Source organism: Rhinopithecus roxellana, chromosome 13 (assembly GCF_007565055.1).
Source record: "Rhinopithecus roxellana isolate Shanxi Qingling chromosome 13, ASM756505v1, whole genome shotgun sequence".
Classification (NCBI taxonomy): Eukaryota; Metazoa; Chordata; class Mammalia; order Primates; family Cercopithecidae; genus Rhinopithecus; species Rhinopithecus roxellana.
In genome coordinates, this window is record NC_044561.1 from 35705605 (window position 1) to 35775382 (window position 69778).

The 69778-nt window shown below is 54.3% G+C and overlaps 1 protein-coding gene and 1 long non-coding RNA gene across 6 annotated transcripts; both read left to right on the forward strand.

Moving 5' to 3' along the window:
• Positions 1-9115: 9115 nt before the first annotated feature.
• CYTH4 (cytohesin 4) lies at positions 9116-42292 on the forward strand. Of its 2 annotated transcripts, none has more exons than XM_010389199.2 (13): positions 9116-9272; positions 18955-19037; positions 20945-21009; positions 22263-22329; positions 23851-23969; positions 26126-26206; positions 27819-27931; positions 30186-30334; positions 36147-36258; positions 37971-38047; positions 38439-38510; positions 38993-39147; positions 40388-42292. In XM_010389199.2, the coding sequence occupies exons 1-13, from the start codon at positions 9254-9256 to the stop codon at positions 40458-40460; spliced, it is 1185 nt and encodes a 394-aa protein (XP_010387501.1). In that variant the 5' UTR covers positions 9116-9253; the 3' UTR covers positions 40461-42292. The 2 variants fall into 2 exon arrangements, with proteins under 2 accessions (XP_010387501.1, XP_030770067.1); XM_030914207.1 differs by having other exon boundaries at positions 38439-38489.
• A 567-nt stretch (positions 42293-42859) lies between these two features.
• Positions 42860-48640, forward strand: LOC115892683. Of its 4 annotated transcripts, XR_004052567.1 has the most exons (4): positions 42860-44293; positions 45716-47294; positions 47383-47469; positions 47696-48640. It is a non-coding gene; the product is annotated as an uncharacterized LOC115892683 (long non-coding RNA). The 4 variants fall into 4 exon arrangements; XR_004052566.1 differs by having other exon boundaries at positions 45716-47892; positions 48235-48640; XR_004052565.1 differs by having other exon boundaries at positions 45716-47469.
• Positions 48641-69778: the final 21138 nt, after the last annotated feature.

The following is a 69778-nucleotide window of genomic DNA, read 5'->3' on the forward strand; positions in this document are numbered from 1 at the left end:
CCAGGGAGCCCCAGCGCTGCCCTGGGGTGGGGTTGGTTCTGGAGGGCGTCCAACAAGTAGCCCTGGCCTCCCCCATGCCATGAATGTGGACATAGAAGGCCCACGAATGTGGACATAGAAGCCAAAGAGACAAGAATGCAATGCAGAAACGGGGACAGAGGGACCCGGCAAGCATGCGCAACCGGAGATCATGTGTAAATACATTTGGTTGGAGCTCTACAATTATACTTTTGGGCAAAATAATGAGGCTCCATGGTAGACTGAAGTGGTCATGGGTTTAACCACTGATTTCAATCTTTTAAAGGACTCCCCACAAACACTGAAGGAGTGGGCTCTGAAAGAGCTAGAACTCACATCCCAGAAAGATGAGTCAGTCTGAACCATGACCACCCAGAAGTCACAACCAAACTCTGGGCTGGAGCCCTGGCCTGTCAGCGAGGACTCCCTGAACCTCAGTTTCCTGGTCTGTCAAATGGGGAACAGTCGCCTTCAGGTGACAGGATTGCAGGATTGCAGGTTCCAGCCTTACCCTCCCCGCTGGGAGGGGGGTCCTCCAGACTTTCCTCTCAACCTGCCGTCCCCTCCCCTGCCCTGCTCTCCTCCTCCTCCTCTCTACTCAGAAACGCCTTGGGCTTCTCACAGCTTAACTCTAGTCAAGTTTCTTCCTCCTTGAAAACACCCTCTTCAACCCACCCCCTCAGGCTGCAGCGAATCCCACCTCACAGCCCTCTCCCTGCCCCACCTCACACCTTCCACTTCCTCCCCGACTTTCCTCCCCACTGCTCACCCCCAGCCCCTTGCTGCTGACCCCATGGATATTGGAGACCTCGACCTCTCAGCAGCCAGGGATACAGCCAGTCACTTCCTGGAAGGCCCTCATCTGGGAGCCTCTGGCCACACCTGGGTTCCTTTCCATCCCTCTGCTGCTCCCCCTTATCCCCATGGTGGCCCCTCCAGGATCTCACAGGCTGGTCCCTTCATTCCAGCAGCCCTCTCCTCCCCACCTCCCACCTCGATGCTGCCAATGCCAGGGGCTATATTCCCAGGATCCCTTGCATCCAGATGTGAGCATGGACCCGCCCTGGCCACAGGGGCTGAGCACGGCCAGGGTGAGCAATGGTCAAGTCAGGATGTGAGACTTGAGACGGCAGCAGCCATCTGTGACCTCAGGGAGGAGCGACACAGGGAGAGGCTGCCCCTGGTTTGTTTGGAACCTCCATCCATCCCACCCCATGACACACCTCCTGGGCCCACAGGAGACCTTGGGCTTCCTCCAGGCCCCCACTGCAGTGACTTTGGCACGGGGCAGAAGCCAGGACCCCTCTTCGTACATATGATACGCACGCATGCACTGGACCTGCAAGTGTGTCTTCCTGTCCCTAGCAGAAAAGGGCTCAGTCCCAAAACTACAGCCGCCTGGTTGGAAAGGGGAAGTGGGAGTCAGGGAGCAGCTGAGTTGAGGGTAGAGGTCCAGGGGCATGGGGGAGAGGGAGAGACCCAAAACAGAACTAGACCAGGTTCACGCTATGTGCCTCTCCATTCCCTCTCAAGCCGCCCAGCCCTTGCACTTGGCTGTTCCTACAGCCAGGGACACCCTCTCCTCACCTTCTCCCTCAAAGAGTCCTGTTTGACCTTCGATAGTGTCAAACTACTGATTTCAATCCTCAGACCAAACAGCCAAGACTCCGGAGGGGCATTCATGCTCACTGAATGAGTTAAGAGCCCCTCTGTGCCCTGGGCTTATTGCAGAGCATGGGTGCCAGCTGTTTAACTTTCTGTCCCCAGCACCCAGCTGTCAGCCTGGCTCAGAGTCTGTGCTCAGAACTCGCAGCCATCGACGAGGTATGAGATGGTGGTTCTCACCTAAAATTGTCCCTCCATTTGAAATCCTGGCACTTGAGTCCCACGCCTGGGTTGAAGTGCCCACAGATCCGGGATGCACACCATCTCCAGACGGCAGGACCTGGTGCTCAGACATCCGCGTGTGGGGCACACCTGTTGCGCAAAGCTGGGCTATGTTCTGCCTGGCTTGTTTTTGCAGCCCCTTCGTCTACACAGGAAAGGAGGCATGACTACCTTCCTTTTACAGACAGGGACACAGACGCAGAGGTAAAGTCGCAAATCCCACACCAGTAATGTTGGGGTTTGAACCCAAGTCCAGGGGTTCTCAGGCAAGAGGGAGGTCACCTACATGGGACACCATTACATAGAAACAGAGAAGGCGGCTTTGGCCCCCACCCTGCTCAGCCTCTGCTAAGCATTAAGGCTGGTGCCTGTTAACAGGTGGAGACTGACGTTCTGGGCTCCTGCGAGTACCCTGAATGTGGCCACCACCCTCTCTACCTTCTCTCCCCACGCTCCTCCCAACCCCTTTCCCCATAGCTCCTACCCTCTCTTTTGTTGGTGGTGGTGATGAATAAAACGTCTAAATACCAAGAAGATTCAAATCACCATAAAACCTACAACACAGGGACAGTGACTGTCACCACATTGGTGATCATCCTTGCCAGATAACATCTTTCATCTTCTGCTTACCTGGAAGGCAGTGAGTGGGCGAGCCATGAACCACATCCAGCCCATGGCATTAGCCTCCACCATGTTCTCCAGCTCAGCATCTTGCCACTTTGTCAAACTACTTGATGATTAATCTCACACAAAAGCAGATGAATGCAGCTATCCTTGGAAAACAGAGAAACCAGCCATCCTGTGCTCTTGTCCCATCATGGTGGCAGTCAGCTAGGGCCGGGACCAGCTGCCCACTTCATATGGGACAAGCCACTCCATTTTGCTACAGTCCCCACCATTCCCTGCTGTGTGCCTAAGTGGGCCCACTCCCCTCATTCACTTATTGTCTGACCCTTCAGGGCATTCAAGCTGGCGATCCCTGCTTTAGGCCTCTCCAACCGCTAACATTGATCAAAAACCGACTACACACCAAGCGCCACTCCAACACGCTTGACGTGGCTTGACTTAGTGAACCCGTCACCAATGATGTGAGGCAAGCACCATTATTATGCCTATTTTACAGATGAAGAAACTGAGGCTCAAGGAGGTGAAGTCAATCATCTAAGACCATGGTAAGAAAGAGGCAGGGCTAGGATTTGAGCCTGGGCCATCTGGCTCCTGAGTCTGGGCTCCTGATCCCCACGCTCCACAGAAACACACAAATTCGCAGTTCTATGCTAAAGATAACTTTCCATGTTATCCTCAGGCTGAAGTGGGCTGATTACTTGAGGCCAGGAGTTCGAGACCAGCCCGGCCAACATGGTGAAACCCTGTCTCTACCAAAAAAAAATACAAAAAATTATCCAAGCATGGTGGGGCGTGCCTGTAGTCCCAGCTACTCAGGAGGCTGAGGCATGAGAATCACTTGAGCCTGGGACTCAGTGGTTGCAGTGAGCTGAGATCGCGCCACTGCACTCCAGCCTGGGAGACAGAGAGAGACTCTGTCTCAATAAATAAATACATAGCAAGAATGAATGTCTGTTTTTTGTTTTTTGTTTTTTTTAATCTACCTAGCTTTCCTTTTTTTAGAGAAATGCGCCTTACCTTGTGGCTCTGGTGGGCCTGTCCATCCCCTTTCACCTCCCTTCTGGCTACATGGCTGGGCACATAACCCAGGCCTGACCCACCACGGTGTTTCTTCCAAGCTGTTGCAAAGATTGTTCCGGGGTGGGGCACATGACCCGGGTCTAGCCAATCACAGCCTTTCCCTGGGAAATTTCTTTTTGGTAGGCACTCTGAAAACAAGGATGATTTGATGTGAACCTGGAACTGAGAGACAGAGAGGGAAGGAGAAAACTAACAAGGACACTTAAGAGTCTCTGGTAGGCCAGATGCAGTGGCTCACGCCTGTAATTCCAGCACTTTGGGAGGCCAAGGAGGGCAGATCACGAGGTCAGGAGTTCGAGACCAGCCTGGCCAATCTGGTGAAAGCCCGTCTCTACTAAAACTACAAAAAAAATTATCCAGGCGTGGTTGCAGGCACCTGTAATCCCAGCTACTTGGGAGGCTGAGGCAGGAGAATGGCTTGAACCTGGGAGGCAGAGGTTGCAGTGAGCCAAGACTGCACCACTGCACTCCAGCCTGGGCAACAGAGCAAGACTCCATCAAAAAAAAAAAAAAAAAGTCTCTGGTATCTGTACCCCCAAGGCCAACCCTGTTTCAGACTGTTCAGGGACTGAGCTGCTAAATACCCATTAAGTCGGTCTGAGTTACTGTTACATACAACTGGAAGTAGATGCTTGAATCCTACATCGTCATTCCTCTTTCATGACTCACAGTGACCCATCATCCAGACACAGTACAATTTATTAACCATTCGCTCTCCAGTGGGCATTTGGGCTCTTCCCCAAATTCTCTGGTTATCAGTGGTGCTAGGAGGAGCCTCTGTGTTAGGGGCAAGTCCTAGAACTTGAACATCAGCATGTGCCCCACTGCCCTTGACCCCCATCCCTGCCTATGGCTTACCGGGTCTCAGGCCCTCCCTCCTGGATCCAGCTTCCTTCTCTCCCATTGCCCATGCTCTTGGTCACTGGACGGGAAGTGACAGGTCTGGTGGAAATCAGGCACATCTGATCTGTGTTCTGGAAACCCTACCCACAGCTTGGGCTCACAGGCAGACCTTCAGCAGTCTCAAGATGCTGGGATGCTCCACTCTGCGAGCCTCCAGGATGCTGCCTCCAGTTCTGAGTCCTTAAGAAAAAATCGGAAATCAGAGAAAATGAGGAAGGGGAAAGACCGCAGAGAGGATTCACTCCCCCAACACACACCTGGCCCGCCACCTGCCACCTCTCACCTGGCCTAGTGACTCAACCATGTGCCCCATGAGGGCAGGACGTTTGTCTGTGCCAATGCCAGGAACAGTGCATGGCTCATAGCAGGCTTTCAATAAACATCAAAGGAATAAATAAATGAATGAATGGACGGATGGATGAATGGATGGATGGATGGATGGATGGATGGATGGATGGATGGATGGATGGGCACTCTGACTGTGCAGCCAAAATGGGCTCAAGGGCAGATTCTGCTTCTAACTCACTCAATTAAGTCCCTTCCCTCTCCCAGCCTCAGTTTCCCATCTGTAAGATGAAGCCATGGAATTAGACCTCCTTAAGTTTCTTCCTTCTCTCTCGCCCTTGGGCCATTGGCATCACGTGAGGAATTCTGAGCTTTTGGACAAACAGAAAGTGTTACCCAGAAGGTTTTGCTATGATTTGATTAAGGTGCTAGGCCCTTCCTATCTCTCCCTGGAGGGAAGAGCAGGGAGGGAGGAGGGCAGGCCGGTGAACTTCTGAAATGTTTAAAGTGATGCTTGTACAAGCCGAGTGTGGGGATCTGAAGTCAGACAGTTCAGGGCTTGAATCTGAACTTTGCCTCCTCCTGGCTGTGTGACCTTGGGCAAGTGACTTAACCTCTCTGAACTCAGTTCTCTCATCTATAAAAGAGGGATTGTAATAATGTTATTTGTTGAATGGTGGAAAAGGTTAAATGAGATGACAAGCACTTAGCACAGTGTCTGGCACTCCATAGCAGGCACTCCAGAAACAGCAGTGGTGGTTGTTTAAGGACCTCCCAGATCCCATGTTTGGACACTCTCATTTGTTGTACCAGAACCAACTGCGGACCCCCTGCCTGGTATACAGGTGGGAACCAAAGCCCAATGTACTGCAGAAGGACTGATCTCAGGCCAGAAAGAGTTTTAAGGGGATTCCTTCCCATTTTCATCCTTCCTCCTTACTGGAATGTAGTCATGATAGCTGGAGATCAAGCAGCCACTTTGGACCATGAGGACAGCAGCAGAAAGTTAGAAGGATCCTGGATCCATGCCCAGGCTGCTACCGGGGCAGCCCTGTGTTGTCCACTTCAGGTTTCTTTCTTGTAAGAGATTAATAAACCTCTAGTTTCTTTAAACCATTATTATTATGTGGGTTTTCTGTTTCATGTAGGCAAACCTAACCTGAACTGTCTTCATTTTGTAGATGATTTAAAATGATTAAAAATGAGGCTCAGAGGGGAAGGAAGAAGATCACACAGCTCACAAGAGCTGAGTCAGGATTCGAATCCAGTTCTCTGTGGCTCCCCTGGGTCCAGCTTCCTTCTCTCCCATTGCCTGTGCTATTGGTTCCCAGCTAATCTTGCAGCCAAACCTAGACAGGGAGTGACAGCGAAAATGATGAAGTCAGTTCTGCCAAACTCTTTGCTGCCCACAGTGTAAAAGTCCCTCCCTCCCAGGCTGACTGCATATAAGCTATTAAACACGACCAGGGTTGTGGGAGAGAGGGAGGGGAGGTGTTATCACAACAGGCTTCACAGAGGAGGTCGTATTTGAGGTATGTCTTAGAGAATAAGACGGTAACAATAACTGAACCACACGACCGTGACGATCCATCAGACAAAAGGGAAGTGCCAGATGCCAAACCGTGGCCCTGGGCAAGGCACATTTACTGGGTCAGCCACAAGATGGGTCAGGGTTCCCCAAGGCCATCCCAGGTTCGGTGGTTTACTAGGTGGACCCCCAGGACTCAGCGCATGGTCATACTTAACAGCTATGATCTCTGGCAGTGAAAGGACTCAAAGCAAAATCAGCAAAGGCGCAGTGGCAAAGTCCAGAGGAAACCAAGTGCAGCTTCCAAGAGTCCTCTCCCAATGGAGTCACACGGGACACGCTCAATTGCTCCAGCAACAAGTCGTGAAAGCACCTGTGAGATAGGATGCTACCAGGGATGCTAGGCAAATAGGTTAGGCTCAGTAAGCCACTCTCATCAGTTAGGGTGGTGGGAGCCCTCCCCAGATCCAAGCTCCCAGGTACCAGCCAAGGGTCAACTTTGCAAGCATGACTTTCTAAAGATAGCAGTCTCCAGCCTGCAGTGTGAAGTCTTTCTGCATAGGGAATTACACCTTTCTCCACATTTCTAGGGTTTTTTGTTTGTTTGTTTGTTTGTTTTGTTTGTTTTGTTTTGTTTTTTGAGACAGAGTCTCACTCTGTTGCCAGGCTGGAGTGCGGTGGCGCGATCTCGACTCACTCCAAACTCCGACTCCCTGGTTCAAGCAATTCTCCAGCCTCAGCCTCCTGAATAGCTGGGATTACAGGCACCCACCACCATGCCCAGCTAATTTTTGTATTTTTAGTAGAGACAGGGTTTCATCATGTTGGCCAGGATGGTCTCGATCTCCTGACCTTGTGATCTACCTGCCTCAGCCTCCCAAAGTCCTGGAATTACAGACGTGAGCCACCACGCCCGGCCCAAATTTCTAGTTTTAAAATGGCCAAGGACATGGTTTGTGGTTCCTCAGGCCCAAAGCAGTTGAGAAAAATCTAGTTTACCATGGAAATAACTGTAACAAGTTTTCCAGAAAATAACTATGAGTTATACAAGAACCTGGGGGGCGGGGCAGGGCAGGGGAGAAGCAGCGGGGGTGTGGGGTTCAAAAATCCTGAGCACACTAGACAGGGACTTAGTAGGCCTGGCTTCTGGGCCTGAATTGGCACTCACTCAAGTTCTGACTTGGTCAAGTGTTTCCCAGAAATAAGCCTCAGTTTTCTCTCCAAGGAAATGATAGCATTGGATCTCTTCTGTATCAGCAAGCTTTGACTGCATAACAAAGCTTCCCAAAAGTTGGTGGCTTAAACCACAAAAATGTATTATTTCCCACAGTGCTATGGGTCAGCAGTTTGGGTGGGACTCCACTTAATCGTTCTTCTTCTGGTGTCCCCTGGCCTCACTGATGAGGCAGCTACCAGGGGACAGCCAGGACAGCCCGGCCTATCTCCTTGTGGTCTTCCAACATGCTAGCCCAGGCTTGTTCTCATGGCAGCCGGGCAGAGGGCTGAGAGCAAGAGCAGGAGCTGCAAGGCCTTTCAAAGGTCAGCCTTGAACATCACTGAACATCATTTCTGCCACGTGCTTTTGGTCAAAGACATGGCCAAGGCCAGCTCAGCTTCCAAGGAAGGAGAAATAGACTTCGTCCCTTGACGGCAGGAGTGGCAGCATAGTGAAAGAGGTGAACTTGTAGCTGGCTTTCACATTCATTGTGATCTTCACCATGTTCCATTCATTCATTCATTCATTTATTCATTCATTCCACGCTTGCATACCCTCTATGTCCCCAGCATTTTACCACACACCAGAGCACAAAAGGTAACCTTGCCCTCATGGGACCTGGAGAGTAATGGGGAAGCAGATGAATAAATCTGCATGTGTCCTGAAGTTATAGGAAATTTGCATTTAATTTATACCTGTTTCTTTACAGCACAGCCTTTTCCAGAAAGGAGTTGAACCAACCTGCCAGAAAAGACACAAGCAATAACATGATACATTTTCACCAAAGAAGAAAATTAAAATCAAAGGAGAAAGTGTTTATTGAGCACCTAGTATGTCCCAAGCATCTCTGACACATCCTCTCACTCCATCATTTCCATATCCCCGAGTTAGTGTTATTCCCCTTTCACAGATAAGCAAAGCGAGGCTGACTAGCCCTAGCTGAGAGTCAAACAGCTGAGTCAGTCCCCAAAGTTCACACGACATCACAGAATAGCCGTCGATGAGCTTTGGATTTGACGATGAGTTTCCCAGCAGCCTGGGGAAGAAGGAAAATGGAACATATTACCCGATTGTTCACTAGACAAGAAAAAGCCAGATATTTCTTTGAGGGGAAGGAAAGCCCTTCCTAGCACTGAATTCATTTGTCTTTTCTTAAGTGGGAGTTGGAAGAGAGCTTGTGGGGTGGAACAGAGGGGTCCCTGCTAGGACTGTCCAAGTTGGGTGCTCCTATGGCATTCATGTGAGGAGGTTGCCGGGTAAACGCCCATGATTCCCTGGAAAATGTTCATCCTCAGTGAACATCACCCCCAGTGTCTGTGCGTGTGTGCGTGTGTGCGTGTGTGCGTGTGTGTGTACATATGCGTCCGTGTGTTTCTTTCTGTCTCACTGTCTTTCTCTTTTTTATCTGGCCCTCCCCTCACTTCATCTGTTTGTTTGTTTGTTTGTTTGTTTCCACCTCTGTCCCTCCCTGGCAAAGGTCCCGGCTGCTCGAAACTCTGCCAGTTTTTAGGAAGTGCTGTTGTGTCAAAAGCCTGCACACGAGACCCCAGTGGGCCAGGACTGACTTCCTCCCCACACAGGGCTGGGCGGGGCAAGCAGGAAGGGGCCTGTTACAGTCAAGGTGACGCATCCTTGCTTGGTCAGCCCGAGCAGCAGCTGGGTTGACAAGCAACAGGAACACGGGTCATCTTTTCCCCAGGGGCGTCGGAATGGACCTGTGCCACCCAGGTAAGCAACTGCAGTCAACCTCTCTGGGCCTCAGGGTGCTCTCTTTTAGAATGGGACAGCAGCCCCTGCCTCACAGGGTCCTAGTAAAGGAATACAGCACAGGCGGAAAATGCAGCTGCGCAAAGCAAACATTTGTGGGCTCAATCTAGGCGTCCAGTTGTGTTCTAGGGGCTAGGCACACAGCAGTAAGCAAAGCAGACGCTGTTCCCCCCTTCATGGGCTTGTCCTCTAGAGGGAGAAACAGGCAGTGACTCTAATGTGATGCTGTACGTCAGTTGGTGGCAGGTAGGATGAAGAACAGTAAAGCAGGATAAGGAAGAGGGGAGTGCCTGGTGGAAAAGGCCCCAAGATGCTGTCTAATGAGGGACCTGAGGAAGGTATCAGCTAAGGGGCCTTCTAAGGAACAAACATTTCAGCCAGAAGGAACAGCCAGTCCAAAGGCTCAGAGGTGAACTGAGAAAAGTGACTTGTGATTAAGATGATGATGTGATGTTGGTGACGGCGATGCTTGTCTGGGTGATACAAGGGACTTGAGGTCCCTTTCTGGCCAGGGGTTGGGGTGGTCTTTGGGGAGGCTGAGGACGCAGCCTAGAGCCAGGGGAGGGCCAGGAGTGAGCAACAGAGGCTCTGATTGAAACCCTCCCCAGCTACTAGGACAATGTGTCTGGGGAGAAAGAGGAGAAAAGAGGCTGCAAAGATGGTAAGGAAAAGAACATCAGGATTGTGTTTGGGGAGGTAAATCGAAGGCCCAGAAGAGGGGCCAAGTTTCTGTACCCTGGACGTCAGCGTTCTCCAGAGCTGCAACAGTTCTGGTGAACACGGCTGTTGGAATTCCAGAACCTAAAGGATGGTGGGAGCTGTCTGCTCCCCAGGTCCAGATGACCTCAGCCTTGTCCAGGAGCACCCTGGCTTCAAATGCACCTAACATGGAGCAGCCTGGCCCCGCCCACTGGGCATCCCCCTTCCCCCCTCCCCACGCCCAGATGGAAGCCTCAGGCCCCAGGGAACACAGTTAGAGAACCGCCGATCCATTTCAACAGCCCCCCCAGTGGCAGAAGGGAGAAAAGAGGCCAAGGGAGGAAAACAGCCTCTCTGAGGCAGGGGCAGGACCAAACCCTGTGCCCTGACTCCCTGTCCAGGGCTCACTCTCTGACCCCTGCCTCTCCTGTGGGCTTTGGAGGTTCCCAAAATCACAGCTCAGTGAGCACAGCTGGGGGACACCTGGTCGGCACAGGTAGACCCAGCGAGGGGCAGCACCTGGCTCAGGCCTCTCAGCAGACAGGAGGGTGGGGATGAGGTGGGGAGGGCACCCACTGAGACGCAAGACCCCCGCCTGTGTGTCCAGCAGGGCACTTTGTCCTTTGGGGTCCTAACATACTAAGGTTACAGGGATGGCTGTCCCCATATTGCAGATAAGGAAACTGAGGGTCCCAGAGGTGAACTAGAGGCGAGGACTGACTTGCTTGAGATCACACGGCCAGTCAGCAGCAGAGCAGGGATGAGAACCTAAGGGAGAAAGCCCCAGGTTGGCCGGGGCTGTGGGTAGGGCACGGGAGCGGAGAATCTGCTTTACTTCAGCTGGTACTAGGGAGGAAATGAATTAAATGGGGTCAATGCAGCAATGGATTAATGGGGTCAATTGGTTCTCCATTGTGTAGTTGGTCTTTTCATTCATTCACTCTACAACCTTCCAGTGTGCTAAGGAGTGCTGGGGATGGCAGTGACCCAGCCATGGGCCTAACCTTGGGGGATGGGTGTTGGTCTGGAATGTTGGGGGCGGGGTGGAGAGGCAGGAGTCAGACCCTGCAGGACCCTGACCCAGCCGTGCAAATGGACACAGGCTTAGAGATGGGAGGAAGCAGCTTTTCCCACTGGGGCAGAGGAGATCTGGGAAGACCTCCTGCAGGAGGAGGCCAGGGGGAGGGAGGAAAGGTCATTTCCCTGTTGCCCAGACTGGGTCTTAATTCGGGCTTCTCCGTGGCCCAGTGACTTCCCCTCTCTGCGTTCCGATTTGTCATCTCTACGTGGGTGCCATCATCCTGGCTTGGCCTGGGGAAGCGCGGATTGGGAGTTAGCCAGACCTCGCTCAGGTTCCAGCTCTGCACCACCCTGCCAGTGGTCATGGTCTCTTCCTTCTGTGGGCCTCAGTTTTCCTACCTTTATTATGGATAGGCTGGTGACTCAGGGTTCCCCAGGGCTGCCTCCCCTCCTCTCCTGAGGTGGGCCTGTGTCCGGAAGCAAGTAAGGCACCCTCCCCCAAGGCCTGCCGGGAAGATGAGAGCACCAGACAGCAAAGCCCCAGTGTGGCCAAAGACGAGCACTGCGCTGGTGCAGATAAGACAGGCAGGTGCAATTAAAAATAGAGCCAGCTCAGCTTGGGGAGAGGAAGCCACACTCTGCAGAGCCTGTGGGGCTTGTGGGGCTTGTGGGGCTGGGGAGGGGAGCAGCTCCGCCCACACCCCCTCTGCCCCAGGGTCCCTCCTACTGAGACTTTGAGGGGCCTCTTTATTTAGGACCCTGAGATGGCGTCCTCCTCCTGCCCTGGAAAGGGGAAGTGAGGCCAGCTGTTCTGGAAGCAGGGCTGCAAGCTCAAAAATTTCTAAAAATACGATGGGAAAGAGGAAGGACAAAGAGGAAGTGGGGAGGGGCCGGGGAGACGGGCACATTCACAGGCCTGGGCACAAGGGCAGCACCAGCCTGTGGGTTTGGGGTGGGGGTTCATGTCACACCTTGTGAGGCTGTGAGAAGCACAGAGATAAGTGAGAAGGAAACGGGGTCTGTGGTGGTGGTGGTAATTTTATTATTTGTGTGCATTATTATTAGTATTAAAAATACATCTCCCGGCCAGGCATGGTGGCTCACACCTATAATCCCAGCACTTTGGGAGGCCAAGGCAGGAGGATCACCAGAGGTCAGGAGTTTGAGATCAACCTGGCCAACATAGTGAAACCCCGTCTCTACTAAAAGTACAAAAAAAATTTAGCTGGCCGTGGTGGCAGGTGCCTGTAATTCCAGCTACTCCTCGGGAGGCTGACGCAGGAGAATCACTTGAACCTGGGAGGCGGAGGTCACAGTGAGCCAAGATCACGCCACTGCAATTCAGCCTGGGTAACAGAGAGAAAGACCATCTCAAAAAAACAAACAAACAGCAACCAAAAAAACATATCCCATGAGCCTACACCAGTGCCTGAAACTCTGAAATGGGGAGGAATCTCCTCTTTTTAACAAACAGAGGAAGGGTCAGTGGGCTCCATGTGCACCATGTAAGATACAGCAAGCCCGGGGCCATCACCATCCTCCTGTGGACTCAGATGCTTTGACCAGTTGCCACCTATTGGGGCAGGACCCCCGTCAGAAGGGGACAGGGGACTGAGGATTCATGAACACACTTGTCAACCACAAGGGAGTATGAAAGGAGCTGTGTGCGGTAAAAATACAAGCAACTTGCTCACTATTCCCATGAAATCCCACTCCCCTGGGAACCGTGCCCCAGTTTCCCCAGCTCTACAGTATTGGCTTTGCAGGGGTTGAGTGGGGGCAACTGCAGGCATCATTCTGCATCTTGCCTTTATTCTCAAACATGTAACCCTGTCAGAAACCCAGATTTAGCGTCCGACAGGTGTTTGATGATTCGTATGAAGAGATCAGGCTTTGGAAGATCAACATCAGGGCTGTAGCCTCCGAGCCCCAGATGGGCCCAGATGTGAATCCCAGCTCTGCCACACTCCAGCTGTGTCACCTTTGGCAGGATACTTCACCTCTCTGAGTCTCGGGACCTCGCCTGTAGGATGAGCTTAGAAATACCTTTCCTTTCGGAGTGGTTGTAGGATTCAATGAGAGAGTGGATGGGAAGAGCCTGGAACACACAGGGCCTGGCACACCATAGGTGCTCAGCCACCATGCCTTCCTTAACCAAGGGCGTGACTTGGTCATTGAGCCATGCAGATCCCAGAAAGGCTGTGGGGAATGGGAAGGGGTGGGGGCAGGGATGGCTCCTCAGTGGAACCTAGGAGGATCCCTGAAAGGGGATCTGGAGTAGGAGATAGGAGGGTCTGCTGGCAGAGAAGAGAAGGAAGGCCATTCTGGGTGCAAGGAATGGCGGCGCAAAGGCTTTCGGAAGGCTAGAGCTCAGGGGAGTGAATGAAGGGCAGCCAGGGAGGCTGAGCACAGAGCTGGGGCAGGAGAGGAGCGCAGTGTGAGAGGAGCGTGGAGGGAACACAGCAGGAGGACTGGTGAGATTTGCAGTCTTTGTCCCCAGGACAATGGGATGCCATGGGAAACTGGACCAGAATGGGTAGAAGAGGCAGGGAGGCATCCGAACGCCCTGAAGTCCCCTCGAGCAAAGTGATAGTTGCCGGGACGACGGTGGGACCGTGGAAGGGGAAAGAATTAGGTAGGACTTGGTGATGGAGGAGACCCAAGGGGTGAAAGCCAGGTGGGTGTCAGGGTGCCTCCTGGGGAAATGTGGACCATTTCCAGGGCTCAGGAATTCAGGAAGAGGATGGGGAGGAAGGAGCATTCTAGAAGTTCAATCTGGGGCACAATGACAGAAGCAGTGGTGACCAATACATATGGCGATGGTCGGATCTGAAGCTCAGAGGAGGGGCTGGAACACAGGATGTGTGAATGATTCCCTGGACCCTGAGGGCAGGTGGGAGCCAGGAGCTGGTGAAACCCCGTAGGGAGCAGGAAGGTCGGCCTTGGAGGAGCTTCAGGAACCCCATCACTCACTTCTGGCCATCCGCACCATGGAGCATCCGTAGGAATGCTGGAGCCCACGCTGGCTTCTCTCAGACAAGCAGCCAGTCTGGAATCCACTCGGCCTCCTCCAGCAGGTGCGCCCCAGGCAGAAACACAACCCCAGGCCAACAGGAAAACTGTATAAAGCCAACAAACAAAACAAAGCACAATCGGATTGTTCACCTCCAAGGCAACTCAAGGTGATTGGTTTTTCTCTGTGGATGAGACCCATGGCCTCCCCGCCAGCTCCTGCCGGAAGAGTTCCGGAGCCAGCTTCCAGCACTGCCTCCCCAGCTGTCCCTGCTCTGCGTCTCCACACAGGTGGCCCCTTACACCTTCCATCCCTGCATGTCCCAAAGAGTTTCAGAATCCATCTCTCCTGGGGCAGAGGCGTGGGGGTCAGCAAAACAGGGTGCGGATTCCAGCACTGCCACTTCCCATGCCTCACCTTCCTAAGCTTCAGTGTCTCAAACTGGAAAATACCTACTTCAAGATTAAATAAATGACAGCACTTATACAGAGACTGGCATGGAGTAGGTGTTTGTGAGCTTGAAGTGTCACAAGACTCTTGCTTTGTCCCCTGGTATAAAGTGTCCTCCCCCCTCCAACTCCCTCCTGGAAACAGGACCTCTAGACCTGCAGAGGAAAGAAACTCCAGAGTGGGCCAGGCATGGTGGCTCACACCTGTAATCCCAGCACTTTGGGAGGCCGAGGTCAGGAGTTCGAGACCAGCCTGGCCAACATAGTGAAACCCCCGTCTCTGTTAAAAATACAAAAATTGGCCGGGCGCGGTGACTCTCGCCTGTAATCTCAGCACTTTGGGAGGCTGAGGTGGGCAGATTGTGAGATCAAGAGATCGAGACTATCCTGGCCAACATGGTGAAACCCCAACTCTACTAAAAATACAGAGATTGGCTGGATGTGGTGGCTTGTGTCTGTGGTCCCAGCTGCTTGGGAGGCTGAGACAGGAGAGTCCCTTGAGCCCAGGAGGCGGAGGTTGCAGTGAGCCAAAGTCGTGCCACTACACTCCAGCCTGGTGACAGAGCAAGTCTCCATCTAAAAAAAAAAAAAAAGAAATTCGCTGGGTGTGGTGGTATATGCCTGTAATCCCAGCTACTGGGGAGGCTGAGGCAGGAAAGTCCCTTGAGCCCGGGAAGCAGAGGTTGCAGTGAGCCAAGGTCATGTCACTGCACTCCAGCCTGGGTGACAGGGCAAGACTCTCTCAAAAAAATAAATAAATAAATAAAATAAAGGAAACTCCAGAGTGGGTCACTAGGAGAATGGCAGGTGGGGCCACTCCCACTCCCACCCCTCGGTTCCTGGACCCTTGTGGACCGCCTGCTGGAGACAGAGCACCACACAGTGGTGGTAGATTTAGGGCGTATGGTGCCCCATCCAAGCAGGATATCACCTCCAGGCTGACACCTCTGCTGCACCTTCTCAAGGCTGCCCCATCCCTCCACTCCATCAGGCCAGCACCTTCCAGTGAAATGCTAGAGAAGACTGGTGGATCTCATGGCCACGTGCTCACTTCAGACCACCTTTGCTGTAGAGAGCGTCCCTTGGTCTTCTGTGATGTTACGCGGTGTGCTGTGTTGGCGGGTCAAACACCCTAAGCCTCTGGATAGTGGTGCTGGCTGAGGCCCTGTGGGCAGGAAAGGCAAACACATTTCCAACACGTGTTGACTCCAGGCAAGATGGATGATTCACTTTTGCAGAATAGAAGGGGTTTCATGGAATCAGTTTGCTCCCTGGTCTTCTGGAGAAACAATGGGCTCAGCATGCGTCCCTGTTGCTGGCAGAGTGGACATTCCGCTCCCATGGGGTCATCCACCTGCCTCTTCTCCTGACTTCTGTGTTTCTGATCTTCCCATCTTCCTTCTTTCTGGCCTCTGACAAAGAAGTCAAGCCATTCACCACTGCCCATGATGCATGGGTATTCTGGCTTCAGGAAGCCACTTCTCTTTTCACAGGAAGTGGATGGCCAGGTGCCCTGCCTGAAGCCCTGCCCCCGGGGAGGACTTGCCCTCACCACTGTCTTTCCAGCACACCTTTGAGCAGGGCTGTACTTCAGTAGCTACCCAGTTTTCACTTGTGCCCAAACTCTGAGCCAACTCATTCTGCAACCAACCTTGGCATTTTCCTCCATTGTCAGAAAGTCACAAGGGACCCACCCATGTGGGTCATGGTGTAAGCAGAGGGATAGACCCTGGTGCACCAGCAGCAGGTGTCATGAGGGTCTGGGCCACCTATCCCTGGAGCCTACTGGAGCCCTCTGTCTCTGCTCACACCTGCTCCTGGATATACCACTCACAAAGGGTTACTATTGGGCTCGCTTGACCTTCTGACTTAGTGGGTCAGATGAAGTCATCTGGGCTACTTAGTTACATGATGTTCTGCGGGCTGGCACTCTATCTCTACCAGGACCCGGTGCCATTCCAGGAACTGTTTTCTGCATAGTATATAATTCTCTGCCAAAAGGAAGCAGCTGGAAGAAGCAGGCCATCCTCCCACCTGGGGAAGTGCTTGGGAATGTGACGAGGGCCATTGCTCCTGCATCCATTAGGTCTCAAGAGTGGCACCCAAACCTGCCATTCTCCTCAGGATATCGTTTTTTATTTCCTCTCTTTGCTCTGGGGACAATGGGTCAGCTTCATGAATTTCCCAATAGCTATTCCCACTACAATGATTCTGACCCTGTGGGCCAAGGTACCAATATGGGGTCAAGAACCAAGGATGTTCATTCCAATTCTACATCTGTAGACCAGGAAAGCGGCCATGAATCAAGCAGACCCCTAGCGAGCTGGACCTGGCCAAGACTTCATTTATCACCTGGTCTCTATGCACCCCCACTCAAACGTGGCCTTGAAGACACTTCAGTCTTGAGCGCTGATGTCAACTTGGACCCTGTGTCCAACAATCCTCAGAATGTTTGGATATTCCCCTTGCCCCCACGTACAGTTACTGGAGTTAATGGCCACAGGTGTTTTTAGGGAAGAACCAGGGAGTCATTGCCATATATACTTGCCACAGTGTTGCAGGACTCTTCCTTTGGGACCCAGCCTCTCCTTCAGTCCCAAGGTTCTGGATCTGAAAACTGGGGCAGGTCCTGAAACCAGGCAAGGGGTCTTGGCTTTTTATTGCAGGGCCTGCCCTTGGTCAGGGGGACTCCTGGGTGAGGCACCTCCCTTTGGCTGAGGCTAGTGTCTGGGGAGGGAGTCAGCTGGGAGCCATCAGCAGGCTTTCCTCCCAGCAGCTGAGGGTATGGCGCCTTGGTCCTGAAGAGGAGGGTGGATGCAGACAGCACCCATTGTACGCATGTTGGACTCAGCATATGTTGGATTCTTGCTGGGTGTTTGACAAAGTTTAGCTCTTTCCTTCCTGACAGCTGCCCTCTGAGGCAAGGGTTATGGTTCATATTCCACAGATGAAGATGCTGTATTAGGTATATCTCAGGTTTAGCTGCTTAAAGAGACTCAGAATAACAGTGACCGAAACGTTCTCAAGACTGATTTCTCTCTCATTGAAAAGTCCAGATGGATAGGTGGTCCAGATGAATATGATGAGTCTTCTCCACATCACTGCCTGGGGACCTGGGCTCCATCTAGCCTGGTGTCCTGCCATCTCCACATGGGGCTTTAATCTCAACATCCACGATGCCTGCTTAGTCATGAGAGGGAGAAGTAGGGAAAGGGAGCATTCAACATTCCCTCTGCATTCTTTTGGGGGAAATGATGTCTATCCTCGTAAAACCTTTAAGAAATGCAGCCAGGCACTTCCTGACTCTGGAACTTGAAGGTCAGCGAGGATTTGGGCAGGCAGACAGGAGAAGGCATCCCAGAGTACAGGAGCTGCCTGGGCAAACACAGGGAAGTGGGACCGAGTCCTGGATGGCTCTGGGACAGGGAGGAGCTGGCAGGCTCGACTGGCAGGCTCTTGTTGGGAATGGCAGGGAATAAGTCTCGCTGCCAAGGCTGGAGAGGTTGTGGAGGCTCCAGGCCCAGGATGAGGACTCTCTCTCTGAGTAATAGGGAGGCCATTTACTCAGAGAAGGAGAGTGTTGTGGATGAAACTGAAGCCACCATGAAGCATGAAGCTAGGACAGCTGACCTAGTTGTGGGCATCATCATAGCACCTTGCATAAAATGCCAGCACATACAAATCTTATTTAATTTATTCATTTCCAAGTGGAGATGAAAGAGCACAGGCTTTGGCATCAGCCCAATTCAAGGTCCCATTCTGGCTCAGTGACCACTTCCCTGTGGGACCTTGGTTGAGTTACCTCACCTCTCTGAGCCTCAGTATCTGGGGGCAGGGACTACAAAATATCCCCCAAATCCAGCCTCCCCATTTTACATAGTAAGGACATCAGGACCACCCTGATACAGGCTCATTTCCCAGCCTCCCTTGCAGCTAGGTGTGGCCACATGACTACATTCTGGCCAATGGGATGTGAGGAAAATGGTATGCCACTTCCTGGTTGTTCAAATAAATAAGTGAATAAATAATGAGCCCGTGAGTCAGTGGAGGAGGGGATTCAAGTTCGGGGAAGGTGTGCATGCCTTCAGCAAGTGTTTAACTGAGTGCTTACAACGGGTCAGACTCTTTCTGGGTGCTGGGGACACAGCAGTGAGCAAAAGAATAGAACAGCTGAACTCTCATGGAGCCAAGAGTCTAACAGGAGGGACAGAAAAGATAAAAGGAAACAAGATCCTTTTGGGGGGTGTCTATCCAGGGGGTGGGAGAAACAGGAAGCAGGGCAGGAAGGGAGGGAGCAGGGGCTGCTTTAGATAGGGCAGTCAGGGGAGGCCTCCTGGAGGAGGTGGGCCTCTGTGAAGAGGGCAAATCCTGGGTTTCTGGAGGGAAGGAGGCCCTGCAGAAGTGAGGGCAAGTGGGTGTGGCTAGAGCCGAGTGACGGGGAAGGCTGGTTATCTCTCTGTAGAGCCCACGGAGCTGAGCAGCGGGGAGACAGAAGAGTTGCAGAGAATCAAGTGGCACCGGAAGCAGCTCCTGGAGGACATCCAGGTAAGCGCACACCCGTGTCCACACACGTTCGCACACGTGTCCATGCCCACACACACCACGCCACATGTGCCCGTAAGCAGACACTCCTGCACACTTGCACACGCCCTACCAGCTCCTGCTGGTCAGACAGTGTGGCCAATTCTGGCCCATATCAGCCTTGCTCCCAGCGCCAGGAGCAGGGATAACAGCAAGACTGCAGACAGACACCCTGAGACCCAGGGAGGACCGGGAGAGCCGGGGAGGGAGGCAGCGATCCAATTAGGCACCCACTGTGTGCCCAGCCCCATCCCGGCCTTTACTCGCTTCATCACAGGACAGGCTCTGACCCCAGTGGTGAAGCTTCAACCAGGTCTCACCCCTGCAGAGTGTAGACCACCTGGTCATGATAACTCCCAGTATGTGCCCAGCACTTACCACTTCACCAATCAGACTCAGATGTCAGCTCATCTGGGTCGGCAGATTCCAAGACAGGCTGGGTTCTGTTCCTGGAACATGCCTTGCTCAGCCCTGCCCCTGGGCCTTTGCACTCACAGTCTCATCTGCCTGGGCTGCGGTGGCTGTACCCACCCCCACTCCCATGCACGTGAACTTAGGATTTCAGTGAGGAATGAAGGCACAAAATTATTCACTCAGCTGGTGTTTTATTGAGCACCTACTATGTGCCAGGCTTTCTCTACCTTGCTCTGATGGTGCTCTGCATGGTCATTGCCCTATGACCACCCATGATCCCAACCCCACCAGACTATGCCCTCCATGAACATAGAGCCGAGGTCTGTCTTGCCCACCACTGCATCCCCCACCTGCAGGGCGCAGCATTAATAGGTGCTCAGTTAATACTTGCAAATAAATCCCCACTGTATTTGTGGGCAACCACTCAGTGGCTCTGCCAAGATGGCATGAACAGGAGCTGACAGGGCTCAGACACAGGCTCCCAAGTCCCATGCTGGCCTTGAGTCTCAGGACAAGCCCCTGGAACCAGCCCCTCACCAGCACCCCACAGATCCTGGGGAGAAAGGGGCTGGGTGCCTCTTGGGAGTGCCTGCCAGGGGCTCATGCTGCTCTCCTGCAGGGGGTGCTGGTGGTTGACAGGGGGAGGTGTTAGGGGGTCCCCTCTGCCACTGGGTGCCTCCTGCAGGGTCAAGATGAAATGGGCTTGGGGTCGAGCTGGGGAAAGCACAGGTTTGGAGTCAGACGGTGGGAATGTCGTGTCATCTCTCTACGCCTCAGTGTCCTCTTCTGTAAAGTCCAGGGGAATTGCAAAGTCCCTGGAAAAGGGGCCTATGCTGCCTGTGCGTGGTGTCCCCGTAGTACCTGGCAGGCACATAGCGGGCACTTAGTCAAGGGTGAGCTTGACAGAGTAAATGGAGGAAAGCCAGAGAGAAGCTGGGGCAGAAGCTAAGGAAGCAGTAGGGAGCCATGGGAGGGATTTGAGCAGGGGAAGGGCAGGCTCCATGCAGTGCTCCAGAAAGACACCAGCCGGGGGAGGCGGGCAGGGTGGAGGCGGGCAGGGTGGAGGTGGGCAGGGGGGAGGCAGGCAGCGGGGAGGCCGGCTTGTCGGGTAGGCTCAGCTAGAGAGCAGACTTCATGGCTGCAGAGGAGAGAGATGGGAAGGTTGGAAATAGGATGGGCAAGGGGTGGGGGCTTGGGGGTTCCCCCTCCCCAAGGCAAGTGGAGGCATGGGTGCAGACAGAGGTGATAGTTTAGCATGGGACTTTGAAATTATGAGACATCGAGGGAGGGCACCTGTGTGGAGGGCCCTTCAGAGTGGGGACTCAGGACAGAGGTCAGGGAGAGGGGCCAGGTTTGAGAGTCACACCCAGGGGCAGGAGTGGTCACTGGGGTCTTAACCCCCCGGGATTCTGGCCTACACCCCTGACTCTCCCTGTCCTGCCCCTGCCACCCCACAGAAGCTGAAGGATGAGATCGCAGATGTGTTTGCCCAAATCGACTGCTTCGAGAGTGCGGAGGAGAGGTGAGGGGCCTGGGTGGGGACCCCCAGAAGCTGCTATGATTGCTTCCCAAGGATGTCATACACCTTGAATGAGCAGGGGCCACCCCCGACCCCTGGGCCTGGTGAAATCAGGGATTGGCCAGGGAGAAGGAGGCAGTAATGAGACCGGAACAGGGTGACCCAGGCCCCATCCCAGGCCTGGTCCCTGCTTCCAGGCTGACCCTCTCTTGAGAAACACTGTGTCCTCCCCTCCCCCAACCCAAAGTCTCTCCTGACCCACTGTGGTCCAGCCCTGGCCGATCACTGACCACATCCATCCTGGGATGGGCGAGGAGAAGGGAAGCTCAGCCCCAAGGGCAAGGACAAGGAAGCCCAGGGCCCCACGAGGACAGGAGCCTGGCCCTACCCCGCCCCACTCACCACTAACCCGATGCCGGCCACTCCCACCGCCTCTATGGAAAATTCTCACTGTTTTGTGACCTGGGACAGATCCTGTCCCTCTCTGGGTCTCAGTTTCCCCATTTGTGCAACAAGAAGGTTGGTTGCTACACTGTCTCCTAGGGTCCCAGGGCACTGACTCTGACATGCGATGTCCTGGGAATTTCCCCTCCTGCGCCTGCCACCCCTTAGGTCTCCACCTGTCCAGCCTCCTCCCCCCCACCACCAACACATGCACACAGACACACACACACGCATGCACACACACACACAAGTGGCCGTTTCTCCAGCTCCCCTGTTCCAGCCACAACAATAACAAATAACACACCTACACCTCACTGTTTTAGGTGCTTTAACCTCTCAACAACGCTGGGAGGCAGGTGGTGTCACCTCCATTTTATAGATGAGGAAACTGAGGCCCAGAGAGAGGAAGTGACTTGCCCAAAGCAGCCCATCTCAGATTCGCATCCAGGAGCCTGGCTCTAGCGCCTGCATGCTCAGCCCTTGCCTCCTCCCCTCCACCCCCACCCCCCACCCCCCCATCTCCCCTCCCCCAAGGTTTCTTGCATAGGGCCCCTCCTCCGCGGCAGCTCCGGGGTCCTGAGAGCTGCTAAATGCCCGTGCTGGGCCCATCAGAGGAGTCAGCTGCAGAGTTCTGGGAGGAGCCAGGCCTTGCACTTCTCTCTCCCCTCTAGATGGTTCCCAGGCAGGACCTGGGGGCCCCACTTGGAGGTCCCTAGAGGGTATGGGCTCCTGCTGAGGCAAGGGTCCTTGGGGAGTGGAGAGGGTAATTCAGGGTCCTGGTGCAGCCTAAGCTGACGTCCTCATGTCCACAGCCGGATGGCCCAGAAGGAGAAGGAGCTGTGCACTGGACGCAAGAAGTTCAACATGGACCCTGCAAAGGTAGGTGGCTGTGGAGGGCCCGGGCCACAGGATATGGGGACTGCATGGGAGCACCTGGCTGGTGTCCTCTCACTCCCCTCGGCTGACAAGACCCCTTTCCAGAGCAGGAAGCTGGGCCCAGCAGAGCTGAGCATCTTGTCCAGTGCCCCATGGCCAGCTGTGGCTGGGGGCCCCGTCTACTCTGAGGCATAAGCGCCCCGGGGCAGGAGGAGCCAGGAGCATGGAGGAGGCCTTGCACTTGGCCTAGTACCTTCCTCACTCCGGGCCTCCATTTCCTTCTCCATGAATGTGGTTTGGGACAGTGGAGCCCTTGGATCTGGGGCTCAGGCTCCAGAAGCAACTTCCAGCCCTGGGCTCAGGGAAGGCCAGTCCTGCGGTCCCACCACCCACCCCTCTGCTAGCAGGAGCAGCAGCTCAGGGCTGGGTTACCTCACTCCCCCACACCATTCCCAAGCCCCCTGGCCTCAGAGCAACCCCAGCCCCACCCCTCACCCCGCCAGGTGGCAGCTGGGCTTCCTTTTCTGAAGGGACCGAGACAGAAGGAAACTGTAGGCAGATACACTGAGGTGGGGTCAGGGCAGCCAGCAGAGAGCGCCAAGCTGGGGTCCCTGGAAATTTCTCGCTCTGGCTTAGAAGGCTCCCTGTCCGCATCGCAGGCCCAAAGTGTTACAACCATTCACCTCTCATGGCCACAGACCTCTGGACTCCTTCCTGCTCCCATCCACAGAGACCCCCACAGGCTCACACTCTCACCCCACCCAGCACCCGGGGTGTCCTCTGCATCCTCTGCCTGTCACTCGGCCCTCGTGGCCTGTGCCCACCTTCCAGCAGTGGAACACAGGGGAATCTTCACGGAGAGCCAGAGACCCTAACCTCCAACTCCTAAAACTAGGATGACAAACTCTGAGTGCCTCGGTGGTGAGGAGAGATGTTTGTGATATTGTCAAATCCGAAAAGCAGATTTAAATGCAACAGGCATGGTCTGAGCCCATTTTCATACAGAAAGGGAAGGAAGGTCACCACAATGGAAGCTGTCTGCCTCCAAGCGGTAAGGCCCGGACAATTTCCTCCCCTTTGGATTGAGCTGGTTTTTTCTAACTTTTATACAATAGACATAGATTACTTGTGTGAAAGAATGAAATGCTATTTTTAAATAATATGAGTTTCAGGGGAACAAAAGAAATGGCTGAATCATTGAATCTCAGAATTACAAATTCCTAGAATCACTGAAACATATAATCAAAGAATGTCAGACGGAAGGGGACCCTGGGGAGTACCCGGCATGAACCCGGTTCATGGCAGGAAGGCTGACTTTCTTTGCACGCCTCCAGTGATGGGGGACTCACCACCTCACAAAGGCAGCTCCTGTGAAGGAGGAGATCACAATTTCCCAGAACAGACTGTGTCAACACCAGAGTGCCAGGCTCTAAGGCTCTGGCCACGGGAGCTCCTTCCTCCCTTCCCCCTCCCAGGCCTGCTTCCATGCAGGAGCTGCTCACAGCTTCTCTGTACTCCCTCCAGGGTATCCAGTATTTCATTGAGCACAAGCTGCTGACCCCCGACATCCAGGACATCGCACGGTTCCTGTATAAAGGCGAGGGCCTCAACAAGACAGCCATTGGTACCTACTTGGGGGAGAGGTAAGAAGGAGTGGAGCCTTAGGGAGGCAGGAAATGAAGGTGTGCAGGTGTGTACAGGTGTGTGAATGTGCAGGTGAGAGGATGAATTATGTCAGGAAAGTCATTACTCCTAGGGCTTGAGGGACTCAGGGATCATCCCCTCCAGATTCTGAGTCAAAGCCTGACTGCCTTCATTCATTTAGTAATTTATTCAACAAATACATGTTGCTTAGGGTCTACTGTGTTCCAGGCACCATCCTAAGCCCTGGGTGTACACCAGTGAATAAGACAGACAAAACTCTCATCCTCAGATGTCCACACTAATGGGAGAGACCAGTCTCAATAGATGCAAAATATGTTGGAGAATGATAAGCTCTGTGGAATACAAATCAAGCAGGGAAAGGAAGTCAGAAATGCCGGGGACTGGCCAGGCATGGTGGCTGACACCTGTAATCCCAGCACTTTGGGAGGCTGAGGCGGGTGGATCACCAGGTCAGGAGTTCGAGACCAGCCTGGCCAACATGGTGAAACCCTGTCTCTACTAAGAATACAAAAATTAGCCAGATGTGGTGGTGGGTGCCTGTAATCCCAGTTACTCGGGAGCTGAAGTAGGGGAATCGCTTGAACCCGGGAGTCAGAGGTTGCAGTGAACTAAGATCAAGCCATTGCACTCCAGCCTGGGCAACAAATGGAGACCGAGACTCCATCTCAAAAAAGAAAGCAAAAGAAAGAAAGAGAGAGAGAGAGAGAGAGAAGAAGGAAGGAAGGAAGGAAGGAAGGAAGGAAGGAAGGAAGGAAGGAAGGAAGGAAAGAAGGAAGGAAGGGGGAGGAAGGGAGGGAGGGAAGGAAGGAAGGAGGGAGGGAGGGAGGGAGGAAGGAAGGAAGGAAGGAGGGAGGGAGGGAGGGAGGGAAGGAGGAGGAGGGAGGGAGGGAAGGAAGGAAGGAAGGAAGGAAGGAAGGAAGGAAGGAAGGAAGGAAGGAAAGAAGGAAGGAAGGGGGAGGAAAGGAGGGAGGGAAGGAAGGAAGGAGGGAGGGAGGGAGGGAGGGAGGGAGGGAGGAAGGAAGGAAGGAGGGAGGGAGGAGGGAGGGAGGGAAGGAAGGAAGGAAGGAAGGAAAGAAGGAAGGAAGGGGGAGGAAGGGAGGGAGGGAAGGAAGGAAGGAGGGAGGGAGGGAGGGAGGGAGGGAAGGAAGGAAGGAAGGAAGGAAGGAAGGAAGGAAGGAAGGAAGGAAGGAAGGAAGGAAGGGGGAGGAAGGGAGGGAGGGAAGGAAGGAAGGAAGGAGGGAGGGAGGGAGGAAGGAAGGAAGGAAGGAAGGAAGGAAGGAAGGAGGAGGAGGAGGAGGGAGGGAGGGAGGGAGGGAGGGAGGGAGGAAGGAAGGAAGGAAGGAAGACACTCTGGGCACCATAGGTTGGGGGCTGTGATTTAGAATAGTGTGGGCAAGAAGCGTCTCATGGAGAAGGTGACATTTGACCAAATCAGTACAGACATCTGGGGGAGGAGCAGTCCAGGAGCAGCAAGTGCAAAGGCCCTGGGGTCAGAAACAGGCTCAAGAATCTAGACTAGATGGGAGGAGAGAGGGAGGATATAGTGGATGAGGAGGTGAGGATCTGTGAGAGGGCTCTGGGCAAAGGACTGGTCTGAGGGGCGGGCAAGGGGATAGGAGTGAAGCTGGACCAGGGAGTCAACAGCCCTCTCCCCAGCTCCCAAGGACACCCCTCCCTCCTGGGGTGAGCAGGGCATGCAGATGGTGAGAAGGGCAACTTCCTGCTTCAGGAGCTGGGGAGAGGGAGGAGATGGGGGAGGTCAGCTTCTCTCCCTTGTACAGATGAGGAAGCTGGGACTGGGAAGGTCAAGTGGCTTCCGGGAGGTCGCCAGGTGGGAAGTTATAGGAAATGAGGAAGGCCTGGACTGAGGGCAGGCCGCTCCAAAGCCAGGGCTCCCCTACCGGGCCAGAGCAGCGCTGGTGAACAGTGAAGGTGTGTGTTTCTGCATGGGAGGACAAGGGTGTGCCCTCGGAGTGTGATATGGGTGGGACAGATGAGAACACACCAGATGGCAGCTGGACCCCATAAGGACAGATGTCTCTGTCCTCTCCCTCCCCCACTTCAACCCCCTCCAGGAGGTGGGGGCCAGCCAGTATCCAAGTGTGTCTCACCCTCCCTTCCGCCCCCTCCCCAGGGACCCCGTCAACCTGCAGGTCCTCCAGGCCTTCGTGGACTGCCATGAGTTCGCCAACCTCAACCTCGTCCAGGCCCTCAGGTGAGTAGTCCTGGATCAGGGTCCCAGCCCCAGTGGCTGGGGATGTCACGATCCACACAGCTAACAGCGCAAAGGGTTGGGAGCAAAGAAGAGGAGGCGAGGAAGAAGAATGACTTCATGATAGTACTGCCTCACAGAGCTGGGGTGGACCGCCTGGGAAAGGGCCTAGTTCCTTGCAAATACTGCCTTCTTGCTACGTTAGAATTCTATCACGCCCGTATTTAATCATTCTCATCATTATTGCTTTATTACGGTCATTCTCCTACTTTTTGGATTAGTGCATGTTTTATTTATTTTATAAGACTGCTTGGTAGGTATTCCATTTATTATCACTTATTAGCTTCTAATTAGGGTACCGTTGTTGGTACTCATTTTTACAGCTACAGAGGCAGTACAGTTATCAGTTTGAAGCACAAACTCTTGAGCCAGACTATACAGTTCAAATCCCAGCTCTGCTGCTCACCCCCATGTGACGTTGAGCAAAAGCCATATACACGCACAAAATACAAAAATTAGCCAGGCATGGTGGCAGGCACCTGTCATCCCAGCTGCTCGGGAGGCTGAGGTGCCTGTAATCCCAACTACTCGGGAGGCTGAGGCAGGAGAATCGCCTGAACCCGGGAGGTGGAGGTTGCAGTGAGCCGAGATCACGCCACTGCACTCCAGCCTGGGCAACAGAGTGAGGCTCTGTCTCACAAAAAATAAAAAGTAAACCTCCCTGTGCCTCAGTTTCCTCATCCGTAGAATGGGGATAATAATAGTACCAAGTTCATAGGGTTGTGAAGGCTAAATGAGCAAGGGTTTAGAATTGGTCCGCAGTAAGTGCTTAGTAAGTCTTGATGCTGCTCGAAAACTCAGATTCCAAGAAGGGGCATCTGATCTGGGCTTTGGAGGGTGAGTAGGAGTTTACAATACAGAGAAGGAAGAAGCCACCACCATCCAGTGTTCTCTAACTCCCAGCTCTTTAAGGGAGAGGGGTGGGTGACTTGGGAGTCTCCCATATTCATTCTTTCATTCATTCATTCACATATTCATTCATTCATTCATTCACTTATTTACTGAGCCATTGCTAGGGGCCCAGGACTATGTGAAGCCCACCAGGAAAGCGAGAGATACAGGCCCAGTTCTCACCCTCAGAGAACTTAGCTTGAAGCTGTGGAAACCATAAACTTCCAGAGCTAGAGGGAAGTCAAAATTCCAAGAAAGGGAGCCCTAGCAAGGGGAAACCCCTGCTTCACCCCTCCTCAACTGTGTCCCACAGCCAGATCTCAGAGCCCAAAGGCCAGGTGTGGGGAACCACAGACCCCGGGCCAGGCAAAAGCCGCCTTTCCAGCTGAGGCAGACTGGGCTGCCATCAGTGCTGGGATTCAGATATGCAGAGCGGGGCTTGTGCTTAGTTCCGTATTCTGCAAGAAAAGGCATTTCTTGGCTACCCCCCGCGTGCTTGGGACTCCATGGTACCAATCCCACTTCCCTGTGAGCCCAGATGACAGTTGCAGATTCCCCCATTTACAGGATACAGAGACTAAACCTGAGAGAGATAGGGCAGCTTGTCTGGGGCCCCTGAGAGCCCCCACCCACTCCACTGCCCGTGGCCCCGTTTCTCCCCCAGGCAGTTCCTGTGGAGCTTCCGGCTGCCGGGCGAGGCCCAGAAGATAGACCGGATGATGGAGGCCTTTGCCACTCGATACTGCCTCTGCAACCCTGGCGTCTTCCAGTCCACAGGTGCCAGGAGGGGAGTGGGACCCAGGGCTCTGGGACCTCTTCATCATTGCCAGGCATAGATTTCACAGACCCCCTCAAGCTTCCCCCAAGTACCCAGATCCTGGCAGCCCAGACCCCTTCATGATCCCTCGCTGAGCACCAACTTCAGTGCTGCTGGGTGCTTGTCTGACAGAGCTGCCTTGAGACACAGTTCTTAGGAGAGGAGGCAGGAGATGATAGCACAGGATGCTAAAGCTAAGGCAGCAGCACCCCTGTCTGAGGGCAGGAGTAGGGGAATCAGCATGTCCAAGATGGCTTCTCAGAGACAGTGAGGCCTGAATGGGGTTTTGAAGGATGAATAGGAGTTTTCCAGGAGGTTAAGGGGAGAAAGGGCCTTTTTGGCAGGAGTTTCAGTAGGAACAAAGGCCCAGAAGCATGAAACGGCCTGGGCAGGGTGTAGGGGCAAAAAGGGGCATAGAAGGAGATCCACAAAGGTCAGTCCTCCATAGCCCTCTCTCCCAGGGCTAACCCAATGCCCATGTGAAGACATCCAGAGGACAGAGTGGGCGAGGGACCATCAAGGCCAACTTGTCCTGGCCTCTTCTCTGGATCTAGTTATCATAACAACAATAACCAACCCTGTGTATTGAGTAATCCCTATGCACTGAGTGCTTTACACAGGCAAAATCACTCAATCATTTTTTTATTTTTTTATTTTTATTTTATTTTATTTTATTTTATTTTGAGAGACAGAGTCTCTCTCTTTTACCCAGGCTGGAGTGCAATGGCATGATCTCAGCTCACTGCAACCTGCACCTCCCAGGTTCATGCAATTCTCCTGCCTCAGCCTCCCAAGTAGCTGGGATTACAGGTGCCCACCACCATGCCTGGCTAATTTTTTGTATTTTTAGTAGAGACGGGGTTTCACCATGTTGGACAGGCTGGTCTCGAACTCCTGACCTCAGGTGATCCGCCCACCCCGGCCTCCCAAAGTGTTGGGATTACAGGCATGAGCCACCACCGCCGGCCAAAGTCACTCAATCCATACATCAACCGTTTGAGGTCAGTAGTCTTCTCATCCCTCCCTGACATATGGAATATAGCTTCAGAGAGATGAAATGACTTGTCTGCGAGCACGCCGCCTCCTGGCTCTGTCCATGGACAAACCTTCCAGCATATTTGCTCTACTTTGTAGTTAGATCTTAATTTAGTGTTTGCTTGTTTATTATCTGTCACAAGTCTAAAACAGCCTGCAAGGGCAGGGACCCTATCAGACTCATCATCAACGACTCCCAGGCCCACAGCACAGAGTATGTACTCAATAAATAGTTGTAGGTAGGAAAGAAGGCATCTTAAAGCACCAGATTTGAATCACGGTCCAATTACTTCTTAATTTTGTTGGGCATATAGCTTAACCTCCTGTACCTCGGTTTCCTCATCTGTAGAGTGGAAGTGACAACAGGACTTGCCTCATAGGTTAGGCATGGGGATGTGAGAGCTTAGCACAGGGCAAGCACCAACAATGCTCGGTGCCACTGCCATCAGAGATAGAATCATTGATGTTCCAGAACAGGCAGTTACTTCAAAGATTAGCCTCTGAATGTCAAGGATGGGGAAGCTGAAGGTCAGGGAGGTCACGTACTTCCCAAGGTCAACCAGAGAGTTGGAGACGCAGCTGAACTTCCCTGGCTCTGGATCCAGGGCCCAAATACTCGACAAAAGACCCTGCCAGAGTAGCAATCACCTCCCTCCCCAGCCATCAGCCCAGCCCTCCCTCCTGAGCACTTGAAAGTCTGAATAATGGGAGAGGCGCTGGGACTCAGGAGGAACGCCAGCAAGATTACAGAGCAGCAGTGGCTCAGCCCTGAACAGCGCTGCTAACAATGAGTGTTCTCTGGGTTCCGAGAGGCAGAGAATAGAGTGGGAAGGGGGCTGGAAGGGCTCTGCGGGGAGGAAGCCCCGGGCTGAACGAGAAGGAGGATTGAAGTGGAGAGGAGGGAAGGGAGGGCAGGCCTGGCAGGGGGTCCAGCAGGAACCAAAGCGTGGAGGTGGGAAGGGACTCAGAAAGACAGGCTGAGGATAGTTTAAGAGGGGGTGGGGACCAGCAAGAGTGGGAAGGGAGGGGAGGCTGGGCCTCAAAGCCCAAGTCAGGGGGACAGGGTGGACCTTCGGGGGCCTTGCCATGGCAGATTCTGGGCCCTAGAAGGGGCTGGGGCTGGGGCAGAGGCAGGGAGAGTGGCCAGGGCCAGAACTGTGACCGCTGTCCCCTCCGCAGACACCTGCTACGTGCTGTCCTTCTCCATCATCATGCTCAATACCAGCCTCCACAACCCCAACGTCCGGGACAGGCCGCCTTTTGAGCGCTTTGTGTCCATGAACCGTGGCATCAACAATGGTAGTGACCTGCCCGAGGACCAGCTGCGGGTGAGAGAGGCGCAGCCCACCCAGCCCGGCCCGGGGAATCCAGGAGGGACCTGTCTTTAGTGGACGGCCCGGGAGGGGCTCCTCTGAGATAGACAGCCTCCAGTGGGGACTCTGCTGATGTGGCCCACCCAGGCTGTCACTGTCTTGAGAGGCACCGTCACAAAGCACATTGGTGCTGAAACCCACCTGCCCAAGAGAGGCCCCCGTTTTGAGAAGGATGTCTGAGATAGACTACCCAGGAGGTCCACCCAGATTTAAGCCTTTGGGGGACTCTGGGCAGCCATCGTTCACATCTTCCCAAAAGGGTACCTCACACAGCCCAGGTCTACTTATTAGAAGAGAGATTTTTAGACGCTCAGCGTGTCAGGCCTGAAAACCCTCAGTCTCTGCTCTAGGCCCCCTGTCCCGTAGAGAGGAGGAAACTGAGGTCTCCCACAAGGCCCTACTTAAGCTGGGGAGCCAAGCAGGCGCCAAACCTCCAGTTGCTTCCTCAAATAGCCTGTACCCCTGCCACACCATGCCAGGCTCCGCGCCCAGCATGGGGGCCACAGGGATGAATCAACCACATACGCTGCTCTGACCAAGTTCAGGGTCTGGTGGGAGGACCGTACACATGTGAATTACAAGGCTGCATGATTCATGCCATGCTGGCTGTGGGGATGGAGCTCTGGAGACGCAGATCTGCTGTCACTGCGGCTGTCATTGCTCTGGGGGCAGGGAAGGGTGCCATCCTGGAAGTCTCCACAGAGGAGGTGACTTCTGAACTGGGCCTTGAAGGTTACATGGGAGTGTTCCCAAAGGAGAAGCTGGGAAATGAGATTTCATAAAGAAGAAGTGGCCAGAACGGAGCCGTGTCCTGGTTGGGGAAGGAGAGGTGTCCAGTGTGGCCAAGGTGTGGTATATATGCACAGTAGTGGGTGGGGCCAGAGTGTCCAGGGCTTCCAATGACAGCCTCAGGAGTTTGCCTGTTTCCTCCGGGCCACAGGGAGCCAGGGGGAATTTGTAAGAACAGGAAGGAGAGATTCAGAGCCTGGCTTAGGAAACATGAATGAACAAGTTCACTTCAAAGACTGGAGATGCTCCAGAGCCTCATGAGCTTCAATCTCCTCCATGGTCAGAGCCCAGCAGGGGAGGGGCGGAGGGGGCGCGAACACCACGTCCCAGCTCGGCACCGAGTATACCTATACCTCCTGCCTCCAAGGCTGGGGTGGATCCTGGATCTGGAATGATTCTGGTGCCCCCTCAGTGTTTGAGAACTGCCTCACCCTTAACCCACCTCTTGCCTGGTCCCAAGAGGAGAAAGGGCATCAGAGAGGAGCCACTCCATAGCATGAGAGCGTGAAAGCTGGTTGGAGCTCAGGTCTATTCCCATCTTCCCCATTTGCCTGCTAGGTGACCTTGGGCAATGACTCACCGGAGTCGAAGCCACTATCCCCTCTGCCGGGAGAGTGGGGATAATAATACCTGCTACGGGGAGTAACTGTTTTAAATGTTACGGGCAGAGACTGTGCCAGGTATATAATACCTGCCCCCTGCATGGCTCCCCAGCTAAAGTAGGGCCTGTGGCTTATGTCACTATTAAAAATAATTAATAATGAAAAAAGTCCCAGCACTTAGTAAAATGCCTGAAACATTTTAAAAGGCGTTTGAGCATTGGTGACTCATTTCATTTGGGGTCCTCATGGGGCTATGCGGGCACACCTTGTCTGGCAGGGAATGAGTTAATTACCTCCCAGCACTGGTCCTGCCGCTCTCCCAGGTGCCACATTATTGCCTCCAGCTCCCAGTGAGCCCTTTTCAGTATCTCCCTCCTTAGCTGTTTTTCCCAGTTCGAGCCTTTTGTTGATAATAATGCACCACATTTGTATGGAACTTGTAAGTTTCTTCTCACCAGGCTTTGGGGTCTATTATCTCAATTTAGCTACAAAATCTGCCCGGGAGGCCTAGGAAGCCCTTATTATCCTCTTTGGCAGCCCAGAGAGGCAGACACAGACTAGGGGAAAGAACGGAGCACCAGAGTCAGAACCACCTCCAGCCCCAGCTACCCCACTTTCTGGTTGTGTGACCTTGGGAAAGTGGCTTGACCTCTGTGAGCCCCCGTTCACAGGATTCGTGCAGAAGTGTAAGGTATTCAGCTAAGTGCCTGGTATAGTCGGAGTGGCTAATGAATCCTGAAGCTTCCCACACAGGCAGCTGCATGGATTTGGGGATCCTCTTGCCTTCTGTCTGGACCTTATTTTCCCCATATGTGAAGCAAGGATTCAGCTTTAAGCACCTTCAGACAGTCCAAGGTCACCACTTGGCAGAAGGATTCTCCAATTTGGGCCCGTTAAGTGAGGAGGACACATAATGCTTTTAAGTGACCCAATTTGCAAAATTAAGTCTACATAGATATGACCCAAAGAGAGGTCATCCCAAGGGTACACAGACCACAAGGATGCACAGCTGGGAAAGGCTGTGGAGAGGTGCACAGTGGTAGTCGGGGGACAGGAGGGTTGAACCAACCTTGCTCTGGCCATCCAGATGGGGCAGGGGGCAGAGTTCCCAAGAAGCTCAAGGCGAAGGCACAGTGTTCAGACTCACAGGGATGGGAGGTCAAATCCCAGCTCTGCCCTTATGTCTAGGTGACCTTGGACATGAGCCTCAGTTTCCTCATCTGTAAAGTGGGCTGATGATGCTGGCTTCATATCGTTTTCTGAGAAGCTGTCAGGCACCTGGCACTTGGCAGGCCTGGAGAAAAGCTAGGAGAGGAACTACCCATCCTGAGGGCTGTGGGAGGGGGAGCTAGGATGGAGGAGGCACAGGGGATGAGGCTATAAAGAACTCCACTCTCCGATGTCAAAGTTGGAGAAACTGAGGCCCAGGCAGGGTAACCGTCTCCCAGTTTCGTGCATCTTCTGCCATAGGCAGCCCTGCACCTCCTGGGTCCTTGCCCAGGCCCCTCAGTCAGAATGGACTGTGGACTGGGCACAGTGCTAAGTACTTTATGTTCGTATTAAGTCATCCCATCCCCAGTTTACAGCAGAGGACACTGAGCTCTATGAGAGGTAGCTGGCCAGAGGTCTCATAGTTGGAGTCCTGATTGGAACCCATGACTGACTTCAGAGCCTATCCCTCTGCAGAGGCCATAAGGCAAGACTTGGGGATGGAGGACTTGGCTGTGCTTTCCAGCTACCAGTTACTTCCTAGCTAAGGGAATCTCAATTCATGTCACTGAAAAGATCAGAGATCGATCTGCCTTCAGAAATGTTGGCTTCAGGCTCAGCTAGATCCAGGTGCCCAGTGACATCAGGGCCTGATCCAGTTGCCCCATCTCTCAACAACCCCCTCCTCTGTGTTAATTTCTCTCTTAAACCAGCTCTGCCCAGGAGTGGCAGAGATGGCCCGGCCTTCCTATGCCCTCACAGTCCTCCTCCTCAGTGGTTTCAGCTAAAGTCCTAAGATTAATGCTTATTGGCTGGCTTGAGCCTGAACTGAACTCCCTGAACTACAGCTAGCAGAATGAAATGCTCTAATCAGCCAGATGTGAGTCATTCACCCCCTCCTGGAACCTGGGGCTGAGGACCTGTGGGTGTCAACACTGCTGAGTGACCTGAACAGAACACAGAGGAGCAGAGACACCCCAGAGGGAAACTGGGGAGGTGGGGGTGGAGGGACCCAGAGTCAGCGGGGCCACTGGAAGGAGGAGGCCCTTGCATTTCTGCACATCCACCCAGCCGGGAGAAGACAGCTGGGCCCAGGGGTTTGGCGGCAGTGCGTGCAGGGCGTTTTCTTGCAGGAGAGGTTGGTGTTTACAGGGGACAGGAAATGTGGGTGAACTCAGCCGTTTTCTTTGCGGGGGCAGAACACACAGGCTGATACAGTGACCGCAGAAGCTGCTGGGTCCCCCTGTGGGTTTTGTGGCAGTCAAGACCCCCTGCGTGCCCCCCTGCCTAGCTCCTTGGGCTTGCAAATATCTGTCTGTGCTGCCAGCTTTGTTGATGGGGCCTTCCTGTTTCAGGCCCTTGTTCAACCAGCCAGTGCCACCTGGGAATTCCCAGGGATGCATGTAGGGACTTCCCAGAGAGAAACTGGTGCCCGCTCTTCCCCACCCCCATAGCCCCACAGCCAGACAGCCCAGGGAAGCCACTCCCAGCCCAGCCCTGACTCTGGACCCCTGAGCTCTGAGGTCAGAAAAGACCTTAAAGAACCAGCAAGCCCCATTTCTAAAACTTTGAGAGAATCAGGCAATATTTGGGAGAATTTTCATTTAAAATCTCAAAGAAGGCATCTGAATAGAAACATCTGAGCAGCAGCACACACAAACACAGCGAAAGGAAATGATTTCATCCTCTGAGACAATACTGCGCTTGCTTTTAATAAGCAGAAATGGACAGTTTAGACTGGTTCTCCAAACACTTGGAAATCTAGGCAGGTTGCTCATAGAACACAATATCTCATGGCAGGAGATTCAAAGCACACGGGGTGATCTGGCGCCAGCAGCCACACCTTGCCCACAGGGAACTTGCAGACCTGGCTTACTTACTTCCAGTGACATGCTTACTTCCAGTGACAAAGAGCTCATTACTCTACAAGGCTGCTCTCACACATGTCACCAGCTCTTACTGCCTGAAAGGCTTCCATGGAGAACTGCAGTCTGCTTTCTGGGAGCTCCCCAGACCCTACCCTGGCCCATCCAGAATAGGTCTGCTTAGGAGAGGGGTTTTTGAGAGTCACAGCCAGCATCCCACCCTGGGCTCTCCCTCAGCTGGGCCTCTCAACATGAAGTGGCCTATATCCTCCTCCCTGCTGGCTCCTCAGTGGCCCCTCAACTCAGGGACGTCCCTGCTGCTACACCTAAGCAAGAGAGGACCCTCCTCCCATGGCTTTTGCCAAAGTTGCTGTGCCCCAGAGACAGAGAGATAGAGAGAGAATACGTGTGTTTGTGTGTGTCTGTGTCTGTGTGTGTAAGCATGCATATATGTGTGTGAGCATGCATGTATATATGTGTGCATGTATATTGTGAGTGTGCATGCATGTATGTGTAAGAGTGCATGTATGTGTGTGCAAGCATGCATGTGTGTGAGCGTGCATGTATATAAGTGTGCATGTATGTAAGTGTGCATGTGTGTACATATATGTGTGAGTGTGTATGTATGTGTGTGCATGTGTGTGTGCATAACCATGCATGTATATGTGTGAGCATGCATGTATATGTGTGCATATATGTGTGAGAGCATGCATGCACGTGTAAGTATGCATGTATATGTGTGAGCATGCATGTGTGTGCACTTGTGTGTGAGTATGCATGCATATGTGTGTGAGTGTGCACTTGTGTGTGAGTGTGCATGCATGTGTGTGCATGTGTGTGCATGCATACAAGTGTGCATGTGTGTGAACGTGAATGTGTGTGCATGTGTGTGAGTGTGTATGTATGTGTGAGCATGCATTTTATATAAGTGTGCATGCATGTGTGTGAACGTGCCCGCATGTGCATGTGCGTGTGAGTGTGCACGTGTGTGTAAGCATGCATGTTTGTATATGTGTGTGTTTGAGGGGCTGAGCCCTGCTCACCTGCCCTACAGTAGCACAGAGGGAAGCATGACGGGGGTGACGGGGGTGGCGGGGAGGCAAGGCCAGGCCCAGGCTGAATGAAGGGAACCAGAGAGGGGCTCACCAAGAAAAACCCAGGGGCCACGATAAACTAACAGGTGAAGAAAGAGGATGCCTGCAGGTGAGTGACCTGCTCAAGGCCACACAGGCCAGGCCAGGCCTAGGCCTTGGACTCGGGCGGACTCACAGCCAGGTCTTTCTCTCCGTTCTCTTGGGGCAGAACCTCTTCGACAGCATCAAGAGTGAGCCCTTCTCCATCCCTGAGGACGACGGCAATGACCTCACTCACACCTTCTTCAACCCAGACCGGGAGGGCTGGCTACTCAAGCTGGGTGAGAGGCCAACAGACACACGTCGTCGCACGCACATTCACGCACGCGCGGGCACACATTGTCACACACACACTCATGCACGCGCGGGCACACATCGTCACACACACACTGATACATGCGCAGGCACACGTCATTGCATGCACACTTATGCACGTACAGACACACGACTGACACGAGGCTCACATGCATCCTGGGGGATGGAGTTGGACAGCCTCCAGGTCTCCCGGCCCCCAGTGCAGCCGTCTGCCTGCCCCATCCATCCGTCTGTCCTGAGAATGAAGGGAGCCAGTGGAGGGGGCTGAGCTGTAAGCCGGGCAAGAGGCAGACAGACCCACTGACAAACGTTTCAGCTGCAGTTCTGTTTCTCTGTCCCCAAAGGAACGGGGAGAGAAGTCATAGCAAGAAGTACCATTTGTTCAGAACCTACTGAGCTCAGGCAAGGTGCTGGACCCCCCTACAGCCGAACAGTAAAGCCAGGGATCTGCCTGAGGCCACACAGCCAGCCAGGGGCAGATTTGAGGGGGCAGAGGGTTAGGTGTCCCTAAGGAGGGGAGGAAGGATGACAGGATGTGGCTTAGAGGGAGGCTCCCTTCAAGCTGACTGGGGGCAGGGAGGACCTGCACCCTGCAGAGAGCAGCTGGGGTGGGTGCTGCAGTAACAGTGGCTGCACAGTCCAGCAGGGGAACCCCAGTGCCCGGCCATCTGCCCCTGCCTCCCACACACACTTCCTGAAGCTTCTCCAGCAGGGACAGCCCAGCCGGGGACAGCACCTTCAGGGCAGGTGAGGACAGATGCCTCACATTGAAGCAGAGGTCTTAACCTGGCTCACCTCCAGCAACGTTGAGCCTCCAGAACCTCCTCTCTACCAAGCCCTGTGCCAGTCCTGCCCAGTGCCCCCAGGAGCCCCCGAGTCCTCTGACTCTCCACACCACACCCCAGTCCATCCTCCTCCAGAGCACTTGGCCTCCTGTCCTGCCCCAGCCACGTGCTGTCTGCCCCTGAGAAGCTCTATGTCATAAATCCCAACTCACATGGGAGAGGGGGTCTCAGAGTCACACAGCCCTGGGCCCAAATCCCAGCTCCTCCACCCAAGTGCTGATGGTCAGGTTCTTCAGCCTCAGTTTCTGTAGCTGTAAGATGGGAAGAATGATCTCTGGGAGGGTTAAATGTGCAGCAAAATGGCCAAGAGTTGGGCTCTGGTACTAGGACATTGGGGTTCGAATCCCAGCTCTGCTGCTGAACCATGGGCAGGCAATTTTACCTCTCCATGACTGTTTCCTTGTCTGTAAAATGGAGTTAACAATGGTCCTCTCTTCATACATGGTTATGAGGATTAATAAGTAATATTTTTTAAAACCTCTAGAGCAGTGCCTAGCAAATGAAGGATGAAATGCATAGCACAGTGCCAGGCAGGGATCAAGCTAAGGAATGAAGCAATGGAACATGGTAGCCAGGAAGACCATTTCTAGGACCTGATCACAGAGACCACCCAAACGCCAGCTCAAGCAGCTCCAGGGAAGCCTGGGGGTGACAGGAGCCACTAAGTTTCTTGTCTGAGAAAGGGATGGATGTGGGGGAAGGTGTGGTGGACGAGGGTTAGGGCACTCAGCTGGGGGTCCAGGGGAAAGCATCCGAGGCCCTGCCCTTCCCTGGGGGAGGTGTCAGTGACCCAGGAGGAGGACTGACCAGCTTGCTACATTGGCCTTGCGCAGGGGGCCGCGTGAAGACGTGGAAACGGCGCTGGTTCATCCTGACTGACAACTGCCTCTACTACTTCGAGTTCACCGCTGTGAGCAAGGGTCCCCTGGGCCTTCCCCCGCCCCCGCCTCTCCCCGCACAACTCCCTTCCCAACGCCCACTGAGCAGTCGACTAACACAGCTTTGGATCCTTTGAGATCACTCAGTTCCCCTCCACGCCCATTTTACAGATGGGGAAAACGGGTACACTGAGGAGAGACGGGCCAAGGTCCTAGGCAGAGCCCAGGCTTAAAGCTGGGCCTCCTAACTTCCAGCCAGAGCTCTTCACATGCTGCTTCTAACTTCCATCCCCCCATGACTGGACAGTCTCGGAAGACGAGCACGCTCCTCTTTGAGTTTGGGGAACCCCACACATTCACGCCCTGCCTTGGGCCTCAGGGTTCCACTTCCTGACCCTGACCTTCCTTCCCCTTTCCCTGTAGGACAAGGAGCCACGGGGAATCATACCACTTGAGAACCTCTCCGTGCAGAAGGTGGATGACCCTAAGAAGCCAGTAGGTGTTCAGGCTGGGGGGCTTAGAGGCTGGAGTCACTGGGAAATTTCCTAAACAGAACGTGGCGAGAGGGCCTGAGGCTGGGCTCTCCAGGAAGCTAGGCTGTGTCCCTCACACCTTCCCTATGGCTCAGGGCTGCCTTCTCTCCCTCCTGGGCCCATGGACAGTGGGAAAAGATCAATGTCGGTCCAAGGACGTGGTTGTCCCCTGTTGTCCCACACAGCCCGACTGGCTGGATGGCCCTGCGTAAACACCACTCCATTCAGAACCTCAGTGAGCCCACCTTTCACATAGAGACTTTAGGGAGGATGGTAGATTCAGGAGCCTGGCACAGACAGAGTGCTCAGTGTGGGAGGAGCAGCTCCTGCCCCTTCGCCTGTCATAGGGCTGTCATGCTGATCAGGGACACCAGCATCTGAGCCTCCTGGAGAGCTCACCCAGCCTCCCTCTCTTCCCACCCCTGCCTGGCCACCTCTCCACAGTTCTGCCTGGAGCTCTACAACCCCAGCTGCCGAGGCCAGAAAATCAAGGCCTGCAAGACCGATGGCGACGGCAGGGTGGTGGAGGGCAAGCACGAGTCCTACCGGATCTCAGCCACCAGTGCCGAGGAGCGTGACCAGTGGATCGAGGCCATCCGGTAAGGGGTGCCCAGGTCTGGGGATGGCTTTCCATCACCTTCCAGAAGGCCCTGCTTCTTTTGGGTCTTACTTCCTTTTCTGTAAAGGGGGCTAACTCCAGTCTCTCCCTCCTGTTTCTGGCCAGCAAACCCCTTCCACCCGTATTCCACGGGCACTTTCTGTGTGCCCCAGGACACAGGGAAGGGAGAGACCCACTGCATGGGGTTGGTGGGAGAATAGAGCAAAAAGCTGCATATAAAACTCTTGCCCCGCCCTTGCCTGGCACATGGTGAGTGCTCTTGTTGGCTTCACTATCCAAAGTGGCCTGGGAAGGACCTGGTGGAGGTAGAGGGAAGGGCTTTCCAGATAAACTTCCAGGTAAAAGGACCGGTGTGGGCAATCAGCAGGCAGCCTACCTGCACAGCATCCCGGAGTCCAAATGAGGCTAAGCAATGTGGGAGCTGAAACTGCTGAGCATGGCAAAGCCACAGCCACTGTGGTGAAGAGCTTCGGTTTCTCCTGGGGCACAGGGGAGCCATAGACTGATAAATAGGGAGGGGTGGCTGGGTGAGGAAAGCCAAAGTGTAGGGACTGGTTCTGTGGTGCCACCAACAGGAGAGACACGAGGAAGATGCACCTGGTAAAGGGCAACATGGCAAACCTGCTCAAGGCTTGACTCTGAGCCAGCCCAAGACATTGGTGAGGGTGAGGCCTGGTGGCCAGAGGAAGGCAGAAGTGGTTGCTGGGCAGGGGCCGTGTCCCGGGCACTTGCAGGGTCTTTTCACCTGGGCCTTGCAGTGGAACAGCCTGTGAGGCTGCCAGGCAGACCCATTCTCACCTCCATCTTACAGATGAGGAAACTGAGGCCCAGAGATGGGAGGGACCCGCCCAGGCCACAGAACCAGGGACAGAGCAGGGTCCAACAGGCAGGTCTGCCAGCTCCACCCCAAGCTCTTCCCATTACCTTCCGAAGGTCTACAATGGGAGCCTGGAGAGGGGACCAGAGACATTTGGGGATAGAATTCCCAAGGCTCTCAGCTCTTGATCAGAGGCCTCACCCACTCTGGCCCTGCCCATGGGACACTGAGCTAGGCTAGCAAGGCTGGCACAGCCCTTGTTGAGGCCATCTGGCTTTTTCCCTGCGGCAGAGCAGGCTGACACCTCCCTGGGAGTCTCATGCCCCTGATACAAGCCCTGAGAGACCAGACCCCCTTGACGGCCAGTTCAGCCCTAAAATCTTTCCTCCCACTCTCATTCTAGAGCCAGCATCACTCGTGTCCCCTTCTATGACCTGGTCTCTACTCGGAAGAAGAAGATTGCCAGCAAGCAGTGAGGTTCCTGGAGGTGGCACTGGGGTCTGGTCATCCTGAGAGTCCCATTGCCTGCAGTGCCTGGAGGCCCACCTCCCACCCCAGCACACTCTTTTAGGCCACAGACATCACTGCTCTCCCCCGTTACCTTGAGCTGACTCTAGTGGGGAAGGCAGAGCTCAGGAGGGTGGGTGGGAGCTATAGCGGGCTGAGTCCAGCAATGAGGCCCCCTGGCCTGGGCACCCAGCTGAAAGCCCCTGCCCTATATGCACTACAGGAAGGGGTGATGAGAGCAGCCAGAGGAAAACTAGCCCCAGAATGCTGGATCTTCTCTTCTCTCTGGACCTCCATGTCCTCGGCTCTGAAGGAGCTCTCTGCACTCAGATGCTCTCAGCCCTCAACGTAGAAGGAGCTGTGGGGTCCCTAAGTGCTTCTTCTCCCTGGCAAGGCTCTTCCTTTTCAGAGGTATCTCTGCCAGCCCCTCCCTTGCCCTCAGGTTGGGCTTGACCCTCTGCCTGAGCAGAGCTCAGCACACACACAGCTCAAACCCACGGACAGGACCGCAGGACAGAACTCCGGGAGCACTGCCCTAGGAGCCCGGACCGCACGAGCTCAGTCCCAGCTCCACCTCTGACTCGCTGTGTGCCCTCTGCCAAGTCATGCCCATTCTCTAGTTCTTGCAAAACTGCAGTGTTCGGACTAGAAATCTCTTGGCCCCTGCTAGCCCTGTGCCCCAGCTTTCAGCTGGAGACGGCAGCCCTTGTTTATGGAGCCGGGGCAGACCCTGGGTTCAAGGTTGCTGGGGAGAGAAGAGCACTATAGACTCCACCTTCAAGGATGTTCATTTTGAGGAGAGGAGCAGGTGGGACCCTCGAGAAAATGACGGAAAACATCCCAGACAGATGGGACTCAAGCAGGATGGGTGCTATATCCAAGAAGCCAAGAAGAGAGAGTTTTGTGCCCTGTGGTTACCAGGAGGGCTGCCTGGAGGCAGTGGCTGAGCCAGCAAGTAACACAGAACTCATGCTTGGAGAGGCAGAGTTTTGGCCATGGCTTTCCTTCGAGACCACTGACCAGCAGTTCCATGGTGATAAGGGGCAGACCGGCAGGTCCCAGCATCTCGAGACCCTCTGCAGCAGTATCGTCAGAGTAGAGCTGACTTCCAGTGCCCGAGCAGCCAGCTCTGCCTCCAGGGAGGCCTGCCTGGAGGAGGAGTCCACTAACAGGAAACACTTCTCACCCCCTCACACAGGCCCAGGGGAGCCCCTAGAGGGAAATTCCTTGGCGGGGGAGCAGGAAATGTGGTCGCCTCTGCCCCACTGCCAGCCTGAGTAAGCAAGGAAGCAGGTGGATCCCCCAGAAGGAACCGCAGCTCGCGAGGCGCCTCTCCTCGTCCCCACCCGCCTCCACATGTGCACACCTTCCACAGGGTCAGGATGGAGTAACTGCCTTGCGAGGTGGTGAGACTCCTGTCTCTGGAGAGCTGCAAGCACCCGGTAGTGATATTGCCCCAGACAAGGTCTGGGTTGGGCGTCTGCAGGAGGAGACCTTGTGGGACATTTGAGGACATCCACAGAGTCTTGTCAGCCTGGGAACTAAGCCCTGCCTCTGTCACCTCATTGGTCCATGAAGGAGCAGCCAGGGGTGGTGGAAGGAGCACTGGGCTAGGGGTCAGGGGTCAGAGATTCTGTCCTGCCCCTGGGATACACTGGATACTCCCTTAGTCGACTCCCTTCCCCTCTCTGGTCCTCAGCTTCCTCCATCATGGAGGGGATGGCATCATGGATTTTCTGGGCATAAATGGCTATTCTGAGAGTCACTCCAAAGAGAGAATAAAATTCATGATCCAACTTGTGAGTGGGCTCACAGAGTGAGCTCTCTGTGACTGTGGCTGCCACCTTGACCCCACCTGGGCCCTCCACCTCCGTCCCTGTCCCAGTGGAGGAAAGGAGGACCAGGCAGGGAAGCTGGTCACTCAGAGGGCTCTAGGACGCCATCCCCGGGACATTGGCACAGGAGCCATCACCAGGGGCTGGACAGCCAATGGGGCTTCCACAAAGCAGGGGTAGGCAAGCTGGTTCTGACAAGCCCATGGAAAGGCAAAAGAACTTTCCAGCATGCAATGCTGTCTAAAGAAAGAAAGAGCCACTGCCGGCCAGGCATGGTGGCTCACGCCTGTTATCCCAACACCTCGGGAAGGCCAAGGTGGGAGGATCCCTTGAGATCAGGAGCTCGAGACCGGCCTGGCCAACGTGGTGAAACCCCGTCTCTACTAAAAATACAAAAATTAGCTGGGTATGGTGGTGGGTGCCTGTAATCCCAGCTACTCAGGAGGCTGAGGCAGGAGAATTGCTTGAACCTAGGAGGCGGAGGTGTCATTGAGCCCAGATGGCGCTACTGTATTCCAGCCTGGGTGACAGAGCAAGACTCCATCTCAAAAGAAAAAAAAAAAGAGCCGGGTTTGGTGGCTCACGCATGTAATCCCAGCACTTTAGGAGGCTGAGGCGGGCGGATCACCTGAAGTCAGGAGTTCGAGACCAGGCTAGCCAACCTGGGGAGACCCAGTCTAAAAATACAAAAAATTAGCCAGGTGTGGTGGTGCACGCCTGTAATCCCAGCTACTTAGGAGGCCAAGGCAGGAAAATAGCTTGAACCTGGCAGGCAGAAGTTGCAGTGAGCCGAGATCATGCCACTGCACTCCAGCCTGGGCAACAGAGTGACACTCGAAAGAAAAGAAAAGAAAAGAAGGAGAAAGAAAAAGAAAAAGAGCCTGCTGCCATGGGAGGTGAGTAGTAAGTTCCCCGTTGCTGGAGGAGTACAAGCACTGCTACTCCAAGGATCACTTGGCGGGTAATAGAGGAGCTTGAATTCAATAACCTTCATTTATTTGTACATCCCACAAATGTTTGTGGAGCACCTACTGTGTGCCAGGCACTGTCCCAGACACTGGTATAACAAGGCAGAATCCTTGCCTGCATAGGACTTACATCCCTGCAGTCCTGAGCACATGCTGTTCCAGAGGGGGCAGAGCAGGCAGTGGAGGGCTGGGCTGGGCTGGGCAGAGGGCAATCCAGGGAGGCTTCTCTGAGGACGGTGCTCGAGTGTTGGTAGCCAGGCCGGGAACAGGACACACACCTGATAATGCAGTGAGCTCACTTCATGTCTGCCCCACACAGAACTGCGAGCTCCTTGTGGGCCAGACCGTGCACCTGCTCAGTGCCCAGCACACAATAGATGCATAATAACTGCTAGTTCACCTGAAGTTAACTGATAAAAGGCCCTCTGGGTCTCAGCATCAGCAGGTGCAAATGTCCGGAGGCCTCGAGAGCTATGAGAACATTGGTGCCTCCAGGAGATGCAGGAGTACCTGGAGAGGCCACATCACAAGCCAGGAGCATGGCGAGCTGGGCTCTGACTCACTGGCCCCCTGAGTCTCTCCAGGGCATCTCTGCTCACCTTCCTGCCATTCTGCCGCTCCTTGCTCTGGTCAGCAGGGGGCTCCCACCACACGTGGATAAGAGGTTTCAACACCACAGCCAGACTGGGTCCCAGGACTGACCGGCTGTCCCTTGCAGGGATGGGATCTCTGTCCACAGTAGAGCCCTGGCCTGGACATCCTAAAGGGGGAGGCACCTGATCTACCAGGGCCCAAGGGCTCGAACAGCCCAGTAGACACCCATGGACACAAACAAGCATGGGCCTCCCTGCCACCCGTGCTGGGCACAGTCACCCCGCTGGGGCTGGCATTGGGCCTGGCACTGGGAGACTCTCGTACTCTGGCTTTCTGGCTGTGGGGCCGCGAACGAGTTGCTTACCCTCTCTGGATGGGATTTTCCTCCCTGAGGGGTTGGGCCAGGTGAGTTCCATGATGAAAACTTTGAATGGGGACTTCCACATGCAAAAGGGGCCCTTGAGGGTCTCAGGCCCCAGTGCAACACAGCTCCTGCCCTGGGAGGGATGGCAGGGGAGAAAGATGAGCAGGTACCATGAAAGCCATTACTGTGAGAGGGCACGGGGGTGGGGGTGGCAGCGGCAAGAGCCACCCAGAGGGCCACGGTGAAGGCTCACCTCTCCCCTGTGTCTTAAACAGGTTTCCCAAGCTCTCTGAGCCTCAGGTTTCCCATCTACAAAAGGGAAATAATTAAATATATGTAAAACGCTAAGAACAGCGTTGGGCAGCTCCTGGGATGTTACGTGCTACTATTATTATGATCACAAGGCAGACTGTGGGCATGCATTCATGGAGCTACAAAAACATGGAGTTGGGGCCATTGGAGGGGGCAAGATTCATGTGGGCAGTGGGGCAGTGGGGGAGATCTGGGAAGACTTCTTGGAAGAGGTGTGCTTAGGAAAGATAAGCCAAGTGGAGGCCTCAGCCTTCCAGCCAGTGGGGCCAGTAGGAGACAGGACAAGGATGCAGGTCAAGGCAAGGTATTTCTGGAACTCCGTTGGGCCCCAAACACAAGCCCCAGTGGGTCAAAAGAATGCAAGGTTGAGGGAGGCTGGATGCTGGCTGGGACTGAGCTACGTGCACAGTGCAGGATCCTTACAGCTCTGGGGCCGCAGCTGTGGCTGCATGAAGCTCTGAGTGGGACATCCAGTAATGTGGCTGCTGAACGGAGACATCACAGCCTGAGGGAGGACTAACTTGGCACAGAAGGCTCTGGGTTGGAATAGACCAGGGCAGCGGGGCTTGGAGAAGGCAGAATGGGCCCCTGCCAGGTACCTGGGGAGGAGGAGCCCCTCCATCTTGAGGCCTGGCACACAGAGCTGCCGGGGGACAGGAGATGGGGGCAGGCAGCCCAAGTCTAGTGGCAGGTGTGAAAGACCTGGAGAAATTGATTTATTAGGACATGAAAGGAGCTAAATATGTTTGCTGGCTCAGCAATGACTCAGGCTTTCCCCAGGGGTCTGCAAGGGTGAGCATCAAAGACAGGCCTGCTCCCACCAGGACACTGGCAGGCTCCAGCCCCTCCTTCCCTGCAGTGGGAGGACCACCTCCTACCCCAAGTGTCCTGAGAGCCTGGCCTCTGAGGGGTACCAGAGACCCAGCCACTCACACCTGCATGCCCCCCAACTCTCCAGACTGTACCCAGAATGGCTGAAGAATGAAGCCAGAGAGTGAGACACATCTGGGTCAAAATCCTGACCTTGTCCCAAACTGCCATGTGAAGCTGGCCCAGTGGCAGACCCTCTCTGGACCAGTCCCCACGAGTCAGCTCCACCTCCCTCCCTGTCTGGCAATGTTGACCCATCCATTTCGGCTTCTTCCTGACAGCACAGCCTCCTCTGCCCAAGATCCACCAACCACCCTCCAGGAGAAAAGCCAGACTCCGCAGGGCCTCGCTGGGGAGAGCAAGCTCTTCCCGTGGCAGTTCCAGGCCAGGCGCTGGGCTCTGGAGAAACGTGGGCGAATCTGGTCTGCAGGCAGGGCCAGCGGAGGAGGAAGAAATGACCTTGCGGTGAGGAGTGACAGTAAGGATGAGGGAAGGGGGGCTGTGGGGCCTGGGGAGACCAAAGCACAGAGACCCCACCCAGGAGTCTGGCATATTTGAGAAGCGGTGAATTCTTTGCTGGACCTGGAGGAGGCCTGCCTGGAATAGCGGGACTTGGAATAGAACGGAAGCGGAGCCACACTGGTCAGCCTGCATGGGTGACTTTACCAGGACGATGACGGGGAGCCAGGGAAGGGTTCAAAGCAGGAGAGAGACTCTGCTGGAGGCCATCTGGGGATAGCCCCTCAGATTGACCACTCAAGGGATGGATTAAGGAGGCTAGGTGGGCCACAGGGGGCTGGAGAAGGTGAGGGAGGAACAGAGCGGTTGCTGAACAGGAGGAAAGAGGCTTGAAGGGCCTCCGGGACTAAGACTTGTGGGAGGTGACAGCATTCCCCAAAACAGCCCAGCAAAGGGCAGGTGGGGGGAAGGAGTTGGGAAGAGGGGAGGTGAACAGGTCACACTGTGTCAGAGGGGCAGCAGGGCCTCCCCATGGACACCTTCAGCTGCGAGTTAGACAAGCGCCCTGGGCTCAGCAGACAGCCCTTCCCACCTCCTCTTCCGCCCCCTCTTATCTCCTCCTCCTCTCCCCCCTCCCACCTCTCCCACTTGCCCCTCCCTCCCCTGTCTACCCGATTCCACCCCCTCCCACTTCTTGGCCATTTAGTCTTGGCTCAGTGGTGTGTACTGGCAGGCACCTGGGTCCTGGGGTCCACCTGCAGGCCTGGGTTCCAATCCAAGTGTGTGGGTTCTTAACAGCACGTGACCCTCAAAAGTAACTCACAAAGACCCAGGTTTGCCCTGGACACCCCTGCCCACCCCCACCATGCCCAGCATCAATATGTCATGGCCAAAGCCGCCAACCAGGGAGCACTCACTAAGGCCAGCGCCTCCCGCTACATGCTGTCTTCTAACCTTCCACACTCCCTAAGCAGGCGTGACTATCCTCACTTTACAGAGAAGGGCCGCAGGCTCGATCTGGCCCAGCCGAGAAGGACCTGAGCCGGCATGGAACCAGCACTATCTGATTTGTTCTGATTTGAAACCTGTGTCAGGGCGGCCACAAACTCATCATCCATAATAGGCCCTTCCTATGAGTGCTAGAATCTGGATTTCAGGGGATGCCAGGACAACAGGCACAAACCAGGATTGCTCCAGGCACCCCAAGACATATGTCTGATATGACCCTAGATATCAGACATATGCACAAGGCGCAGCAAGGAACTGGGGTCACTCTGGGTGGTCCTGTGGACTGGAAGAGTTGTGCCCCGTGGCTGCTTTATCCTGGAGAAGGAAAGGACAGCTGTTTCCTCCGGCTCAGCCTCTACCACTACCAATTCACCCAGAGAACTTTTCTCCATGGTGAGTCTCCCCAAGTCCTACCCCAAAGTGGCACTGTGTGGACTGACACTAAATTGGGTAAACCTGGTCTACTGCATGCCCTCAGCAGATATTAGCGGTCACTGTTACGTTCTTGATGGAGTCTCCCTTGAGAGGGCTGAGATCAAGGACTCTGAACAGGACAGAAGCATGAAAGGTAATGGGGGCTGTCTATGCCATCCTGCCAGCTCTCCTCCTGCAGGAAGCCCTCCCTGACCACCCCTGTCCCCAGGGCTCCTTTAAGACTACAGAGCTTTCACAATTTGGCTTTTGGTGGGGTGGCTTCCTCGTCTGAGGTTGCAAGGCTCAAAGTTTTTGTTCGGCTGCCGAACGCCAAGGCCTACAAGCCCTCTCCTTTTCCATCCTTCTCCACTTCTGTACAGGTCCCTCCAGCCCCATCCAGAAATGCCCTGGCCTATAAAAGCATCCTTCCTGTTCTTTCATGAGGAAACCAAAGTTCACAGACATTCAGGGACAAGCCCTAAATCACCCAGCACAGAGGCTCCATGAAGAAGGCCGAGGCAAAAGGTGCTGGCATTTGTAGAACATACTTCATCTCATCCTCCCAGGAGCCCACAAGGTAAACAGGATTATTCCCATTTAACAGACGAGGATGTGGAGGCTCAGGAGAGCTTGTGACTTGCCCAGAGTCACACAGCCAGGAACAGGCATCTGATCCGATTGTTAAGGCCAGGAGGACCCACTGGCCGGAAGGCTCCAGCAGAAGGGGAAGATTAATTCTGTGACCTTTCCAGTCCCTTTGATCCTTTGAAGCTAAAGCTTAATTCTTCTCTTTCTCCTTCCCCCAAGGGATTTTTAGTTCATAAATAAGAGCCCAGAGGGGACCAACCTTTGATCCAAAGAAATGATTTTTTAAGAAAACATCCCCTATTTAAAAATTAATAAAACATGCTCATTGCAGAAAATTGGAAAGCGCAATGAAGAGGAAGAAAAATCTTAGACCAAAAAACGAATGAGATCATGTCCTCTGTTGCAACATGGCTAGAGCTGGAGGCCATTATCCTAAGCAAACAAACATAGACCGGAGCAGAAAACCAAATACCGCATGTTCTCACGTATAAGTGGAATCTAAACAATGACGACACATGAATACCAGGAGAGAGACAACAGACATTGGGGCCTTCTGGAGGGTGGAGAGTGGGAGGAGGGAGAGGATTAGAAAAAAATACCTGGTGGGTACTATGCCTATTACCTGGGTGACAAAATCGTCTGTATACCAAACTCACATGGCAGTTGATCTATATAAGAAACCTGCAGATGTATCCCAAACCTAAAAGTTTAAAAACAAATAAACAAAAGAAAAAACTAGACCAAGAATTCCTCTACCTGATATTTTTGTAAACATTTCTTTTTTTTTTTTTTTTTTTTTTTTTGAGGCGGAGTCTCGCTCTGTCGCCCGGACTGGAGTGCAGTGGCCAGATCTCAGCTCACTGCAAGCTCCGCCTCCCGGGTTTACGCCATTCTCCTGCCTCAGCCTCCCGAGTAGCTGGGACTACAGGCGCCCGCCACCTCGCCCGGCTAGTTTTTTGTATTTTTAGTAGAGACGGGGTTTCACCATGTTAGCCAGGATGGTCTCGATCTCCTGACCTCGTGATCCGCCCGTCTCGGCCTCCCAAAGTGCTGGGATTACAGGCTTGAGCCACCGCGCCCGGCCTGTAAACATTTCAGAATATTTCCAGCACACCTCTACGCTTTATGTGTTATGTCTCTGCTATGATACAGCAAATGCAGTTTTGTAACCTTAACACTTAAGCCTTTTTTTTTTTTTTTGAGACAGAGTCTCGCTCTGTCCCCCAGGCTAGAGTGCAGTGACATGATCTCAGCTCACTGCAACTTCCTCCTCCCAGGTTCAAGCTATTCTCCTGCCTCAGCCTCCCGAGTATCTGGGATTACAGGCATGCGCCACCGCACCCGGCTAATTTTTGTATTTTTACTGGAGGCGGGCAGGGTTCCGCCATGTTGCCCAGGCTGGTCTCAAACTCTTGACCTCAAGTGATCTGGTGATCCGCCCGCCTCAATCTCTCACAGTATTGGGATTACAGGCGTGAGTCACCGTGCCCGGCCTAACACTTAAGCCTTAAGACTATGAAACCCAGATGTCCACGTGTATACCAGCCAGGACAGGTTAGGTTACACCGTGGCAACAAATATCCCCAAATCTCAGTGGCCTTCACACACCACAAGAGGTTATGTCTTGCTCACACCCTATGCACTGGGATTGCAGGGGAGGGGTTGGCATGGAGTCTCTGTTCATAGTCACTCAGGGACTGAGGCTGAGAAGGTGCCATCATGGCATGAATTGCCCGGATCGCTGTCTGGATGTGACACACCACTTCTGCTCACATTGCATTGACCAAAACATGTCACATAGCTACCTCACTGCAAGGGGAGATGAAATACCATCCTACCACCGGCCCTGCAACATGGGAGGACAGTAATACTTGGTGTGCGGCACTAGTGCCGATTATGGCTAGGGTGACCAATTGTCCCCATTTTCTCAGGACCAAGGAGTTTTTCAAAACGCAGGCTTTGCCGGGCACGGTGGCTCAAGCCTGTAATCCCAGCACTTCGGGAGGCCGAGACGGGCGGATCACGAGGTCAGGAGATCAAGACCATCCTGGCTAACATGGTGAAACCCCGTCTCTACTAAAAATACAAAAAACTAGCCGGGCGACCTGGCGGGCGCCTGTAGTCCCAGCTACTCGGAGGCTGAGGCAGGAGAATGGCGTGAACCCGGGAGGCGGAGCTTGCAGTGAGCTGAGATCCGGCCACTGCACTCCAGCCCGGGCGACAGAGCAAGACTCCGTCTCAAAAAAAAAAAAAAAAAAAAAACGCAGGCTTTCTCATGCTAAAACTGGGAAAGTCCTGGGCAACCCAGGAGGACTTGTCTGCTCCTATCATACCACATTGTGTGGTCTTCACACGCTCACTTTTCAAAACTGCACAGCAGCCATCTCGTAGATGAACCAAGGTTTCTGTCCCCAGGTCCCCTATTGCTGGAGACTCAGAGAGTTTCCAGTATTCCATGTTTATAAATACATTGTCTTAAATACCTCCATGGATAAACCCATGTCTACGTGACTTCTCAGAGGTGCCATTGGTGGCCGTTTACAGGCTCACAATACCTGTTGTCCATATGTAATTCAAAACGGTTGGACAGATACAACTTGCCTTCTGCAGCAGAAGCATGTGCCTGCTTTCCTTACCTTCTCCTGGAGCCCAGAGCAGTCACTCTCTAATTGTGGCCTCCAACTCACCTGGAGAGCTCTTAAAACAGATTGCTGGGCCCCAGCCCTAGAGTTTCTGATCCACTAGGGGTGGGGTGAAGCCTAACCTTTGCGGTTTTTGTTTGTTTGTTTGTTTGTTTTTTGAGACGGAGTCTCGCCGTTGCCCAGGCTGGAGTGCAGTGGCGTAATCTCGGCTCACTGCAAGCTCCGCCTCCCGGGTTCACGTCATTCTCCTGTCTCAGCCTCCCGAGTAGCTGGGACTACAGGAGCCCGCCACCACGCCCAGCTAGTTTTTTGTATTTTTAGTAGACACGGGGTTTCACCATGTTAGCCAGGATGGTCTTGATCTCCTGACCTCGTGATCTGCCCCCCTCAGCCTCCCAAAGTGCTGGGATTACAGGCGTGAGCCACTTCGCCCTGGCCAACCTTTGCATTTTGAATGTGTTCCCAGGCAATGCTGATGCGGCTGTTTTCTGAATTCCGAATCACACTTGAGAACTATAGATGCCATGGCTTTTTTTGTTTTGTTTTGTTGTGTTGTGTTGTGTTGTGACGGAGTTTCGCTCTTGTCGCCCAGGCTAGAGTGCAATGGCTCAATCTCGGCTCGCCGCAACCTCCACCTCCTGGGTTCAAGTGATTCTCCTGCCTCGGCCTCCCGAATAGCTGAGATTACAGGCATGCACCACCAAGCCTGGCTAATTTTGTATTTTTAGTAGAGATGGGGTTTCTCCATGTTGATTAGGCTGGTCTCAAACTCCCGAGCTCAGGTGAGCCACCTGCCTCAGCCTCTCAAAGTGCAAGGATTACAGGCATGAGCCACCGCGCCCGGCCAGATGCCGCCGCTTTGTCACAGGACAGGTGACCCTGCTCAGCTACTCACCAGAGGTCTAACCTGGAGCAAATTCTGCAATTAGCCTCTCTTAGCCTAGGTTCCTATCTGTGAATTGGAGCCATTGGGAAGATGGACTGCCAGGGTAACCAAGAGTTCAGTTAAAGCTAGTTACAGTTATTCAGTGGTAGATTAAATAACTTTATGTTTTAAAATATTTGTGAGTTTGAATGGAATTGCATTGATGAATATTTGTATTCCTGTCATATCCGAGTGGGAATGAACATTTTCCCTGTGAGGGTTAAGCATTTGTGTGTCCTTTCTAGTGTGAATCATTGCTCCTGCCCTTTGCCCGTTCATTCACCTGCGGGTTTCTCTGCCTTTCCTCTCTGTCTGCCCGGGCTCATTACAGAGCACAGATAAACCCCCATGGCCGTTCTTGATTGCTAGAGATTTTTCCAAAGCTGTTGCTCACCTGTCTGCTGGGGCCATTTTTCTGGCTTTCAGAGTGGCTGAATCCATCTGACTTTCCCATTTTTATTTTCTCTATCACTTTTAAGCTTAGATTGGAGCCCTTCTCCAGAATGTGACAATATAAAGGAAATGGATTTTGAATGATGAGATTTCCTGCACCTTGAGGGGTGGTGGGGGTGGGGGATCCTGGCTCACCTCAAACACTGTGGTGGTGATAGAAGGCATAGTTGGAAACCAAGGGCCCCTCAGCACAGGACAACCCCTCACCCTCAGCTCTCCCCAGTATTAGCCACGCTGTCTCTCTCCTCATCTGTGGAGTCCCCCCGCAGAGAGGCACAGAGCAGGCCAGAGCTGGATGCGCTGCTGGAAGGTTAAAGGCGTCATCCTCAGGTTGGAGACAGGATGACCGAAGGTGTAAGAACTGACCAGAGGAGTTGGACAACTCCCAGCTCAGGTCTCTCCTCGACTGCTTTGGCCGTGTGAGCTTTGCCTCTCTGAGTCTCTGTTGTCTCATCTGTAAAATGGGCCTGACCATGCCCAAGTCAACGGAAGGATTTAACTAGATCAGCGCCTGGAGTCGGTGCCGGGCGCTGAGTATACGCGCCCAGTACACGGGGCTTGAGCTCATTACACGCCCCAATTCTGTTCCTGGGGTGGTGGCGTGAACCCCACCGCTTTTGCCTTTGATTGCACTGAAAATATCCAGCACCGCTGATATCAAGGGCCCAGGGCCCGGCGGAAATGAACTCCGAGACTTGGGCGCCCAGGTTTCCGTGCGCGACCCCCAGCCCCTCTGGCTGCAGCTCAGCCCCATCGGCCCTGCGCGGGAACAGTGTCACCCGGGCACCCGGGCCAGAACAGGCCACGCGTGTCCCAGGAGCGCGGGAGGCTCCCACGTCCCCTCCCCCTACACCGCTCCTTTGGCTGGCAGACCGGGTCCTGCGCGCGTCTGAGCCGCACCGAGCGCCTCCCGCTCCCGCGCCACCCAGGCGCGCTGTTGGGGCCTGATTTCCATTATAATCAGCCATAGATCTCCCGAAAAGGCTGGGAGCGGCCGCCACCGCCCACCGGGGAAGCTCCCGAGGGTGGGCGCCCCTCTCCCCACCATCCCTGCCGCCGCCCCGGAGGGAGCCTCGTTTTTAAAAGCTTTCGAGAAACCGTCCGTGCGCAGGAGGCAGCTGGGAGACACCCAGGATGTCGTTCTCTGCATTAAAGAGGGGGACGGCCGTGTGGGGAGGTGGGAGAGGCGGTGGCGCAGGAGTAGACCAGGCTCAGAGGCAAGGAGGGGAGGAGGGAAACTGAGGCAGCCGCGGGGTGGGGAGAAGTTTCAAGGTACATTCTCACTGCAGCCTCACAGCGACCCTGCGGGTGAGTTATCTACTATGCCCCACTTTACAGGTGGGAAAACTGAGGCCTGGAGAGGTTTCCAGTCTTCCAAGCTGGCAAGTGGCTGAGCGGGGACCCTTTTCTGAGTTGGGAAATTCAGAGCCCGTGACCTGCCCGGCACACTGCCTCCTGCCCAAAATGGGCAGGGTAGGGGCAGGATGCTCTGTGCATCTCTAGATGGGAGAACAAATCCGAAAGGGAAAGAAGAGGGGACTGAGGTCCAGCACACACTTGGAGCTCATCTGGTCCAGAAACCCGTGGGCCCGCAGAACCTAGTTCGAACCCCAGCTCTGCCACCTCCCAACCATCCCCCAAGGGATGGGCAAACTACAGCCCCTAGGCCAATCCTGTCCATCAACGGTTTGGGTACAACCAGAAACCAAGCATGTTTTTTTTCTTTTCTTTTCTTTCTTTTCTTTCTTTCTTTCTTTCTTTTTTTTTTTTTTTTTTTTTTTGGATGGAGTTTCCACTCTTGTTGCCCAGGCTGGAGTGCAGTAGTATGATCTCGGCTCACTGCAGCCTCTTCCTCCTGGGTTCAAAGAAGTCTCCTGACTCAGCCTTCCAAGTAGGTGGGACTACAGGTGTCTGTCACCACATCCGGCTAAATTTTTTGTATTTTCAGTAGAGATGGGGTTTCACCGGATTGGCCAGGCTGGTCTCAAACTCCTGACCTCAGGTGATCCGCCCTTCTCAGCCTCCCAAAGTGCTGGGATTACAGACATGAGACACTGCGCCCAGCTGGGTTTTTTCTAATTTTGAATATTAAAAATAAATTCCTGACATGTGGAAATTACATGAAATTTGAATTTCCATGTTCATCCACATTTTTAATTAAAATACAGCCACACCCACTTATTTCTGCTACTGTCTATGGCTGCTTTCCCTCTATGGTGGCACCATTGAATAGTTTTGACCAAGAAGCATGGCCCATAAAGTAAAAAATATTTACTACGTAGCCCTTCCCAGAAAAGCTTTGCCCATCCCTGCACTAATGGGGCAATGATGAAGCCTCTACGCCTTGGTTTTCTCACCTGGACAAATGGGAATGCTATTAAGTGAGGATGAAGTGAAGGCTGGGAAAGCCCTGAGCACAGTTGGAAACACCTGTCTTAGAAATGCCTTTGGCCAGGTGTAGTGGCTCACACCTGTAATCCCAGCACTTTGGGAGGCTGAGGCGGATGGATCCCCTGAGGTCAGGAGTTCGAGACCAGCCTGACCAACATGGAGAACTGCCATCTGTACTGAAAATACAAAATTAGCTGGGGGTGGTGGTGCATGCCTGTAATCCCAGCTACTCGGGAGGCTGAGGCAGGAGAATAGCTTGAACCCAGGAGGTGGAAGTTGCAGTGAGCCAAGATTGTGCCACTGCACTCCAGCCTGGGCGACACAGCAAGACTCCATCTCAAAAAAAAGAAAAAAAGAAAAAAAGAAAAAAAGAAAAAAAAGAAAAGAAAAAGAAAAAAAAATGCCTTTGACTTTTGCCAAGCCCCTGCTGCTTGCTGCCTCCCCATCCCGAATCACAGCTACCTGGGTGGATGCACCTTGAACTCAAGATGTTCATCTCCTGCCCCCATTCATCCTGCTTGTCCTCACTCCAAGCTTATCAACCTGGCCTCCAGCCGCCCTCCCCAGTCAGTGACCCAGCCTGACCGGTTCCACCTCCAGAACCCAGCACAATCCCTGCCCTGCACTGGTTCTTAGCAAACATTTTCTTTCTTTTATTTTTTTGAAACAGAGTTTCACTCTTGTTGCCCAGGCTGGGGTGCAATAGCACAATCTCAGTTTACTGCAACCTCTGCCTCCCAGATTCAAGCAATTCTCCTGCCTCAGCCTCCCAAGTAGCTGGGATTACAGGCATGCGCCGCCACCCCCGGCTAATTTTGTATTTTTAGTAGAGACGGGGCTTCACCATGTTGGTCAGGCTGGTCTCGAACTCCTGACCTCAAGTGATCCTCCCACCTTGGCCTCCCAAAGTGCTGGGACTACAGGCGTGAGCCATTGTGCCCGGCCTCAGCAAACATTTTCTAGATGGATGGATGGATGGATGGGTGGATTCTTTGCAGTCTTTCTCCATTCCCTCAACTCTGGCCTCCATCATCTCCTTCCAGGTCTCCTGCTCCCCCTCTTCATTTCATCCCCGACTCTGTAGCCAGGGTCACCTGCCTCCTCCCTGGCTCTCCAGTGCAGCACAGGTGCTGAGCCACCATCCTCCACGAAACACCCAAACTGCTAGCACTTCCTTGAGCCCAGCAAGTTGTATCAAGCTTCCAGGTGTTTGCCCATTCAGTTTCCTCTGCCTGGAACCTTCTTTATTCCCAATCCAATGGGTTTTGCATCCTCTACTTGACCCCCTAAGTCTATAAAGCCTTTCCAGGTCTCTGCCCCTTCTTCCACTGCCCCAGTATACAAAGCTATCTTGGTACCAGGGGGACTTTGGTACCTTTATGAATATGCATGAGTTTCTCCTGGTGAGCCTGTGAGCCTCTTGAGGACCTCTTGAGTGACTAGTATTTCTCTTTTTTTTTTTTTTTTTTTTTTTTTTTTGAGACAGATTCTCACTCTGTTGCCCAGGCTGGAGTGCAATGGCATGATCACGGCTCCCTGCAACCTCCACCTCAAGCGATTCTTCAGCCTCAGCCCCCCAAGTAGCTGGGATTACTTGGGGGGTGCCCGCCACCACACCTGGCCAATTTTTGTATTTTTAGTAGAGATGGGGTTTCACCATATTGACCAGGCTGGTCTTGAATTCCTGACCTCAAGTGATCCACCCATCTCGGCCTCCCAAAGTGCTAGGATTACAGGCATGAGCCACCGTCCCCGGCCTATGACTAGTATTTCTGAATCACCAGTCCCAGCAAAGGCATGGCCCAGAGAAGGCAATACATTTTTAATAAATGAGTCAATGAAGGAAAGAAGGAATTAATACAGCTGGGATCATCTCCCTCCCTGGCTCAACAACTTTCAGAGACTTCCCAGATTCCCTCTGTCAAGGCCCAACCTGGTCTTCAAGTCTTCAAGCCCTGTACGAAGTGGCTCTGGTTCACCTCCCAACCTTGTCTCAAGCTGTATCTCCCACACGGTCTTCCCAAAGCAGTCCTGACCTCCAAGCCTCTGTTCACGCAGTTCCCCCTCCCTGTTTATCCTCCTCAGCCTACCCCGATTTGTGCCTGTGGGGGCCCTGGCCATCCCTGGAGATCTTTCAGGGCTTCAGGGATCCAGGGGCGCCTGCAGTAGAGATGAGTTACCTCCTCATTTCCCAAATCCCACAGCAGAAGGCAGTGAGTACGGGGTTTGACCAGGAGGACCTGGGTCCCAAATGAATCCTGCCAATGTTTACTATGGTGATGTCATTTCGGCTCTTGGAGTAAAGAGGAAGAGTCCACTTTACTTGTCTCCTGGGGCTGCTGTGGGGTTTAAGTCTCTAGCACACAGTAGGTACTCAATAATGGACAGCTAGTTCCAGCCTGTAAACAACCCTTCTGCCCAGAGAGGAGGCTCAGAGAGCCGACCTAGAGCTCCCCGCAACCTGCCCCAACCTTCTCTCTCTCTCTCTCTCTCTCCCTCTCTCTCTCTCTCTCTCTCCCCCCCTCTACCCTCCCCCGTCTCTCTCCACCTCCTTTCCTCTCCCTCTCTCTCTCTCCCCCTCACCTCCCACAGTGCCTGCAGCCAGCGACTGATGCTGGTGTGAACAGAATGACAATGAGGCCAGGACCTAAGTGAGCCCATCCGGGAACCTAAGACTGTGGCAGAGGCTCAGATGAAGCCAGGGCTTGGGAGGGGCTGGACAGGGATGGGGCAGGCAGGGCAGAGCAGGGGTAGGAGCAGAGCAGTGCTTTGCCGCTGACCCTACAGCTGGGTCTCAGCTTTCCCTTCTGCCCAATGGGTGAACCATTCCCTCCTCTCAGGTTTTGTCTTGAGTACCAAGGGCCAAGTGAGAGTCTGGGATGAAAAGGGACAGAGCCAGCCAGGGCAGGAGCCAGGGAGCAGGGCAGGGGCAGGGTGGGACCAGAGGATGGGGTTCACAATGGAGATGGGGCTGGGGCAGGGCCCAGTCAGATTTCTGATTCAGAGCAATTCAGATTGCTTGGGCAATCAATCAGACAAAATCACTCCCGGAGCAGGAAAAGAGGGTAAGAGTATTGGTGGTGGCGGGGGGCGGGGGGGGGGGGGGTGGAGGGGGGGTGAGGCGGGGTGTGCAGGGAAAAAGGAAGAAAGAGAGAAAGAAGAAGGAATCTGAGAAGGGACCATGAAGGGGAGGGGGAGAAGCCATCCCCTGCCAGAGTCCTGGAGGCAGCCCCACTGGTGCCAGCCTTCTCCTTTGGCCGGTGGGACCCCTGTGGCCAGAGGGCCAGGGACTCACCCAGGCCCCAGTGAGGGGGAGGGAGAATGGCCAGAATAGGTGGGAAGGCGGGCATGGGAAAGGGGTAAGATGGGAGGTAGGGTGTGGCTGGCACAGGCCTGTGTAGCTAACAATCAGAGAGACAGCCGCCCCTCCTTTTGAAGTCGACACGACGGGCGGAGAGGCTGACTCTTGCCACACGGCCAGCTCATCCCACCTCCCTGCCTTTGCCCAAGCCAGTGCCCTGCCTAGGGTGCCTTTCTTTCCCTACCCTCACCCCAAACATTTAATCCTCCTCCCTAATTCCTCCAGCCTTCTCTCCAGCCCTAACTTCCCTCAGCAATGACTGTCTCTCCCTCACCCTCAGAGCTTGGTGTGAGCGGGGTTACAGTCTGGTGGCTTGCTGGCATCCCATAAATGTGCTTAGTCCTCACAAGCAGCATGGACGTGCATCACAGCCTGGTGGTTAAGCTCACAGGCTTGGGACTCCACTGGGCCAGGTTCTAGTCCCAGTAGCTTCGTTTTCACATAGTAGTTGCTTCATGAACGCTGGGTCCCCTCCTCCTGTTCCATTGCTAGCTCAGAATGTGCACACAGCAGGTGCCCAATGGTGGCTTCTGGGCTGAGGTGCCCTTCTGTTCCCTAGTGGGCCCCTTGTCCCTGAAAGGACACATAGATGTCACCCCTGCCTTGGCCTCCAGGCCCAAGCCTGAGCAGCGAAGCTTGGAAGAAAGGTCCCATTGCTCATTCCCCTTGAGTCTGCAGCTCGGGCAATCAATCGGTCGCCATGGAAACCAGCCTTCCAATCGGAAGCAGGCATTTCTTGGCTGCGCCAGCACCACCTACCCACCCACTCAGGCCTGGCTGTGCAGTCCCTCACCTAGGACTGCCAGGGGTTGGGGGCAGGGAGGAGAAAAGGGAAGCTCTGGCATAATTGGGGCAAACCTGCTTGTATCCCTAAAGCCCTGAGATTCTCCAAAGAGAGAGCATTTTCTTGGGGTGGGGGTCACTACTCCAGTGACCCCCCTGATTTTTACAGGGTTCATTCCCATAGAGTATGGCCCTTGGTAATCAGAACAAAACCTGAGGGGAGGGAATGATTCACCCATTGGGCAGAAGGGAAAGCTGAGACCCAGCTGTAGAGTCAGTGGCAAAGCTAGGCACATGCCCCCTCCCTGAGCCACCAGCTCCTCCCCGCTTCTCCCTGGCCTGAGGAATGGGGCAGGGAAAGGAGAGGCAGAAGAGTTTCTGGCCTGCTGCAGCCAGCACCTGCCTTCCCACTAAATCTACGCCTGGCACTTCCAGGGCCCATTAGCGCCTGGCCCACCAGGGCCCATTAGCCAGCATCTATGGGCCTGCGTACCCACCTGCCCACCCACGCCCAGCTGCAGCCTCCCGCTCAGGCCCCTCCTTCCCCCACTGTCAGCTGAGATTGGACAGAGCCCAGGCTCTGAGTCACGCAGCCCCACGTTCAACAATTGGCTCCTCGCTACTGAGCCTGAGCAAGCCAGGAAACCTTTCTGAGCCTCAGTTTCTCTGTTTGGAAAATGCAAAGAATTACTGCTGCCTTACAAGGGAGTGAAGAGGAGTAAGAGTGCATAGGAGCTTAACACAGGGCCTGGTAGGTACTCAGTAAAAGGGAGACCACCTTCCCTGTCCCTGTTCCCTCTCAGTACCCAAGACTATCCCTTGGAGCTGAGCTAAGGCATCCACCTGCCAGGAGAAGGCAGAATACAAATGCTGCTATTCTTAATAACCAGCCCAGGAAAGCAAATCACAAATGAGATTTAGAGAAGGGCAGCAACTTGCCCCCCGACCCCGACACTGGGAGGGATGGGTGGGATTTGAACCCAGGTCTGTCTGACTCAGACCTGAGCTGTCTCTGCTGCAGCCCAGCCTCTCCTGACCATGACCCAGCCCTGTTCCAGCCAGACAAAGCCTGTCACCCTGGGCCACTAGTGCCCAGCTCTGCACTGACAGAGTACCTGCTATGGACTTGGCATGCCAGGTGCCCACCACCACATACAGCACCCCCAGCACTCACAGGGCTGCAGAAGGGAAGTTGAAGGGATGTTGAGTCATGCTGGGGGATCTGACCTGGTTGAGGATGCTGGGGAGACTTCTGGAAGGAAGGAAGGAGGAGGCTAGACCAGCTCCTGGCCACCACACAGCTGACGCTGCTGCCTGCTGTTGGGAGCTTTTGCCCTCTGCCTAGAAGTCTTCCATTATGGTGCCGTGTCTGCTGGGACCTACGGGGCGCTCCACAGGGAACCATGTGGTCATGTACCTCAAGCCCAGCCTAGCGGGGGTCAATTGTCTCAGCCCCACCCCTCCCCACCCCCAGTATCCTCTCTCCTTTACAGATCACTCACTAAGTGCCAGACACTGCAGAAGGCACACTGACTAATATTAAATACTAGCCCAGCTACCCTGCTGGGCTGTCCCTCTTAGAAAGGAGGAACTGGAGGGTTAAGTGGATTTCTTAAGGTCGTGCGGCTGGTAAATGGCAGAACCAGGATTTGAACTCAGGTGTGTATGACTTCAAAGGAAGACACCACTGAGGCCTCCTCTACTGGGTCTGCCTCCCCCCACCCCTGGCTCCTCAATGACGACTCCTGTAGGACAGGATGGAGCAACTTGCTTCCAGCTATTATCAGATTTCTGCTTCCCCCTTCTCTCTTCTAGAAAACAAACTGATTCATCAAATTCCACCTTTAATCTGTCCTAGGGAAGGGGAGGAATGGGACTCAGCCTCCCCAGCAGGGAGCAGGATGGGTAATCAGCCTACCCGTCCTCCCCAGCTCAGGCACAGCCACCCATGCTCTATCCTTCTGTGATTAAACACTAATTGCCGCCATGCTCTCAAATTGAGTATTTTAATTTCCAGAAACACAAAGTACATTTCAATCAGTTCCTCTCCCAAACCATTCCTTCTTAGGAGCCAGGACAAGAACATAAGCCCCCCAAGGCCGTAGACAGCTGAGTCCGGCTCCTGCACTCCTGCCATCCCTCTCCCCCGCAACCAACGTTTCTCTCCTTCCCACATACCCCGTGGCGGGGCTGTGGGCACTCGAAGTGTGTGGGAGCATCCAAGAGACCCTACAATTCTCAGTTCAGAAAAGTGAGGCAGCCCCCCTACAACCATGGGGTCAGACAAGGGGACGGGGACTGTCCGCTAGAGGCAGGGTCCAGACTGCCTGCTCCTCACCTGCCCCCGACCCTCTCCCTGCACACGGTCATTAGATTCTCATTCCAGCCTTCGGAGTGGACAGAGGCTGGGCAGGAATCCCAGTGGGAGCAGAGACTGGAGGACGGGACACCTGGCCCTTAGTTCCAACTCTGCTACACATCTCCCCTCTCTGGCTCTTAGGGTCCCCATCTGTCCCAGGAAGGGGCTGGGGAGGGGCTCACAGTCATAGCTGGAAGGTATGTGCTTCCCAGGCACAGGCCCGGGGCCAGGACCCAGCTGGCTGCAGATTCCCCTGGGGGTTTTCAGGAGGGGCCAGAAATTTTTTTTTTTTTTTTTTTTGAGATGGAGTCTTGCTCTGTGGCCCAGGCTGGAGTGCAGTGGCACCACCTTGGCTCACTGTAACTTCCACCTCCCAAGTTAAAGAGATTCTCCTGCCTCAGCTTCCTGAGTAACTGGGATGACAAGCACCTGCCACCATACCCAGCTAATTTTTGTATTTTTAGTAGAGATGGGGTTTCACCATGTTGGCCAGGCTGGTCTTGAACCCCTGACCTCAAGTGATCCACCTTCCCTGGCCTCCCAAAGTGCTGGGATTACGGTCATGAGTCACGCCTAGCCAAACTGGCATTTTTAAAAGGCTCTCCAAGCTGGGCATAGTGGCTCATGCCTGTAATCCCAGCTACTCAGAAGGCTAAGGGGGGATGATCCCTTGTGGCCAGTAGTTGAAGACCAGCCTGAGCAACATAGTGAGATTCTGTCTCTTAAAAAAGTAAAAATAAATAAGTAAATAAAAATTAAAATGATAAAAAGCCTCTCCAAATGATTCCAATATGTAGCTGGGGTTTGGGAACTGCCAGGCTAGTGCAGTCCTCTCTGTTGACAGGCATGAATATGGGCCCAGAGAGGGTGAGCCTCTAGCCCAGAATCACACAGCAAGTGAGAGATGCTAGCCAGAAGATAGCTAACAACCCTTCCAGTTTGGACATTTCAGAACAGCAGGTGAACAAACACACATAGTGAAGGGAAACAGGAGTGTAGCACCCACTGTCACGGAGAGGAAGGGTTGCTGAGAGGTCTAGTCAAGAATTCCTATTTGAGAACCGCATTCCCTCCACAATGTTAGCTGTAGGTCTTGAGCAAGTTACTCCATCCCTAAAAATAAAGATGGGGCTAGGGATTTAACTGAGGTCTCTCCAAGGCTCTGGAACCCTCCTTCCAGGCCAGCTGGAAGCATAATAAATAACAATAGCAGACATTTGTTGAGCATTTACGAAGTCCAGGAACTGAGCTAAGCCTTCCGCGTGGACTGCTTCTTTCTAGCCACTCCACCATCCTAAGAAGGGCTATCTTATTTCCCTCTACCTCTCCTACAGGTGAGCAAAGCGCGGCTCAGGGAGGTAGCTCCCGCTGGAATCGAGCAGAAACGTCTCGGCTGGGAATCGAACCCAGGGTCGGTCAGTAGTGGCCGCGCTTTAGGACCCGGCGGTGCACCGAAGACCCAGCGGAGCGGCGCGCACCCCGGGCCCAGAGCTCGTTAGCCGGGCGCCGCGGGGGCCTTCATTAAAGCTCAGCGACGCGCAGGCTGCCCGCGGCGGTCCCGCCTGGGCGCTCCGGGCTGGCCCCGACCTGCGGCGTCGGCCTGGGAGCATCTGGGAAGGGGACACGGGGCGGGGATGGGTAGGGCCGCTGATGCTCAGGGACTGTCACCCACCCCCTCCCCAAAGCCAGGGAGTAGTGGGGAGGGGGGCGAGTGCACTCGGGTATTGGGGAGAGCATCAAATCGGGTTGGGGGGGCCGGTGTCACCGAGCTGTCCCCAAACCTCGAACGGCCAAGGCCGAGTCACCCCCGCCCCACCCCCACACACTATGCACCCATTTCACAGATGGCAGGTCCTAGCTCAGAGGGTTAGGGCAGGCCCAGAACCGCCTCGCCATCGCCCGTTCCCAGGCCTGATTGAGAGGCTGGAAACGAGGGTGGGAAGGGAGTGAGGACCTGTAGGCTCTGCCAGAGAACTTGGACGGGGGCGGAGCGAGGCATCCAGGAAGAAGCCCCCACCCAGCCTTGGATAGGATAGGGTAGTATAGGATAGGAGGAGTAGAGAAGGGCCATGGGCTCCGGTGGCCGCAGGTCCCACCGGCATCCGCCAGGGTGGAGGCAGCAGGAGCAGGAACCCGCCTGCCTCCGCACCTCATCGACTCCCCTCTCCCGCCCGATTCCAGTCTCTATGCCCGGTTGGCCACCCATCCCCCAAGACCCGCGGGGGGCCTCCATCCTCCTCCCGGCTCCCTGCTCTCTCCTCGCCTCCTCCCGCTTCTCTTGCCGGAAACTGATCCTGTCCCCTCCATCCCACTCCACCGGTTGACTGCGGTCACCGCCCATCTCTCCACCCCCGCTGTGTGACTTTAGAAGACCGTCTTAACCTCTCCTAGCCTTAGTAAGTAGGCAAGTGGAAAAAGAAGTGAGAAGATTCGGGTGATGTAATGCCAGCCTTTAATGGGTTAAAAAGGGGGAAATGTATGTGTATGTATTTGCTTTTCTATGCATATGTTTGCTTGTCTGCGCAGACAGCCTGGAAGAGGAGGGAAGTCGCTGGCGAAGCTGACTGCCTCCAGGGAGGGAGCCTGGTCCCTGGGGAAAGGGTGCGGGGAGACTCGGTATTGCACACACCTCTTAAATATTCAAATGCGTAAATGCATTAGCAATTCCAGCTAATAAACAAAATAAAATACAAACATTTACAAAACTAAAATTTAAGAATAATATTAGTGAAGATGAAGCCAGAGAGTGTGAAGCCAGCAGACACACAGAAGTTTCAGTGAACCGCCCCTGTTTTGATTGTCGCTGCTCACTAGGTTTGCTGTCCGCTGCTCTGGGTCCCCTGTCTCCTTCCCCATCTCCCTCCGTCTTCTGGCCTCACACCCACCTCGCCTCCCCCTCCCTGCAGCCCCTCCCTGCGCTGAAGCCCCTTGCACCCCTCCCCATCTCCTCGGAGGGTGGCTGGACGCAGGACGGAGGAGCAGGGCTGCGGTGGAGCCATGGGGATGATGGAGAGTGGGGGCAACCGAGCAATCTGCAAGTCCCCAGGATCCCGTTTGGGAGGGGATTCCCAGTCCAGCTTCAGATATCTCCCCACCTCACAGACGCAGGGTCCCAGTGTAACCTTTGATGGGTGAAAGGGTTGGGAGTGAGAACTAAGAGCAGGGGGCGTGGCCGGGCGCGGTGACTCCCAAAGGATTACAGGATTACTCCTGTAATCCCAGCACTTTGGAAGGCCGAGGCGGCAGATTGCCTGAGCTCAGGTGCTGGAGACCAGCCTGGGCAACATGGCGAAACCCCATCTCTACTAAAAATCAAAAAATTAGCCAGGCGTGGTGGTGGGCGCCTGTAATCCCAGCTACTCAGGAGGCTGAGGCAAGAGAATTGCTTAAACCTGACAGGCAGAGGTTGCAGTGAGCCGAGATCGCGCCACTGCACTCCAGACTGGGAGACAGAACAAGACTCAGTATCGAAAAAAATATAAATATATAAAATAAAAATTAAAAAGTGGTGGGTGAAGCCCCTACTGGACCACTGGAATCCCTTCTACATGCCCCTCCAAGACAAACGCCCCTAACATACACACACAGCCCAGCACAGCATCAGCCTACACTCCATCCCACATGCACCTGAACAACCTCTGGCCTGCCCATCCCCCTCTTCTCGGCTCCTCCCCTCCCTGCCCCTTTCAGGACACAGTCTTGACAAGAAGGTCCCCGGAGACAGCAACAAGTAACTAGCTATCAGTAGGCCAGGCTGAGGGTGTGGCAGACGTGGCCTCAAGGCAGGGCACGGTGGGGCTGGCCCAGGAACCAGGGACCTTTTCAGAATGGGAATCAAGGACAGGGAGGGGTGTTCTGTGACAGGAAAGAGGGAATCACCCTTGCAGTCCCAGAAAGCCTGTCCAGAAAGACCCCCTCTCTAGTCTTCCTGCCTCCAGCTCGTCCCCTCCAGGCCACCATCCCCGATGCACAGTTCAAGGCGCTTGACACGTGCTGGCTTTTTTTTTTTTTTTTTTTTTTTTTTTTGAGACGGAGTCTCGCTCTGTCGCCCAGGCTGGACTGCAGTGGCCGGATCTCAGCTCACTGCAAGCTCCACCTCCCGGGTTTTTTACACCATTCTCCTGCCTCAGCCTCCCGAGTAGCTGGGACTACAGGCAGCCGCCACCTTGCCCGGCTAGTTTTTTGTATTTTTTAGTAGACACGGGGTTTCATCATGTTAGCCAGGATGGTCTCGATCTCCTGACCTTGTGATCCGCCCGTCTCAGCCTCCCAAAGTGCTGGGATTACAGGCTTGAGCCACCGCGCCTGGCCAATACGTGCTGGCTCTTAACAGGGCTTTCCCAATGCACACCTGCCAGGCCTGTCCCCAACCTCCCCTTGAGGATCAAGTTCATGCAGTACAGGTTGACATTCGGAGCCCTCAGCAGGGCCTCCCTGGCCTTCCAGGTGCAGCCTCCTTTCTGAAGCTCCAGCCTCCACCTCAACCTGTGCTCTCCGCTCCGTTTGGAGTGAAAGGTACCCACCCGCCTGCTTTCTGTGAGAGCACTGCGCAGTCTGCAACCACAGCCTGGCCCCCAAGTGAGTGGAGAACCTAGAGGCCAGGGTCTGACTCATTTCTGAGTCCTCAGGGCCCCTTGGACACAAGGAGCCCAGAAGGGCAGGGGAGTGATGGCAAGTTCTGCAGATCAAGAGGGCTGAGCCGGGGCCCAGTGCCAGGCAGAGAAACATCCCTGCCTTAACCACAGACCTGCAAGGCTGGCCTGATGGCTCCCTTTAACAGGAGAAGAAACTGAGGCCCAAAGCAAGTGTCTTCTCCAAGGCCACACAGGCCTTGTTTTTGTTCCTGAATCAGTTGGCACCCAGCTGGGAAGAGCCTGGAGGGCAGGAGGAAAGGCAACGCCAGGGGATTCTACCCCTCTCTGTCTGCCTTGGGCATGGCTCTGGCCAAATCTACACCCTCCAGAGCTCCAGCTGCTGCCAGAATTGCTCCTCCTGGTGCCATGGTGCTGAAATTCCAGCAGAGCCACCTCCTCCCTCTGTCCCCCTGGCCTCGGGAAGCAGCAACTTCCTGCTTTCCTACAACGCTGTGATCTCATTGTCCCTTTCATTTTTTTGTTTTGTTTTGTTTTTGTTTTGGGACTGAGTCTTGCTCTGTCACCCAGGCTGGAGTGCAGTGGCACAATTTTGGCTCACTGCAACCTCCGCCTCCGGGATTCTAGCGATGCTCCTGCCTCATCCTCATGAGTAGCCAAGATTACAGTTGTGCGCCACCATGCCCGGCTAATTTTTGTATTTTTAGTAGAGATGGGGTTTTACCACCTCTTTGGGATTTCCCAAAGTGCTGATATTTCCCAAAGTGCTGGGATTACAGGCATGAGCCACAGCGCCAGGCCTTCATTGTCCCCTTCTAACGCTTCCAATCCCCTATGGTAAGTCCCCCCCGTTCCACTCTATTTTCATTTGGCCCTGAGTCCTGAGTGAGTGACCCCTGTGCAGTCCCTGGCCCCATTGCCCCAGCTGTTCACTGATGATGGCCGACGCTGCCTGACCTCCAGGTTCCTCAGACTCACTGAGTTCTTTGGCGCCTCCGGGCCATGTTGCATGCTGTTCCCCCTGCCCGGACTGACCTTCCTGAAGCCCTTTGCCTGGCTGGCTCCATCTATCCCTCTGCTCAGCAGCCTCTTAGCGGCGCCCTCCGTGACTCCCAGTCTTCATCCAGCTTGCTTCCTCATCCCTCACAAGGCCCTGGCTCCCCCAAAGCCCTGGGCACTGCCTGTACTTAGGCATCATCTGATAATTTGCTTCATGCTGGGTGTTGCCGTAAGACCCCAGCTCAGGAACTCCAGGAGGGCAGGGCACATCTGTCTTCCTCACAGCTGCAGCCGTGGCTCCAGAGACTGACGCTGTGCCTGGGTGGAGGCGTCTTCAGTCAATACTTACCGAATGCATGACTCCATGGAAGGATCAAGGAGTGGAGGACAAGACTGGCAGATGGACGTGTGGACTGGGCCAGATCACAAAAGGTCTTAAGTATTAGCGTAAGAAGGTGAGTGGGGCCAAGGAAAGATCTTCATTTTCCCTTCCCTTTACCAGATGCTTGATTTTGTTGGGTCCCCAGGCTTACGTTGAAAGCATAATAAATGTGTTTCCCATATCCTAAAATCTTCCCAGCCACCCTGGCCCTCCCCAGTCACACACACAAATTGAGCCTGGGAGGCCCAGCAGGGCATGGGGGTGGAGGCTGTGCCAGGCAGTGTGGGTCACCTGGAGGCCAGAGGCCCTTATCAGGTTCTTCTTTGCCCTGGGCGGCCTCTTGGGCCTTGTTGCTGACTCCACGCCTGTCCCCTCCCTTACCCAGACAATCCAGAGGAGGCATAGCCCAAGGCAACCCTCAGGGCCTAGTTACAGAGTCACCCTCAGAAAAGAGACACTGGGACCCGAAAAGAGGCGTGGCGGTCCCTGGTTGCTCCCCATTAAACCTTGGCCCGGCTCAGGCCCTGGGCTCTCCTGGGCAATGCTGTGTGGCTCCGCTGAATATGTGAGCACCAAACTTGGAGGTCTTAATCCTGGGGGCTCATAGCACCGTGGGGCTGCTGTCTCTCTTCCTCAGTGAAGTGTGGGCATGGCCGGCATACTTCCACCCTCACAGGGACAGGCAGAACAGAGAGGAGGTGCAAAGGCAGTGAGAAGGGGCGCACAGCTGGAGAGAGTCCCGTAGCCTCTCTGTGCCTCAGTTTACCAGTCTGTTAAGAGGGGGTTGTCTCATTATGTTAAGTGAGATAAGCCAGATGCAAAAGAACACATATTTTATGATTTCACTGATGGGAGGTACCTGGAATAGTTTAATTCATAGAGACGAAGACCAGCGGTTACGGGCGGTTGAGGTGGGAGGGGGCGTGGCACAGGGCATGCAAGCTTCTATTCGGGATCATGCAGAAGCCCCGGAAATGAATGATGGTCATGGCCACACGGGATTGTGAATGTACCGAATGCCACAGACCTGTATACTTACAAAGCTAAAATGGTCAATTTCATGTTACGTACATTTTACTGCAATTTAAAACACACACATAAGAGGTGGACCTCCCCTCCTGTGCGGGGCTGGTTGGGGGGGTCACACCAGGGAAGGGCCTGGGGACATGAGCCCGGAGGAGCTGTGCTGAGCCCCCCGAAGTAGTAGTGGAAGGGCTGCAGAGTTTTGACCTCCTTCTCAGTCCTGGGACCATTCCTGAGCTCAGGACAGGGATGAGAGCAGGTGGAGCCCAAGGACCTGGGGTGGAGCCAGAGGGGTCCTGGGCGCTCTGCTGGCCTCCCCCGACACCCAGCCCCTCACATTGTCTGCACCTCCGTCTGCAGCTCAGCGAAACTCTTTCCCTTCCTTTAGAGGCTGGCATAGACCATCAAGCCTACCTTCCAGGAGGGGAGACTGAGGCCCCACCAGGCTCACAGACACCCCCATAGTCAAATGACCTGGTCCATTCCAAGTGGAGCCTGTGACCCCACCCCACCCCTGAGCTTCTCTCACTGCATTTAAGCCCAGCCTAGCCCAGCACTGGGAGCTGTTCTGGAAACAGGGCACTGTCTGCCCCAAGTCCTGCCTGGAACTGGCACCCCACCTACTCCTAAGTGCCCCTCTTAGTTGGCAAATGCCTGGAGAGTCTCCTTCCTTCCCTTCTGTGCCACAGCCATCCTGAGAATATCCTCACAGAGAAGAAAGAGGCAAGGAGATTCCTAAAAAAAAGCCAAATATCCTGGTGAGAAGCTGCTATTAACCTCCTGGGAAGCTCCAGAGAAGAAATAGCAGGGAGTGGGGAGGCTGCCCGACTCCTGGGCAGTGATGGAGAGCCAGGAGGCGGTGTCAGGTGGCGGGTGGGTGGAGAGGCGGCCGTGTCCAATGATTCCCATCACACATTCAGCGTCTGGCAGCTCCCACTGAGTGAGTACCTGCTGAATGCTCAGGGGCCTCTGCAGGCGCGGCAAACCTTGAGGCCAGAGCCAGGGGTGCCAACTCCATGGTACAGATGAGAAAAGTGAGGCCCAGGTGAGGCAACGGGCACGTGGGCGTAGCCAAGATCACACAATTGAGGAAGGCCGGGGCTGCAGCTTTCAAACCACGTCTGTCTGAAGCTGAAGTCTAGGAGAGAACTAGATGGATGGAGGGCAGCAGGGCAGAGATTGGACTGAGAGAGAGAAGGAGAGAGGGAGGGAGAAGGGGAGGGATAAAGAGGGATAGAGAGAAAGAGGGAGAGAGAGCAAGTGAGCCGGACCATGAGGGGCACCCACCAACCTCACCAGCAGCCAGGGGGCAGGGGTCACCATGGAAACTGTGTGCTTAGTGGCAATGTGGCAGCATGGGAGGGGCGGTGCAGTCTTGAGTGGGTTAGGTGGGCCTCAGAGGCTCGCACGGTAGTGGTGTAGGGCAGGAGCTGAAGGGGTTCAGTCCCTCCCACCTTACTGCTGTCCCCTCTGGAGTCCTGCTGCTCCACCACTATGGCCAGGCATCCTCTCTCCTTGCCTGTCTCAGGTCCTCCTGTGCAGCTGTGGAGGACGGAGCTAGGTAGGCAGTACCTGCCTTTCCTCTCCAGCTCTGGGCTGAGCCCACTGTGCTCACCAGCCTGGGCCTAGAGGAGGAGGGAAAGTCTAAAGCCCTGGGTCCTGGTCCCTGCTCTGTCACTGGTGTGCTGTGCAGCCCTAGGCAAGCCACCTTCCCTCACTGGGCCATATTTCCAAGATGGTTGAAGGTTTCCTGGAAAATTCTATTTCTGGGGTTTTCACACTGTCTGAGAACAGTCCCATCTCAGAGAAATCTCTTGGGTGCTATTTGGAGAGAACTGATTCTGGAGTCCAAAGCTTCAAAGCCTGACTCCCATCCCTTCATGAAGCACCTGCCATGTGCCAAGCACTGCTTCAGAAGCCAGAAATACTGCGTTCGTTGGTGAACTCAAACCCCTGACAGTTCTG

Excerpts from the sequence above, each read along its gene's own strand:
- CYTH4 (XM_010389199.2), top strand. Across the intron at positions 23,970-26,125 it reads GGTACCTACTTGGGGGAGAG|GGACCCCGTCAACCTGCAGG; the intron begins GTAAGAAGGAGT and ends CCCCCTCCCCAG. Across the intron at positions 30,335-36,146 it reads TGCCCGAGGACCAGCTGCGG|AACCTCTTCGACAGCATCAA; the intron begins GTGAGAGAGGCG and ends CTCTTGGGGCAG.